This window comes from Notolabrus celidotus, chromosome 1, assembly GCF_009762535.1.
Source record: "Notolabrus celidotus isolate fNotCel1 chromosome 1, fNotCel1.pri, whole genome shotgun sequence".
NCBI classification, from domain to species: domain Eukaryota; kingdom Metazoa; phylum Chordata; class Actinopteri; order Labriformes; family Labridae; genus Notolabrus; species Notolabrus celidotus.
Window position 1 is genome coordinate 14,117,853 of NC_048272.1, and position 60,948 is coordinate 14,178,800.

Genomic DNA, 60,948 nt, shown 5'->3' on the forward strand with positions numbered 1-60,948 from the left:
AAGCACCAAAGTCATGTCTGTTACCCCCAATTTATACAGGGTTTATACTGCATGTCGTCAGCGCCACGGGTTTGCTCTGTCCGACAGCAAGCACCCTGCTACACAGGATTGGTGTTTGGAGCGTAGCGGCTGGATCAGCTGGGTCCAGTATAGAGAGAACAACATACAAACAACAGGTTACAACAGGTAGCCTTTCTGTGGTTGAATTACTGCTCATTTGGATGTTATTCCGTTACTTTTGTGCTTTTATCACTGCTAAGTATGCTGCATAACTATAAAGTTTAGTTTTTGCAGGTTTAAATGTGTTTAATATCAATAATTCTACTCTGCTTTGTTGTCCTGTTACCTTCTGCCAAAGTTATCATCTTAAAGTTCTGTTGTGGTCGACATGGATCACGGATATGTGGCTGTTTTTTTTAGTTGTTAAGAATTAAATCCATAATCATTGGGTATTTCTGATCTCTATGATCTTTTAAACGGTTGGGAGTCCATAGAAAGTGTTTTATCTTAAAATTGAGCGGATGTTGCATGTGATACTTGTGGGTTGGGCATGATCCCTAGACAGAGCTGAGACGCTAAGCAGTGCTCCCTGTGTACACATAAGCATTAACTAGAATGTATCGGCTGCGCAATGAGTGGCGCTGACATAATGGGATGAGGTGCATCCTGTCTAAATTGGGGGTTTGTATGTAGTTCTTTGTATACATTGTTGTAATACCGTGATTTCCATACTCTTGCATGAATACTTGTGGAACCAAGACATGAGATGTTACGTCCACTTCCAATTCATTCTCATTCCTCTTTGAAAAGTCCAATCAAGCAGATTGTATGAAGGAAAACAAAAAGAGTGGATGACCAAAGAGCTGAACACATTGGCTGTACAGCAATCTCTGTTGTTGCAATCTGTTGTTTTACTGTCTTTAAACTTTTGTCTGGTTGTTAACTGGTTACTTGTGAAACAATCTGGGCCTACATATGGACTCTTAATTCTAGTTTGTGGTCTCAAATTGCTGTATGGGCTGCAAACCAGAGAACAAAATAGGAAGTCTCGGCCCGTGTATCTGTTACTGCTCTGGATACACCAGAAGCACCAAAACATTGGCTTTTATGCAGAGACTAAATGTCAAAAGAGGAAAGCTGATGGGTTTGAAGGCTGAAAGGTTTTGTTTAGAATGGAAGAGAATCACAGTAATGAGTTAATTTCACATTTTAAGAATGACTTCCTGAAGTGAGAACAACTTCATATTGTAGGAATTTAGCCTTTTGTTCCAGGAGTGCTGTTTTACAATCTGCTCATGTCCCAGAAACGTCAAAAATCTGAGCTAAATACAATAGACATATGGTTATACATATTAATGCTCATTTATAGTCACACCAAAAGAGAATTGCACAAATTCCACCACAGTTAGCTTTTAGTGAGGCATTTTCCTCAGAGATGCTTCAGCAGAAGGAACAAAACTTCTGCCAAAGCTGGCCCTCTGCCATCTCACAGTCCTTCATGTGCGTCCAGACGGAGGTAATATGAAGTGTGCACTGAGTGGGTGATCAGTGTCATTTGCTATGCTGAGTGCTCTGATGGCTCTGTTGTCGGGGTCTGAGGGGTTAGGTGAAAGGGGGCTAATGACTTTGGAGGCTGGACTTCTGATGCTGCTCTGTTTGGTTTAGTTGGGAGCAGTCAGCACGGAGAAGAAAAAGGGGGAACAGTTCAACAGGATGAGTCAATTTATGTTTTTGTGGAGTGAAAACAGAAGGTGGGGGGTAAAAGACTGCTCTGGGCTCACACATCAAATGGATTCCCCGCTCCTTAATTTTGGACAGACCTGCTGTGGTGTTGAGAGCTGGTTCAAAACACTCATCTAGAAGTGAAAGGAAAAGAAGTAAGGTTTGAACTCAGTGACAGGCTTTACAAGCACGATGAATGTGGCATTCCTGCAAAGCTTTTTATATGATTTACGAACAACAATGTTAGCACAGCCTTCCCCACGCACAGTGTGGCCATCATCAAGCAGTGTAGTGCAGACTGCAGGAACAACCAGAATGAAGAGGAATGTTATGACAGTACTGTATACATGTCAGCAAAAAGCTCCTGTTACATGGATGATATCAGGATATTACATTACAACTGAACAGATTGAAACTAATGGCTCTTTACAACCGACAGGACATAAGTACACAAGGCCATCAGCTAGAAGATTGATCATTGCAACATAGTTGTTTTAAAAACGTGTAATCGTTGGCGTAGGGTGGAAGTCAGAGGAACCGATCAACACATTGCTGATAAGAAAAGCCTTTGTTTACATTTTCCATGATTGAGATTCACAGTAAGTGATACAATTTACCATCAAAGGGAAGTAGGATGAGGTTTTTCCCATCAGACAACACAACTTGCACATGAGTGCAACAGAATCATCAGAAAGAAAGGAGACACCTCTTTGTCTGCAGAGGGCGCCAGGGCTGACATATCAGAGTCAGTATCAGAGTGGATTCATTTCCAAGTAGGTTTTCACATACAAGGGATTTGACTTGGTGTTTTTAGGACAAGATAGGGCAAGATTTGAAAATATCTACATGGCCCCTTTTATCTAGAAGCCGACCAGCACAGAAGCAGTTGTACGGGGAACAATGCCAAACAAAGTGGCTTCCCGATGATGAAGTAAAGTACTAAAAGTGTGTAAATATAGAATAAAATAAAGCATTCACTTACAGTGGCCTGACTTTCTTAAAAGTAGCCAAATGACATGGTAAATTTGGCCCCATCTGTAGTGATTGATAGCCTATCTTCTGTACTGGTTATATGCTGGGTTTTTCATCAAAGGGACAGAGCTGAACGGGATCTCCTGTGGGTAATACACTTTTGACAAGTACCTCATACAACCCTACTCAAAAATGGGAACTAATCATTTAATGTAATGTGTAAAATCTGATTTGGAGTCTTTACTTTCATTTCAAGTTTTATGATCTGGCTAGATAAGATTCTGTGTCATGTGAGGGGGGTGGAAAAGGGGAGAATGAGAATCACTGATGGGGCTAAGGTGATGCTACTTTTGGATAAACACCTTAATACAACTTTCTCCATTTTACATGTGGAGTATTAATCATGTATGAGTGTGTAGCTCAAAATATCAGTCAGGCAATATTTATCAAAAAACAAACTTCACATTAGTTAGAGGTTAATTAGATTTATTTATGCAGTACGATACCACACAACACATTTGCCTCAGGGGTCTTAACAATCTGTACAGCATACTTGTCCTCTTGAATAAGGAAAACTACTTCAGCATGAAAAAAAAGTTGACTTACTGCAGAGCTTTTGTAGCTGGGAGTCATTTCTTGGCCTGGCATATTGAAGTTACATTGTAGTACAGCATATTACCAGACCATGTTTTCAAAAGTTCATAAAAACACTCATTAAAGAAGCAAAGTGCCCACTGGTGAAATATTCACACACCTCACGAGGCAAGGTTTCGACATCAGTGAACACCAACTCTGCCTTGACAAACTTCCTGCTGCTGGACTGTCACAGCATTCCCTTCTCTCATACAGTATGTCTCTTTTTAAGGTACTCATTCAGATTTCAGAGTCATGGAAAAGGGAAAAGGGTGTACCTCAAGGCTCCTCTTTAGATCCTCTACTGTTCGATATTTTATCTTTCACAAATTTCTTTTAATTGTGTGATTCAACTTAATGCACAGGACAGTGTTCCCTATGCTGTTTGGAAGTAGACTAAGTCTTCTTTCCACCTAATAATTGGTCGATTAATTACCTTGATGGAACTCCAGTTGAGAAAGTTGAATAATTCAAATATGTGTTATATGTGTTTCTGGCTTGACTCTCAACTCTCTTTTCAGCCCAGAGAAAATAAGCCCCAAGAAAATAAAGTGAAGTTGAAGGTTATTATTTTGTTCAATCAGGTGTTTCACCCTGCAGATCAGAAAAATGATCACCACACAGCTGATTTCACCAATATTGGGTAACACAGATATTGGTTGTGTTCCAATTCAGGGGCTTCATCCTTGGAAGGCTGCATTTGAATAGCAAATGCATGTGACATGTCGAAGGCAGTCACATTTTGAAGGCTCCTCCACTGCATCCAACCAACTTGTCCTATTTCCTCTGGATGCATTTGGTGCAACCTTCACAGCTCTAGATCCCATGAGTCTTTGTGCAGCAATTCAAACGAGATGGCAGACTCAAACGGCTGATTGATACACCGTTGAATGTTATTATTTGGTTTCAACTCAATAGCTATCTGTGAAAATTTTATAAAAGACAAATGCAATAGTATTTGAAATTATCTTTGAAATGTCAATGATGGTGTTTAAGTTACATGACACTACATATGCCAGCTAGTTAGCCAGCTAGTTAGCCAGCTAGCTACCCATTGCTAGGCGACAAGTGACAGTATGGGACGCTATCGTAAGGGCTGGAGTGGTTCGGGGTGTCCACAGAAAATCCTATGGAGAGCAGAGCATCTCAATTCAGTTCAGCCTGAACGGTCTATGCAAGCTTTGAGGGCTGGGTCCTTTAAAGGCTGTGCCTCCTGGATTGAACCACAACTGTGTCTTTCAGAACAACTCAGAAACATATCTCAATCCTCTTAATGCAATAGTCATTGTAGATTTGTCTCAAGATGTCCATATTGAAGCATCACTTGTCATGATTCTCTGAACTGGTTATCACTTAAGTAAAGAGGACATTTTTATCAGCTGCCATTTATTCACAGGGTATTCTTCTAGATTGAGACATATTGTAGTGTTGCAATAAGTATAAGATATATGTAGGCTACTTGTTTTGTATGAGTGTCTATTCACAAGGCTTCCTGTACAAATGTATTACCGTTAAACTACTAAACTGCAGCCGCCACCTGGCGTAACTTCTCTCAAACAAGCCTTCATCGTCAAACTTGTAGCACAAACTGTGTTAAAGAAAGACCTGCACAGCCTCGTCATCGAGGGGAGGGACACAAAAACCCCACTGGCTCTCCCCCCTCTCTAACACTTCTCACAAAATGGTCTGCACACTCAAACACACCTCAGGGGAGCTCTGAGGCTGTATGAGAAGAGGCTTTGAATGTATGGCGTAGTGTGTGTGCTTGTGTGTGGCCTTTAGAGGAGAGAGGGGCCGCGCGAGTGAGAGAGAGAGCGAGTCTGTGTGGCCTTCGAGTGAAGACAGATGGGCTATTGATGGACTTCAGTCGATTCAGATGTTTGGGTGAAGTTTTGGCACAAGGTGTAAAATATTCATGAAACAAACTTTAAAGAAAAAATGAAGTTGCGGAGTGTTGTACATGAAAAAGACTAGCTTTGTTTCATTTTCTCTCTTTTTTCCCTTTATGGATTCTTTTACTTTTTAACTATTTTTTTTTCAGTGAGCACAGGCCTGCTCTAACAACACACTGTTCAAATAAGAAGACACAAATTCACACTTACATAACGCCTTCCCTGTTGAAGCACATACAGCTTAAATTAAAGTAAAACAATAAAGTTGGATTCGTTATCGCATCATTGTTTTCAGCTATGTATCTTTTTCCATGTCACCTCAATCTGCCAAATGCCAATACAGCCCTGACTGTGCCGGGGATCATTCTGCCCATCTTATCCCTTTATGTGACATGTGCAAACCTCGACTGTGGCAGCTGAACCTCACTGAAAAACACTTATGTGAAATTCTCACACTACTTTGTCTGAGATGAAGACAGGCGAGATTTTCTAATATTCAAAAAGGAGGATTTCTTTGGAAAAGGCAGTGAGCTGAGGTGGTTTAAGTATGACGCGCCAGAAGGGACAAAATAGCATGCAACTAAAAAAAAGTGTTGAGAGCCCTAGTTGATAGCTTTTGTAATCTGATCATCTATTTTAACAGGTACCAAGTACCAACACACCACTCCTGTGCTTGCCAGTTCACACTGGTTGCCCGTTTATTATTGTATTCATTTTAAGATTTTATTCACCCTTTGTTCCTGGGCATGCTCACAGATCAGTGGATAAAGCTATGCTGGATGTACAGGGATCCTGGCTAAAGGTGACTGGGCCTTTTCAGTTAGAGCCCAGAGACTTGGGAACTCTGCCATTAACAGTAAGACATTCCACATCCATAGCTTCTTTTAAATAGTCTCTCAAAACCTTCTTATATAAGAAGGCTTCTCTGAACCCTTATATCATTGCTGTTTTTATGTCTTCTGATGTCCTGTTTTTCCCGTCTAGTCTACCATTACTGTTTTTATCTACTTTTTATTTTTCTGCATTTTGTTGTGAAGCACTCTGTAATTTTGTTAATAAAAGTGCTATATAAATAAAGTTTATTATAACAATTCTAATAATTATTACACTTAGGAAAAGTGCTTTTAGTCATTCAGCCTTCTCTAGCAGAGCCTCACGAGAATGGAACAACATACCAACTTTTATCAGAGAATTCAACATACCGCTCATTTAGTTTTCATTTGAAGCAGTGGCTCAAAAGCAACCAAATCTGTCAGCACTAAACCTATTTCCCCCTAGTACTACCACCTTGTGTCAGCCATCTGTGAATTTTTCCTGTTTTTTAACTTACTTTAGCTTGCTTGTGTTGTCTATTCGTTGTGTGCATCTGTTGCTCAGTCTATACGTTGCTTCACGTGAATTGTATGCCGCTAGTTTAATGATTGATAGTCACTGTCTGATGCTAATTTGTACAGCGCTGTTAAATGTTGTCCTGTTGTGTCTGCATGTGTCTTCCTTAACATTTCCTTATTAATGCTTCCTGATTGTCTTGCTCCATGTATTTTCTGTCCATGGCCACTTTCTCAAAGACTTTCATGTCATCCCCTTATGTAGCTTTTAGTCATTTTAAATCGTATGGTGCCATTTGTATTTTTCTTTACTTTTTTCTTTTTCTTCATTTTTTTGTTTATGTTTTGGTTTCTCCTCTCCTTTTTTATTTTCATTTTACCCAACTTTATTTTATTTAAGGGACTACGGATGTAAAATGGAGCGCTGCCTGCAAGCTAGTTCAGGCAGACAACTCGAGCTGCGCTCATTCATACTGACACGTCATCATCCTCCCTATCAGCTGATCTCAACATCCTCTCATTGGTGGTCTACTTAAGCTGCAAGTCTCCCTGTCTCTGCCTCTGCTTTGCAAGTACTCCTGCTGTCCTGGGGTCTCATTTATAAAAGAGTGCGTAGAATCCCTACTAAAAGAGTACGTACTCCGAAAACCCGGAAATGACGTGTGCCAAAAATAATTCTGATTTATAAAACCGTTCGCACGCAAACTTTACGCAATGTTCCGTTTATAAATCACAAACCACCTGGAGATATGCGCACATAGTTCAAGCCTCGTATTCCGCCCTTTTCACGCCCACATTCAACCATCTACGGTCAATGCAAAACACGTTATGAATGAAGATGCATTCAAATGAGCCGAAAAATCAAAGGTTCTCATTGTGAATCACGGCAACAACAGAGGAAGACGGAGAGAATAAAGTTTCTGACACACAAACTGTGGTCCTCGTGAAAGAAGCTGAGGTCAGAGAGCGCACATTGTTTGTTTCTTACTGCAGGAGGGACACAAAAGAAATACAAATAAAAATAAAAATGTTGAGTGACTCCACGTCGTTGCAGCGTGTATCCGTCAGCAGTGCCAGAGCATCCATCATTCATCATTACGCACAGGTCTCACTGCAGTTTCATGTTTACAGGACACACACTTTTATTTCACATTACAGAGGTCGCGTCCTTCAGATATCTACTCTTTGATATTATCTGACAGAAGTTTGATCCGTGAATATAAGTTTTAATGCGTTGGTTTCATCCCCTGCAGCTTGGCCTACGCTTTGACTAATTATGATATGTAAGATAATAACTGTGAGAACCGGTCATGGCTTTACTCCACACTTTCCTCATTAACACAGTAAACACATGCAGGTGATGAAGATGTGATCAGTGTGTGAGGCAGCCGTCACTGTGTCTCTGCGCTCCGCGTGCGTTGTACAGCGGTCTTTATTTAAAGTATAACTACACTCAATGACTCTGCACAGTGTTAGAAACATTGAAAACATGACTGTCACTTTGCTCGGCAGCTTATTTACGTCTTCTGATGTTACTTTGGTTTTACCTCCCGATGAACACGTTAGGATACGGCCCGTGTGTTTCCTCTACCCTTGGAGAAACTGGAGAAATGTGACGGTGAGACAAAGCTGATTAAATATCTGATGAACTTTGAACTTTAAGTCACGCTTTTATCTTTTAATGACCACAGACACACATTCAAATAGAATATGTAGATTTTAGTGATGATGGTGACACGGGTCTGTTAATGTTGTTATCCAATGAATGAAATGTGTAAAAGGCATCAAAAAATATAATCTGACTTCAGTTCCCCCTCTCACCAACTGCGTCACCAATTTCCCCCTGCCTCTAAAATGTACGTACGCCTGGGTCAGAGTTTGCTTACCGGTAGTCACATTTTCACGTCAAGTTTGTTTTTTATAAATCACAAACTTGGCGTGAAAACTGGCATACGCCAATTTCAGGCCCCGTTTTGTGCGTAAGCAACCTTTATAAATGAGACCCCTGCTCAGTGCTGTGTGAAAACTTTGTACCCACCTCCTCCTCGGCATCCACCTGCGGGCTCCGAGGAAAAAAGTTAATTAATATGCGTGGTCCTTTGAAACAAAAAATAAATGCATTATTATTATTATTATAGATATTATTATTATAAATACTATTAACACTATAATAATATTATTATTATCACTATTATTATTGTTATAACAACAAAAACAACAACAATAATAACTGTTAATTATTATTGTTATTGTTATAATAATAATCACAATTATAATAATAATAATCACAATGGTGATGATAATAATAATAATAATCATAATCATAATAATCTAGTTGTTGAGATATATGTGGTGCTGAATTCCATCAATTCAAAGTTGAGGCAACATAAAACAAAATGACTTTGTGTTCCATGGATACTCAATTCTAAGTCTTAGCCCTCAGCTTTGCTAATGAGTTAGGGTAAATTGGAGCATGAGATTGCAGGTGGGTCGATGCTGAGTCAGCAGTGCCAGGGGTGTTGTATTGGACTGTCATGATGAAGATGGAGCTGAGTCTGAAGGCAAAGCTTTTGATTTAACAGTTGATCTGCGCTCCAACCCTAACCTGTGGTTAAGAGCTTTGGGTGGTGACTGAAAGAATGAGATTGAGGATACAAGCGGCTGAAGTTAAGTTCCTCTAACAGGTGGCTGGGCCATGCCTCAGAGACAGGGTCTGGAGGAAGCTCAGGGTTGAGCCGTTATTCCGTCCCATTGAAAGAGTCAGCGTAGGTTGTTTGGGTATCTGATTAGATGCCTCCAGAATGCCTCCCATTGGAGGCTTACCGTGCATGCTCAACAGGGATGTATCCCTGGGGTAGACCCAGAGCTTGCTGGAGAGATTGTATCCCATCTGGCCTGGGATCAACTCCTTGGAATCTCCCAGGAGGAGCTGGAGAGTGGGATACCTGGGTCAGCCTGCTGAGCCTGCTGCCACCCTGAAAGTCTTACACAGTACTTTTCTCTGTGACAGTTCCTCATACTTTTATGTTGACCAGAGCTAAAGCAATGACAGAGTATGAAGGTGTTTTTCCCCTGGATGTCCTTCACCTGTGGCGGCTGCTCATTGACTGGATGAAAGCCAGTTCTGATGAGTTATAGCCCCAAACATACTACAACTCAGTGAGAGTACATGACCTGATGCAGGCTTCATCTGCTGCCATTCATCTGAGCTGTTTCTCATTTTGATAGAGGCATTTGGATTAGATTAGACTTTCACAATGAGATTTTGTATTTAGACGTTAGATCATCATCATGTCAGAAACTGTCAGGGTTATTTCCATCTTCAGCTCCTTATCATTCACAGTTTCATGGTCTAATAATAAACAAAAGAGTTTTCCACTGCAATTTAGCCGTGGCATTTTAGTCTGCAGGAAAATAATATATCTGCAAAGGTTTGAAGCAGATAGAGATGTGTAAAAAATGTGACAGAATGAGGAAAATACCTTGAATGTACAATAGTTGTGCACATCCTTTTTTATAGATTGCCACTTTCACTTCAACCATAGCATCAGAAGAAACTTGCAGTAAATTGATATTGACCCTCTCGGCCTTCGCTGGATGCTACGATACATTTGTTGAAGCTATGAATTTCTAGCTTTCACAAGGAGCAGACAGTAACATTTTCAGATGAGTAGAATCTTACACTCAAATACTTGTAATATGTGTGCATCAATTTGGCATTGAAAAAGCAATAAAGCCCCACTGTGCAATTTCCAGGCCGCATCTTGTAAATACTGTGGGACACAAGCTCGACTCGCAGCATGTTAGCCTGCCACTCATCACTGTTAGCCATGTAGCTCTTGCAGATGTCATGGTCTGTCAAGTATAAAGCAGTTACGTTATAAGCCACAGGTCTTTCTCTGTAGTCAGAGCTGCACAGTCTAAGAATCAGTGCATGTGCAGTCTTCCTTCTTTCTTCTGTGGGAGATGCTTAAAACTGCTATTTTCCTCGTTAACATCCCACAACCCATAATGGGCCACTTTTATGATTTTGTATGAATAACAGAATCTGTTGAAATTCAGTCTTTCTTTAGATGGGGTTCAAATTACTGCAGGAAAATTACTTTTGAAGAAATATCATTGCAATAATAATTTACGCCTTCCTTTTACTCATAAAATAAACAATTTTTTTAAAATAACAAGATAAAAATGTGTTTTCTAAGATGTGGATGTCAGAACTGTCTTTCAGCTGGTTGAAAACTGAATCCACTAGATCTGCTCAGTTGCGTCTCAGCTGAATCTCTGATCCGACAGGTCGGAGTCCTCCAAATCAATGACGCAAGACCTCTACTATGCTGGATGCCGGAGCACAACCTATAAATCTCAGTAGAGCAATTGAAGCAGGACAGCAAGTTAGGCACCAAAACAAAATGAAAATATCTGGTTAATTTTCAGAATAAACCACTCTGTGTTATTATTTTTCACTTAACTACAACAACAAACTGTCATGATGAGAGGAGCCAGGCCTGGAATCAACAGGTCATAGGTTTTCAGAGGACGATAAAGACAATAAGGATAAAGAGAGGAGTTGGATAATGTTGATTCAACGATCACCGTGGTAAAACCTCGGTCACATGACTCCAGCTGTCAGGTGGTCCTGCTCCGTACTCTGTTCTGAAAACACAACTGGTGGTTGTTGACGTACGAGAGAGCACAGAGCCGGACCACAGCGTATCAGAGACAGACTGTACACAGATCTGGTGGTAGTCCAATGTCGCTTTCACAATGCTAAATCAAGGGTCTTTCTGGTGGAGGAGGATGCATGCTGTGAAAGCAAATCGTGAGACAAATCAAGAATTATGTTCCTCAATGTAAAATTGCAAAAATCAGAGGAATTTCCTCCTTGATTTAGAATATCATAAAAGATTTTAGAGAATCTGAAAAAATCTCTTTACAAAGGACAAATCCCAAAACCAATACTGAAAGCTGTGATCCCAGCCTCTCAGACTGCACTGCATTAAAAACAGTCATGACTCTGAAGTGGAAATCCCTGCATGGGCACAGAGATGCTTCCAAAAACCATTGTCTCTGAACACATTGCTGCATCCAAAAATGCAGGTTAAACCTGTACCATGCAAACCAGATCCAGAAACGCAGCCGTCTTCTCTGAGGTACATAAACTGTCCTTTGGTCTTTTGAGTCAAAATCTGAATTTGTGAAAGGATTAAAAAAGATAATCTTCCGGGCTGCATCACTTATGATCCTTATTCAAATACTCTCTTGTTGATCTAACGATCTTATGGACACACAACAAAATGTCAATGTGCAAAGTACTCATTTAAACCTTAGCTCTTCTTTCTTATATGTAGCAGTGACGTTGATTTAAACATTACAGTGGGCCAACATTTTCCTCTCCCTTTGCGTATCACCTAAAATCCCTTTTCAAGCCAAGATGAAAACAAAAATTATATGATCATAATTTAATCTGCATCATTTCACACTACATGTTCCAAAACATAAAGCAGCCCTTGATATGTGACCCGTGAGGATTGCAAATGGTTTAGTATATCCTGTAATCTTTCTGCCAAGCCCCAGTCTATTGAATATTTATCATAAGCAGGGATGTTGTAAATAAAATGGGTTTGATGTTCTTTATTTGGCAAAATGTATCCATTAAGCATTCCCTATTAAAAACACTCTTTAATACTGCAATTCAAAGGAGATTAAAAAGGGGAATGAAGGCGAGTGTGTTTTCTTTGTTTAATCAGAGAATGTAATGATACCCATTTTAACAACCATGCAGACAGAAAGGTGGATAAATATAATATAATACTTAGAGAAAAAGAAACACGGTGGTCAGAGAAAGAAATAAGGGTAATGAGGTTGACATGGGCCACAGGTGTCCTCCAGGGAAACATTGAGCCTGAGAGGAGACGGGAGAATAACAAAGCGGAGAGCTAATAGAAAGATGGTGCTGTCTGAATCATTGTGAGTATGAAAAATTATGTTTATCATAAAGAGAGAAAAGCAGGACGGAGCTTCAGTCTGACGGAGTATGGACCCAAAGAGACAGTGTGGGAGTAGATAAATGAGTTTAGATGAAAGCCAGCAGCATTGATTATGTTTGAGCAGTCATCTTCTGACTCACTTACAAACACATCCAAGCCGAGGCTTCATTATCCAAAACACAAACCGAACCTTCGGGGGAAAAAAAAAGGCATGAATCCTGTTGATCCAACCTGATGTGTAGAGGCAGAGATAACGTACAAAGACAGATACAAAAAGATGGATACAATGCATTGTGGACCAACAGTATCAGGCTGCAGCTGTTCATAGAAGCAGTCCACTTAGAGATAAATTATTTTCACTGCGGGAACCTCTTAAGCTTTGAGCAGCAGAGCAAATAAACAGCACACAAAATCCTACATGAGTGCAAACTGCAAACAGCAAACAGCATGCACAAAACACATCCAAATCAGGTGGGGGACGGAGGAGGAATTAGCATATTCACACACGCTTCTGTAAGTATCACTGGAATTATGTATAGAAAGCTTAATGGCAAAGTTGAAAAAAAATGTTTTTAACTGTAAATGGATCCAGAAGTTTATGTGCAACAAGTTCTGGTGCATTTAACAAATTACACATTAAAAAAGTGATGCAACACTACTTTCATGTGGATGTAAATGATCCTCTCTGAAGTTGTTTGAACACTTTTCTTTAATCTAATGGTACAGAGCGTTTTGCTTTTAGATTAACATTAATCTAAAACACACAGCATGCATCAAACATTAATCAGGGATCTACAGTAAATTTCCCTCACAGTGTCAGCGTCCCTCACTGAATATCTACACATTGATTTGAGCTGTTGTGTCGCACAGGGCTCTAAATGACTTAATTACATTAATATAGGGACAAAGTCACAACCACAGTTTAAGAAAATTATGTTTTTGGGCGCTGTTGGCCTTGTGGTCTAAGGGCCTGATCTACTAAAATCCCAAATAATGAGCGCTAATTTGCGTGTGCAAATAATAATTTTGCAAGTGCTATTTCTGGGCGTGTTGCGGGTGATCTACTATGAATGCGTGCGCAAATGATAACAAGTGCAAATGTGATGTGGACCGCCCTTTAATGAGTATTTTTTGCGTGTGGTATCGGCTGTCACCATGGAGAGTTTGAGAGAGCAGAGTGGTCTTAAGCGATAAATGAAGTCTGAAGCCATTGAGTTTGAGGTCTTTGTGGAGGAGGGAAATAAACACATCGGTGAACTCCAGCAAAGGTGAATGCTGTGAGAAAAAAAAGATCTGCCGATGAAATAAACGCATCTACTCTACTCTAAAACATAATCAGTGTTTTGATGGAGTTAAGAGAGCAATTTAATGAGGCCTGTCCCTGCTTTTATTTTTTACCCTTCCCGTCAACGTTGCACCCTCTGAGCGCTCATTCTCCAAGTTAAAACTAACTGAAAACCCCTTGATGAGCACGTTGGGACAGGAGAGACTGAGTGGACATGTCATGTTATCTATTGAGAATGACAGAGCAAAGAAAATGGACATACAGCACATCGTGGGCAAGTCCGCGGAGCTTAAGACTCCTTCAAACAGTGGTGAGTAGACCAAGTACTTCATATTGTTTTTTTTGTTTGTATGTCAAGATGCAGGCCGCTGCCAATTTGACTAAACTTTATAGCTGTTGATACAGTGGCCTACTGTGCTCTCATTAGTTGAAACAGTTAAAGTGGGTGTCAGAATGATGCGGTCGCTATCCGTGGTGCTGAACGACTTTGAATTTGTGTTGTTTTATTCATTTATTTGTGTTTTTCTCTTGGTTTGTTAGACTTTGTGTCCGTTTCATTGACTTTTAAGACAGGGATAATGTATACTGACGGGGTGGTTATGCAAATTAGAATCATACTTATAGCAACCAACAAGTTGACACAAAATATTGATTAAAGATGACTGTGTTGATATAAAAATTACTTATTTACACAACCATAAACTCTGCTTTACAAACCAATGGATAAATAAAGTTTATGCGTTAAACATAAATTATGCAAATTTCACAACTTTTGACACTGTACCACAAATTGCCTCTTGGAGGAAAGTAAAGTTGTCTAAACTGTTGCTGCTTTACTAACTGCTTATGGTTACAGATTGCTTTGGTAAATGTAGAGATGCACTCACCAGCTCTTCTCTGTTGTTGCCGGGATTGCAGGACAGGATCTTGCTCCATTTCTCCCTATCAGAGATGGCTTGGGCCCAGTAGCTCCACAGGCTGCTCTCACATCTGTGCTCTACACCTGTAATTATTTACCATCCCTCAGGATTAGCCTCTGACAGAAACATTTTTGCCAAAGTGTTAACAGGCAGAGGTGAGATCAAGCGGCAACCTCCGGTCTCAAACGATGAAAGCCCATGCGGAAGTGTTTTAAACTGCAATACATCGAGAATCTGCTTGAGGCTGGCTTCAGAAACAATGGAAACCACATAGACATGAATGGGAAAAAGACAACCTTTGCAGCATTGATAAACATGTTTACAGCCTGGTTCAAAAAACATCTTGGCCCTACGAAGCTAATCTCTCTATCGGCACACACTGTACGGGGGTGATTTTTTTTCTAACGTGACGCTTCAGAAGAAATTAAGATTCCGAGTTTTTGCCCAAATAAGGACATGACTGACGTGACTCCCGATCGGGAACACATAACTATTGGCCCGGAGGCTCACACTACGTCACACTCTTAACTGGGTGAGTTCCGCATTTCCAATATGGCTGCTGCCATCGATTGGCTTCAAAACAGCTCTCAAGAACAGATGGGTGACGTCACGGATACTACGTACATATTTTATACAGTCTATGGGTGAGATGTGCCAGAACTTGATTTGATATGACAGGTTGTCAACATGTTGCTTTTACTGTTTAGAATGAATCACTGTTGTCATGGAGTTTTGACCAATCAAAGTCAAGTATTCAACAGCGTAGGGGAATAACTAAGCGTTAAGTACTTCATTGTGCTTTATTCTGTAATTTAGGGCCACCCTGGACTTAATAGACAAAAATAAAATATAAATAAGCATGAGGTATAACTTTTTCCATTATGTTTCATCGCCCTTCAGAAAATTGCAACGTTATCAAAGCTCAGTGTTTTAATTAAAAGTCTAATGAGCGCAGTAAATGGTCCAAGGACTCCAAGGCTGATTTATGACAAAGTAATAAATTACATACAGTAATGAATATTTTCAATTATAGAGGTCCAGGCTGACAAAATCATCAACCTCGATGAGTTCCGATGAGACAAACGTCATCCTGTTACAGCTTAGATGGGATCAGAGCCAAAAGTGCTTTCTCTTTTCAACACTTACATTATTTACATTTTCATACACTCTTTCTAAAACAAAAGATGCCCCCGCCCACACATGTACACGTTACAGAGTTGATTGGTGGGAATGTGACAACAGGAGGATATAAGAGCCCGATTGGGTCTCTCCTGTCCTGACCTAGTTACTGTATAATGATTTGCATCATGATTTGCAGCGCGGTTATAGAGACACATCAAAGCACTGAGCAATATGGAACTGACACAAGACTGGAAGAGGCAGGGAATCCTCAAAAATATTTAAATAAAGAATGTAGTTCTGGGATTTGAATCAATAAATAAAAGAAATTACTTGGGGGGGGGGTGACCCTGACCCAATATTGGTGCGACAAGAAAGTGAAGGGATCATGAAAATGTTAACAGTTGATCCTAAGGGAAATATTAATGTATCACATTTTGTGGCTATCCAATAGTAAAAATTTTCTGAAGCCAACAAAGTGAACCAAACTTCACAGCAATCTATCCAATTAAGATATTTAGGTCCTGACTAAACTGATCTACCAATAGGTAAGCTGTCACACATAGATGCTACCATGCTGGTAGCTGTCTTATACGACACACAATGCACCTATATGTATCCGTTTGAGATCTGTATCTGTTCCAGGCTTTAATGTAACTCCAGTGTAAGCACACCTACTGTAAATGAGATGCTCAGAGAAAGTAAGGTGTGAAGCATTTAAGATGCAATAGGTATGTAAAAAGGAGTATGGGTTAGATGGAGGCTTCAAACAGGGCTGTTTCACCAAGAAAAGTCTAGTTTGACCTCAGTCATACACCTTTCCTCAGCTTTGATGCCTGATCCAAGCACAACAAGTCTGACCATTTCACAAATTCAAAGGGATTTTTGGCAGAGCGGCAGACAGCAGATGTTACAGGGTACCCTGTTGAGGGGCTTCACAAAGCATCAGGATCTAGCGACACAGGGATGAGAACAGATTGGCTCGACAGAGCAACGCTGTCATGCAGTGCCACTTGAACAAGAGAAGATTTTTGGCATTTTTAGCCACAGGAGGCTCGAAATACAAAACAAACGTATTATTTTTGACATTTTGCAGAGAAAAAACTAGTTTACTGTTAGAAGCTGAACTAACTGTTCACTGGAGCTAACAAAGCATTAATTCTAATAAAGCAGATACTGTTAAAAAGGATGTGTGTAGACTTTTCAGACAGTGGAATTCCCTCTTCAAAGCCAATGGGCCTCATTCACTAACAGTGCGTATGCACAAATACGTGCTTAAACTGTGTGCACGCACGTTTGAAGCACAAATCTGGGATTCATCAATATATTCTTACTTGAATTTGTCCTTACACAACAAACAAAAATAGAACTTCCTCAGACCATGCGTACGCACAAATGATGAAGACCAACTTTCTCAGAAAATATAAACACATACTCTTTTAACTACTGCATGACATATTTAAACTACTTTAAGTAAAAGAAAAAAGCCAGATGACTGTCATATATCAAAAAGAAAGGCAGAAAACTCATCACATTTTCTATTTTTTTATTATAATGGGTAAAATGTACTATTTTTAGATAACTTAAAAAAAAAATTCTGGAAGACATCTAATGACCCCCCATTTGTGTCTTGCAACCCCATATTTTTTTGTTTTATTTAGATTATGTCTCTAGCTTTAGTTAATTATTTTATGCGCAGAGTAAGAACATTTCAACGCATTTATTAGTGAATGAGGACCAAATGTGAGGAGTTCTCAAGTTGTGTTGACACTGGAGAGCCCTTTGGAGGAAATCAGTAGTGGTTTTCCAGGTTGAAGAATGCATTTCCAATGGGCACCATCACCCACTGTCATAGAGATGTGCCTCTTGCTAATTTGTGAATTTATTGTGAAAGCAAATTAATAAAATACAGATCTTCTTTTTAATGCTACTTCGCTTTGTTCAAGGCAACATTTCACAGGATGCAGAGTGATGAGGAAAATGAATGAATAACTGTAACTAACAACAACTAAATTTGTAAACTCTTTTATTACTGTTAGCTAACATAAGGTGACCCAAAGTGACTTTGCCCTGCTTGCTGACTTACTTCCCACTGACAAACTTAAACACTAAATCAGGCACTAAAATAAAAATATAAAGAAATAGATGTCAGGATAAGAGTGACACTATCTCAAAATGAGTTAAAAAAACTCCTCACAGTGCCTTTACAATAACGTCTCAAAGGTCAGTGATACTGATGGTTCAACACAGAAGTGGTGCATGTGTGGGAGAGAGATGGAACTGAAAGTACAGACACATAAGAATCAAAGAGGTTGGTACTGCAGGTACAGTGTGTGAATATTGCACACGACTGTGGCCAATCAAGTTAGGGTCAGCAGCCACACACACACAAATAAAAAGATGTAAGGTGTGATGCTGTGATGACATTTGGATGATATTTTCATGGACAAAGTTAATTTTGAGCTTTCAAAGCACCCAATGTCCAAACCTCAAGGGCTTTAAAAGTCAAAGCAGAGAAATTAGTTTCTTTTGATGGGGATGGAGGCATTATTCTCTATACAACATACAGTGAAGCACTGGTTGGTACATTTCTCTCATACCTGGAGTTATGTATCCATTAAACTATCTTTAAAACGCTGTCAAAGAAAAGGCGAGTTGGAATGTAATGAAGAGGATGGCTGTCCTGACATTTATGTGACTCAAACACACTATATCAGTGTTTTGTGTAAATCACATCCGTGTAATTGCCATTTCTTATGCACTTCTAAAAAATTACACACACTTGGTTATACTTTTTCTACAGGTATTTTACCTTCCAGCAGACCCGGTATTCCTAAAACTGACTTGATGATATCATTACATCCAATTCTCTTTGGCTATTATTATACCTCATTTATAAGCTCTGTCACTAATCTTATTCTGGGGCTTTAATTTCCAACTCAATTAGATTAGAGTGAAGTATGACTGAGTACTTAAAATTTTTGGCCAGCGGGACACAGACATTTTTGGCTGTGTCTAATTTCCTCCATGGCGTGGTATGTGTGTGATATTTGGGAAACACCCTCTACATATTATAAGGAGTTTTAACTGATCAAGACATGAGCTGAAATTAATACTGATGTCTTCATGTGATCTAAAGAATGCGTGAGACAATCAGGTAGAGTCATCTCGATATATTTATTTTTAATGCATGTCACTGCTGCCACCAGGTCGGTCAAAGCAATTTTCAACTCCCTCCAGGAATTTGTGGTCATTTCAGTGATAGATACGCCTAATATGAGAAGATAAACCAAGATTAATTAAGATTAATAAAGGTTGAATAAAATCCCTGATTTTCTTTCAGCTTGTTTAAAAACTTGAGATGCCAGGAGCTATGATCTGAGGTTTTTTTTCTGTGTTACACTTTATACATACACTATGAGTCACTGGTGCAAACGCTGCAATAAAGCCATCTTTTAAGTGAGATGATCGTCTTAATATGGCATCCCTTCTAGTTTATATCTGTGTCAATACCCTGAAAAAATGTGTAAACATCAGATGAAACTGAAGTAAATTGTTATAAAATGGTCCACTGTATGCACGCCTTACAGTGCTATCAGTATGAAAAAAAGGATCTAAACCTTACATTTACATGTCCACTGTTGTGTCGCATTCAAACCAATCGCAAACGATTATTCGTGCAAATACAAATGCGAGAATGTTATGCGTGTCCTCACTTGTTACGTGCAAAACACAAGCTTGACTCACAAATCAAAATTGCATGTATGCGAGTGCCCAAGATGTACATTTTTGCAAGGGGGGGGTTTCCTTCATACGCTACACCAGTCTATTGTCATCAAACAAAAGGTTGAGCTTAACTACATTGAGTGGGAAAGCTGGTTTCAGCCATTTGCATTGCCCAATTCACGTCATTTGCACCGCCTGACAAGTACTCGCATCTACTTGCGTCTTTACATTGACTTTCCATGTAATTCACTAACACAAATGATTTTATTTGAGTTTGGTGTGAACTCCCCATTGTACCTATCGTTTCGGGTGCTCCACCACTTGAATAAAGCCACTTATAAAAGCTAGGAGGATTGGTATCAGACTGTACAAACCAAGCAGCAACCTCCATTGTTGAAAAAATTAAGCATATGCTGAAGCTCTGCAGTTCCTCGAGTGTCCACTTGAGGCTGGTTTCAAAAAGCCCAGAGAGTCCCATTAACACCCATGTGGACTGCACTGGTCACACAACACCAACGTCCTGTACAAGAAGGGCCAAAGTCGTCTGCACCTGCTGAAAAGACTGAGGTCCTTCGGAGTGTGCAGGACTCTGTTACGGACATTTTATGACACTGTGGTAGTGTCTGCATTCTTCTATGCAGTGGTCTGCTGGGGAGCAGGGAGCACAGACAGGGACAGGAAAAGACTCAACAGACTGGTCAGGAGGGCCAGTTCTGTCCTGGGCTGTCCTCTGGACTCCATAGAGGAGGTGGGTGAGAGGAGGATGTTAGCCAAGCTGACATCCATCATGGACAATCCCTCTCACCCCCTGCATGAGACTGTGGGGTCCCTGAGCAGCTCCTTCAGCAGCAGACTGAGACTCCCACCCTGCAGGACGGAGCGCTACCGCAGGTCCTTCATCCCATCTGCAATCAGACTGTTTAACACCAGCACTGCTGTGTCCCGTTAATCAGCTGTTCTCATCTTTCATTACACTACATGGAAGTTACTATGTGACATTCACAAATAACTACTGTAATCCATCTGAATCGCACTGTTCTTCATACTGTGTATGTTTGTTTTTAAATAACCTGGTGCAATTTTTATCGTGCAATAACTTACCTTATCTATTATCAGATAGAAGTGTACATAGTGTGTATATATCTGTAATAGTTGCCATATTTTATTTTATTTTTACTTTATTTTATTTTATTCTATTTTATTCATTTATTTTATTTTATCTTATTGTTATTTTTTTAAATTTTATTTTACCCTTATCATTGCTATTATTACTGTTATTATATTTTTTAACTATGTTAGTACATTGATGTATTCCCCTGTCCTGTGTTGTAAGCTGCTGCAACAAAAGAAATTTTCCCCAACAGGGGACAAATAAAGTATATCTTATCTTATCTTATCTTATCTTATCTTATCTTATCTTATCTTATCTTATCTTATGTTCAAATGTTCATCAAACACATTTACAGCCAGCTACAAAAAATGATTTCACAAATTAGGCCATTTCTCCATTCATACACACAACAGACAAACATTATTTTGTGTCTATTTATATCCTTTTGAATTATATTTTGATATTTTTGCTTTCATTAGATAGGACAGCTGAAGAGAAGCAGAAAACACGGGAAGTAGAGAGCAGGGGAAGACACACAGCAAAGTGTAGAGGCTGCGGTAAAAGTGCCCGCTAAATAAAGTTACTATTGTTATTATTAAGGAGGTCGACTCAGAGACTTCTGCAACAGGGTCTGTCACCTCTGTACACTGGACTCTGGACCCAGTGTTAGATTTATTTCTATAGATTTATTATAAAGAGTCTACTTAGAAACTCTGTAGAGCCCTGGAGCTGTTATAACGATACAGATGTATGATGCTGTACGAAAATTGCTGTGATTTTCTAGATTGGTTGAATTCATGTGAATGTTGACATTGTAACTGATAGGCTCAGTGCCTTTGTTTTTGAAGTATATTTAAACATTCAGCCAGGTGTTGTGTATGATAGTGACCCCTCAGTTATCGATCAGCATTAGTGTTTAAGCGGTGAGTTAAGTACCTTTATATGTGGTGGAGTACAGTGCCACTGCTTCTTATGTTTTCCATATTGTGACCTTATGATCGCTGTAATATTACAAGTACGTATTGTTGCTAGTATGATGACTCAGCAATTTCAGATTTTTAAAATTGTGGTTTTGAATTGTACTTAAATTTTCCCCAAATTGTCATTTTGTTATTCAGTAAGGACTTTGCACTATGTTGCAGTTTAACTATGACCAATTCCTTAATAAATATCAAGAACAGTGACAGCTTGTGCTTCACTGGAGGACTTGAAACTGGCTAGCCTGGTAAAACACTCATTAGGCAGATGATACAGTGTACATTTTCCACCTGAAAAAGTTCAGGGTAATCAATACCTATCAGGATTAAAGAAGGACAAAGATTTGTTGCTAGACAATACTATTCCTGCACATAATGGACAAGATCAACAAGATATAAACTATGCAGCTTTGACTACAAGTGGTGCAAAAATCAACACAAGGTATGAGTTGTCTTCTGCTTTTAGATTGTTTTCTATTAAGGTCTCATCTTTCCCTGCTCTGCTGTGATGCCTTAATGCTTTTTAAACTTAGTTCCAATCAAACTCAGTTATCTTTCTTTCTCCAAGTTTCTGTAAGTAGCGAATGCTCACTCTGCAATTTGTCTGTCTTCTCTGAGATTCCAATGTTCTCTTCCACTGATGAAAATGACTTAATATGGTGCTCACTCTAAAGATCTTTGCCATGCTGAGAAATTGTGGCCTATTTCTGGGACTGAAAAAGGGCTTGCACACGAATACCTAAAGCCAGAGAGACACACAAACAAACAATCTACTTCAACTGGTCTGATTGGGCCCTGGAATCAATCTGTCTGCCGAGCGATAATGACAAAGCTGGAGGTAAACACTGCACTATATGAGCAGTCACAGCCTCCATTTCACATCAGAGGGAGAATTATTCACCTGCAAAGTTGAAATGTGTTTACCCCAGCTGCAGATCAGCCTGATTGTGTTTAGCACACACACTCTGATGAGTTCAAAACATCTTAACAGGAAATTGATGGAAGAGAAACAAACCTTGTTCATCTGGACATGCTGTCTTTCTTCTCTATCACACAATCATTGTCTACTCAGGACACATTTTGCTACCTGCTGCTGATCTTCCTCCCGAAAAATGGTTTCACATCGTTCATTGACATGTTGGAGTGATTGCTCAGATTTTGTCTTTCTTACCAGGAATACACCCACAAATCCCCTCAAACAGATCTTTGATATAGAGAGGGGGGTTGAGAGATGCTTTGAAATCCCCCACCGCGTGTGTCTCTGAATCGATAGTGCCACCATTTCAACATAAAAGTGAAAAGTGCCTGGCTTTCAGGATGGCACCAGTTGAAAAACACCCTGCCATTTTTTGTCCTGTGGGAGACTTGCACCAGCTCAAAAAGCAATCTGTCCTTTGACTATTGATTAGTTACTGCCAAAATCTGTTAGATGGCAAGTTTAAATGACTACTGAACATATTTTTCGTCCATTTGGGTGATGAATATTCACAGAAAAACATATGCTATTACAAAATCAACCAGAAAACAAAAAAATACACGTCATACTTCCTGATACTTTACAAGAAATTAGTGTAAGTATATTTATAACTACATTTATGACTGCATCAGGCTACAATTAGACCAATCAGGAGTCAGTGCTAAATAAAGTAAAACCAAGTAGAATCATACATGTAGCCCACAGACTGAATCTTGAAGCTTATTGGTGGTCTCCATATTGGAAATGCTGACTCAGAAACAGCTACAGTTGTTTTTTGAACCAGGCTGTAAACATGTTTGTTTTTGCTGTAAAGATGGGCTTGATTGGGTGTGTATGTGGCTTAAGCAAGCCTCAAGTGGACACTCAAGAAATGCAGTTTTTAGCACTTCCACATCGGCTTTATTTCTCAAAACTGGAGGTTGCCACTAAGTGTCTGCATATGGACCTTTAAAGACATGTAAAGCATGAAAGATTTAGTATTTTAGTAAGCATCAATATTTGCTAAACATCCACACCGGATTAAACAACTTTCACTCCAGGCCACGAAAAATGTCCCAGACACCCTGTGTCTGAAAGGTTAGATTTCTTTCGGGCTGGAGGAATCTGTTAGATCTCATCTGACATTTGAGCAAGGGACTAGAGCTCACCTCATGTCACAGACCTGCAATTACTGCAATTAACATTTGAAATTTCATTAACTAAAAAAGGGAGAATCTGTTGTCTGGACCCAATGGAGGTTTAATCAATCAGGTCCTGATTAACAGTTAAGGCTGTTTCAATCACTTCTTAGGTCAGATCCTAAGTACAATCCAAGTCCAAATAAGAGTCTGCACTGAGACAAAGCAGATCAAAACTTATATACAGTGCACGTTTACAATTCCATCTTACAAGGCTACAATGCATATGAACCAAACATGGGAAAGAAGACGAATCCAAACATTCCTTACCATAAATAGATAAAGCTAAGAGCCAAATTCTTCTGACATTGTTGATTTTGAAGGTTTGCAGAATTGTCTAATATCCATAAATATTAACATTCAGTGTCTGGTGAAAGAGTTTAAAATTAAAGTCTGTTTTTCAGCAGACAGCTGCCCAATGGTGAGTGTCACAGATGGACTGCATTCTTATTAATCTTTAAATCAATAACAAACACTGAAACTTCTCATCAAACAGCAGCTGCAATATTTTCCAAGTCACCTCTGGTTTTGCTCTCCTTTCATTTTTAAGGACTTAATACAAGTCTAAATAGAAAACTTTAATCCCACCAACTGTCTCTGAAAACTCTGCAGGTTACTTTCATGTGCAATATAACATATGAAGGAATAATGAGAGGCTTTTCTTTGAACTATTACAGCTTATATATATAGAGTGAAATAGATCATCCAAGTAAGGGATCATGTATGGTGAATGGATGGCTGTGTAAATTAGAATCCTGCAGGGTGAGCAGGAGCCAGACAATAAGAGGACAGGAAGGATAAGACAAGGTGAACAGGACCTCTGTGGGAATATTAATGATGAAATGTATTCCCTTGTTCAGCTCTTCCTCTCAGAGCTCTGCAGTCTACACACCTTATAAAACAACTTTTAACACTGTTGCTCTTATCACGACCGCTTAAGGTTGAAGTTGCTGTGTAGCTATTGGCAAGTCAGATCCGCAATCACCAGCTCTGTTGCAGTTGCCTTGATTACAGAACAGAATCCTGCTACACTTTTTCATATATCAGCAAAGGCTGGGACTTAGCTGCTCCTTAGTATGCTCTCAATATGTCACCACTCTCAAGCAGTCACTGACAAGCTAACGTTTTTGCCACAGTGTCAACATGCACAGGGGGGGGGGGGGGGGGGGGGGGGGAATGTGCCAGACTCCTTTCTTCTTGTTAATTTGATATGGTGTGTGTGATCAGGTTGTCCCTGGCATCACTTTTGTTGAGAATTATCGATCATTGTTATGGAGTTTTGACCAATCAGAATCACACAGCCTGATAATGACACATTTTATTGCAGTGTTCATATCCTTTGAGTTATTCTATTAAACTGCTCCAGCTCTGTTTCAGTCATGAAACATAGCCATTAAGAAAGAAATAAAACAATTGTCCTAATACCCATCATTAAAATTCACACTGCACACTTGTTACAGAGGGGCAGACACAAGGAATTAAGACTTTTTGGAGAGCGTAGGAGCCATTATGTGATTAAATTACCATTCGTAATTTTTGCTATCTGGTGCTTTTAGGCTGGACAGCTGCCTGGATAAACAAGCAACCACTACCAACAGAGACATGCATGTGTTGTATTGTGCCATTATTGATTCAAATTATGGTTTTTAGGCAGTAATTTGGGAGCAGAGAGGAGACATGATATCTCCAGACTATCACGATGCCTCTGATGATTTTATTAGCTTTCTTCATGTGGTATTGATCATGGTGTATTGCTGGCTACAGAGAGGAAAATATTGCTCTTTTGTTACTGATTAGTTTTGACCTTTTCCAAGAGTCAGAAAAAAAGGTAAGTATTGAAGTCAATTCTTGCAAACTTGTTTAGATTCAGCTGTTTATCAGGTGAAGCAGAGATACTTTTCTTTTCTCTGTACTCATCATAAAGACTTGCATTTCAAGGTTGTAAAGCCACACAGCTTGAAATATGTAACAGTTATACATACCAATTATTTCTGGTTATAGATGCATATTTAATCAAACTTTACTGCCACCAAAGTTCCTGAAAACATCAAACTCACTCCATGTATTATTCTCTGTGAGTTTATAAAAACAGCTCACCTTCAGGAAAATGAGCCAAGGTGCATTCTGCTCAGACAGGGTCATAAAACTCTCCGAGCCCCACACTCCATGCTTATAACTCTCAAGCGTTGATAACAAAGACTGCATAAGGCTTCCAATTGGATGTGATTGGTGGGTGCAGTTTGTGAGAAAGGACCAAAAAGTTGGTTCAAATGTCACCCAAGGTGCTGATAAATCACAATGAACACACCAAAATCTCCATTTACTTCTGTTCTCGGTGTAAGCCGGTGATTTGTAGAGGGCTCCGTGTTTGTCAGCTTGTACCCAAGTAGGCTGAAGTTTGTCTAAGCTCACAGACTTCTTGTTGTCTCAAACATAAATTTCATTGGTTATGTCTCCTTCAGTTAATCCTTCCAGAGAGCATGCTCAACTTTGGTGATTAAAGTAGAAAATTATTGAATTACAAAAACACTCCTTCAGTTCTTGCTGATTTCTAACAGCCAAGTCATTGTCTCCTTATCACCAGTGAAGGGCTTCAACTGACAAGATACTGATTTTTTTTCTTTCCATTTTTCTCTCAATAAAATTTTACACCAACAAAAAGCATGTGGACCTGTGCAGACCAGACCTATGTGAGGGACAAAGCACAGTGAGCAGGTAGGTATGCAGATTAGAATACTGACAGGGAGAGCAGGACTCTGATGAAGGGGTGGAGGGGGGGTTGTTGACTCAATCTGAACAGTAATGTTGTTTAGCCTATTGATTTTGAATGCTGAAGGCATGCTTCTGCCACAATGTTTACCAAATTGATGCTGGCGGAAACAAACAATTTTGCCACAGTGTCAACAGGAAGAGGGGAAATATGCTCGTCTTTTTTATACAGATTGAGTTGATATGACGTGTGTGATCAGGTTGTCCCTGTCATCACTTTTGTTGTTTATAATTAATCACTGTTGCCATGGGGTATTGACCAATCAGAATCAAGTACTTAACCCATCTGGATAATAACGTGTATTATATGAGGTTAGCTCTTTAAATTGACTTTTAGAATGCGTTTTATAGCTGCCTTGACCAAATGCCACTCTCAATGTCATAGGTTGTTTTCCTTTGCAATATGTTATTGGCATTTAAGTACTTTCATTTATGTTCTATGCGCTGATTGTGTCTTTTTTTAACCTGTTAAACATCTAATTAAACAATAAAATAAAAATAAAGGCTGTAAAATAAATATTTCACCTGGTTTTTAGTTAATTATTTGCCTCTCTATTGAGGGCCTCGCACTGAAAAAGGAAAGGAGTGTCATAAGCCATATGTGTTTCAAGTGTCAATGGGAAAACTATTCATAATGTGGAACAAACCATTCAAGTCTCACACCATGATGTCTATTAAAGGTGTAGGTCTTGCATTGTAAAAGTAAGTCAGAGTTATTAACTTATTGCTTTTTACATTAAGGAGAAAAGTATTCATAAAAAGACCCAGAGAGTCTCATATGATTATGAATATATGAAGTGATAAGTCATGCATAAATGTGTAATCAATTCTACAGCTTTTCTTTGAATCTTAAAGCGTTTTGAATTACCACTTGAGATGTGCTGTATGAATAAAGCTGCAGTTTTCAGCTGTAGTTAGTCGGAATGGAGTTCTTTTTTTTCAGTTTTATGCACTTTTGAGTAGTTTCATCCATCATGTTCGATACGCTGAGCATACATTTTGTATTTAGTAATAAAATCTAAAGAAAATCTAAATTGATCTGAACTGTAGCTGTACAATAAACATTTGGCATGGTATTTAGGCTCTATTTTAATCTCTCTATTACAAGTAATGTCCTTGCATTGAAAGAGTAAGTTAGTGCCATTCAGTGAATGTATTTTTTGCATAAAGGGGATGATATTCATATTGCAAAGGAGTCTAATTCTGTTTTGCATAAAATGATAGCTGATGTCTGAGTCATGCCTTTGCTCTTCTTTGAATCTCTGAAGCATATCTAATCATCACTTGACATACGAGTATCGCTGCATTTTCTGCTGTAGTGGCTCCAGACAGAGTTGATTTTCTCAATACTTTACAAGCTGTCATTCACTTTATTCACAAACATGTTCAATAAGTTCATTGTGTGTTTTGCCTCCCTTGAAAAATCTCAAAAATCAGTAAAACTGAAAATGATATAGCTTTGAATAGGAATGTTTTGCATTGTTCGAAGGTCCGATCCTTAACTTTCAATGCCTTGTAAGTGAACAACTTATGCTGACACAAAGTGAATTCATGAATAACAAAGCAGACGTTAGAATTCCACTTCCAGCTGCTGCCAAACTATTACAACACAAATACATCAGTAACACGGTGTCACAGTGTGCTGCTTGAAGACACATTACCGCTCTGGAGATATGCTAATGACTAATCAGGACTGCTTCAAGGTCAGCTACTCGGGCAATTTACATTTAACACGGCCACAGGCAAAACAAATCAATTTCCTAACCTTAACCCCTCCCAGAGCTGCACATGCAATCAGGTGAGCTGAGCACGTCGCCCGAGTATCACTGACTGACTGACTCACAGAGGGGTACTGAGAGGTTACATCCTCCCACTCTCTTGAACGCATCATCTGCACAGGGAATCAGATGCAAAAAACAGGAGAGTGACAGATATGGAGCAATAGATGAATAACTAAAACCCCCACAGAACTGGGTGCCAGGCAACAGATGCTGATAACTGCCTCAGATTAGGTCCTAGATTGTCGCCGGCTCCTGCCAAGACTCTGATGCTATATTTACTGCTCCCTCTCTCCCTCCAGCCACCTCTGTGTGTCATTTGCACATTATGTCTGTCTTTTACTACAGAGCTCCAGGTGTGAAACAGGGATGATATATTCATTGTGAATGCCGGAGTATCTCCACTTCAGCAGGGAATGATACAGTAAAGGTGCAAGAGATTGAAATTATGTGGGATTCTGATCCCAGCTTTATTTGGGCCTCAGATGTTTTGGGGTTAAACTTCTCCAGATTTAAGGTCACTTTGAAACATTTTTTTGATGGAACCTGAAGCTGTTGGCTGTATCAACAGAAGATGATCATATCATAACCTTTAAGGGAAGTTTTTTGTTTTTTTTAGCAGCTATTTTAAAAAGTCAAAGTGCACTTTTTATATGATTCCCAGTTTTTGCAGGGGGGAGATGTCAATGGTATGTTTGAAAACTCAATAAAAAGTATGACACCTTTAGAAAAAAGAGCTTTATGAATGTGGGAAAACCTCGCATCAGCTGTTCAGTCAGCAGAAATAATGAAACTCATGGGAAAGATTGAGGTAAAAAGAAAAACTGGAACCTCTTGCAGCTGTAATTGGGCAATTGAGAGGTCGCCAGTCTATCACAGGGCTGCCATGTAGACAGACAACCAGACACACTTGCACTCACATCTACGGGTAATTTAGTGACCGCTCAACCTAACAAGCCTGTCTTTGGACAGTGGGAGGAAACCAGAGTACCTAAGGGGAACCTATGCATGCACAGGATAAAGATGCAAAAGGAATGCCCAGTACCAACCACCGCACCACAAGGAGACCCAAACTGTGACATGTTGTTACAAAATCACTACAAAGTTAATTTGCATTATATGCTGGTTTTATGTTCAGTTTTGGAAGAGGAGTCTTGAGGTCCTAGTTAAGCTCAGCGATTACAGCATGTGTCCCATATAGAGAGGCTATTCTCTTTAATGCATCGCCACACAAACCAGTTGACTAGCTCTCTCCCTCTACTCTCGGCATACATGTCACAAGTAGTATCTTCACAGTTGCTCTGCTGTTATAACATCAAAGGAGCTTATGACTCTTCAAGGGCCTCTAATAAATTGAACATCTATAACTGTTGATTGTTCTTTTATCTGTTTTCATTTACTTATGCAACTTTCCCATAGACTGTATAAATAATGGACGTAGTGTCCATGACATCACCCATCTATTTCTGAAGCGCTGTTTGAAGCCAAAGGTCAGAGGGAGCCATATTGGAAAAGCTAAACTCAACCTAACGTCTGTTGAGCAAGTGTAGGGTAAAGAGGCGGGCTTTGAGCCTCCTAGCCAACAGCTACAGTGTTCCCGCCTGTCAATCAAGTCAGCTGTGCCTCTCATAATGGAAAACTCGTAATCTCAATATCTTCAAAATTGCCACGTTAGAAAAAATGTACAGTGTGTGCCGATCAAAAATGAGCTATCCAGACTACACTAGTTTTTTGTACCAGGCTGTAAACATGTTTATTTCTGCTGAAAAGATCGGCTTTTTTGAATTGGTGTGTATGTGGTTTACACTTCCGCATTGGCTTCGTTTCTCCCGGCCTGAGGTTTCCGCTTGAACTTTCCTCTAATAACAGATGTACCTTTCGGATCCTTTCAAAATAAATGCATGTTTATTATCAAAACTGGAAACAAAGTAACCCAGGCACAAGGCAGAAAATAATGCTAAAAAAGCATCATATAACAGTGTTATGAGGTGATATAGTCTCTAAAACTTGAATAGGAAGTGGGTCACTTACACACCTAAAACAAAAAAAAGCATAAATGTGTCAAGAACCCAGAGTTCTGAATTATGAACCATAAAATATCATGAGAAATAAAGTGAGTTGTATGTTTTGTTACATCCCTATATAATAATAGTTCTAAATAACTGTCTTATCAGAGTATCTGGAGTATCTTTCTCTGATTCCTGCTAGCAGGTAAATAGTTTCAAAATCACATCACCAAAGAGAAGTGCAGCCTTCCCGGTTTTATCTCCTACAAGGATCGAGAAGATTCTGTTGGATGCACCATGTTTATCCCATAGACTGTAAATAAAAATGGACAGCGTTGCTCCGCCTCTTCCTGTTGTACGGTTCTGAAGCCAAAAAATCCCGCTCCTGGGCGCAGCCATTGTGCAGCCAGAGCCTGTGAAGCCACTGTAACGAACTCCGCCCTACAGCGGAGCGTCACAAGACGCAGTGTGTCCTTTGAAGTTTCCCTCTACGGCGGCTGTGAATCAAAGGAAACCTGGAAGTAAAACCCCGTTTTTTTAAACTCTAATAACTAACGAAAAAGAAACTTTTCAGGAAAAAGAGGCCTTGGACACAAAACAGTCAAATACTAACTACATATCACCACAGCATACTGATGTGAGAAACATTCGTACAATGTGTATTTATTTTTTAATAAAAACTTTGACTGCTCCCCCATTCAAATGAATGAGGGAGACAGATTTTTTGACCTATACTGCAGCCAGCCACCAGGAGGCAGGCACACTGCTGAAAGCTTCACCACCAGGGGAGCATCCGGCTCCCTTGGTTTATCCAGTACTGAAAGATCTTTTAAACACAATACTGAAGTATGTGAATAATGTACCACATGGAAGGTAATATAATTGAAAATTAGGAAACACTTATTTAGCTTTGTGTGATTAAGATCCAATCTTTGCCTCTCACTTTTTCACTGAAAACTCTTTACTTTCTATAGACTGTTATTTCACTTGGTGTACCTAATGCATCAAGTGGAACGGTATTCATAATGCAGGGAAAAGGCCCATGTACGTGTTAAGTGTTAAATCATTACCTATGCATGAATGTGTACATTTCCCTAATGCGTTCCATTTCATTTGTAAAGCACTTTGCCTCTTGAAATCTAGCAACCTATATGAATAGTGACAAAATAGAGTGGCCTTAGCAGCAGCTGTTCTTAGCGACATTAGAAGCACTTTCCTCTTGCTCTGTCTCCTCTTGATCAAGATGGAGACATTTCTCTTAATGTCTTTGCATTTCTAAGTAGTTTAAATCATGATCATTCTTTCATAAGATGATCATTTGTTTTGTATAAGATAAAATGTTTGATGTTCAGTGAAAAACCACAACTGTAACTTGATATATATATATATATATATATATATACAGGAATACATTTCCCTCTGAATTGTTGTGAATAAAAAGTTTCAGGTAATAATCTGAAATCTAAATTTAACAACTTAAGGTCATTTGTTCTAGCTATTTTTTCCAGGACAAAACCAAAGTAAATAAAAAACTTCAACTCTGTAAATTGTTTGGAAGAAGGGAGACGAGGACAGAGGGCGAAGGACTCTACGGACTAACAGATTTTCCACAGCAGCCAGTCAGCAGGCTGAGCAGAGCAGCTTAATTGAAGAGCCTGAAATAGAGCCTCTCTATTAGGACTGAGGAGGCTGAGGAGGCTCCCTGCACCAGCAGCCAATCAGGGGCCACCATTCTCCAACTCTGCTCTCTGTGCACCCTCAAGATAGCAGAGAAAGAAAAAAGGGACACAATTACTGCATGTCACAAAGATGCTGCATAGTCATTGATAGGAGACTCATTTCTGTGTGTTGTGCCAATTTAGAGCTGACACTCCATGGCCCGTTTTATGGCTGTCAGCCTTACTGCTTCACTTGAGTGCACTTGTGTTTTTGCTCTTTTGCTGCAGTAAGATTTGCAGACTAATATCTTGCAGAATAACTTCTGAAGTGACGTAGCCTGAGTGCATTAGCTGAATAACAACCACTAACATCAAAATGCTGCATTATTCATTAAGCTACTCCAAAGTTATCATGGGTAAAAGCCTATATTTTGTCCACCATTAATTTCTATTGTTGCTACTATAAGTTTGCCTTCAGTTGTGTGAGCATTGCCCTCTACTGGCAGCTATTGTGTGTTACAGGAAAGGCTCCAGTATGTGACGGAGGCAACCTTATATTTTCAGGTTTATAGCACAGTAAATACCTTCACACACAGCATCTGGAGCTATTTCCTGCACAGCTGACGACAACAACAAAAACAAGAACACAGCTGTATTCTCCCCCCTATAGAGTTAGACCCCCAGAGTGTTTTTTTTTCCCCTAAGTGCTTCTAATAAGATACAGGAGTTGTTGAAAGTACATCTCTGAAATTCAAAGAATACACAGCATGTCACCATAACACCTCCAACTGTTTCTCCCCAACCTTCTGTGGAAGCTTTCAGTGCTTTTAGAGTTTGAAGATGGCTGACATATTAGCTCCTCTGCGGTTTAAAGCTTTTGATTTCCCAGGCGTAGTCACTGACATTTTATCAAGCACACACACGTCTTTTACCGCTCTGCAGACCAGCCTCTTAGACTCGTACAGTAACTGCCACCAGATGGCAGTCAATAATACAGTAATCCTGAAAATCCAGGAATCAGTGTGAGGCATGCCTTTGTAGAAATAATGAATACTGAGAGGATAATTCATAGAAAGGGTCAACAGATGGTTTATATGGCAACATATTGTATATTTTGTTGTGCTTTGGTTGCTTAATGTTCTGTGGGCTTGCACGTTTTGTTTCACTGCATGTTCTACATGTTATAGTGACACATGCAGTTCTTGAATAGTTAATTGATAGCATTTTATGCTTTTACAGAATCTTGTGGATAAAACGACCTGTAGACCTTCTAGGATTGGTTTTATGGCGTTTCCAGCATCTCTTTCATACAAATCATATTGTTTGATATTTACAAGTTTTTTTTGATTAACTTTACTTTTGATTTGTTTTCTCCTAAGTGTTTACAGAAGTATTGTGTGTGATTTTATATTACCTACAAAAGCAAATGAGATATTATTTTTATTTAGTAATTTGTAATGCCTGTAACCACTGCTGCAAGGTAGGTGTCAGATGAAGTGGTTAACCGCACACTGAAAAACTGGATTTTTTTTTTAAACATTTGCACATATTCTTAATAAATGATAAGGGTGACTGTTGAAAGAAGACTTTTCTTTTTCTAGAAATCATCTCCCAAGCATATTTGAGACAGCATAAGCATACAGGAAGTATGCATCATTTTCTCCACAGGGGGTGCCAAAGTAGGCACAAACATTTTCTCACAACGTAGGATGCACGTTAGATTTTAAGGTAATATAGCAGCTAGAAAATGACCAAATTTTAATCAGTTAATTTATCTATATAAACTGTAAAGCTTCTGTTGGTAGGAATGGGGTAAAAAACATTACTTTTTTTCTGCTGGGTTTGGAGAAAAGGTCATAATTCCCATTGGTACTCATCGGTAAGTGGAGTCATTTGAGAATATCGCAAAATCTCTGCGTTTTCCAATGCCATTTGTATCAAGAAATTTTATTACTCCCCTAGTTCCCGTTATGATGGACCAATCATAGCATATCTCCAATCCTCTGTCCTGATTGGTTAAGGGGTTGGCCCCACTACGTCCTTCGATTGGTTATGAGTCTGGCACTATCATGACTGCATACACCGATCTTTAATGGGGGGCTAAGAGGAAATATGGTTTGGAGGGATAGTGTTGACATTCAGAGTCCCTCTCTCTGAACAGATGTTTACTATGTGACTGCCAACAACAGCTTTAACCAACTTAAAAAAAAAAAAAATATATATATATATAACATTTTAAATCAAAAAATGTGATGGGCTTTAGGAATAAATCAATTTTATTGGTTATATGACAAATCTGCAAAGTCAGCAAACTAGTAACTGTGGTTGTCAGATATATAGCATGTATACCTGTTCAATATTTGCCTCTAAGATGTGGTTCAGTGCGTGTAAGATGTATAAAAAAACATACAAACAGCCGAATAAGTACGATTAACTTCAATTTGGGCAACAGTTTTGTGAATGTATCATATTTAGAATGTAAGTTCATATTAACCACTGTTTATTACTGCTATACAAACATATTACTCTTCCCTGTTGCAATAAAGTCATTTGTCAGACTACAAACGAACCATATGTTATGTTTCATTCGACAAATTACCTTCTAACCAACAGCTTAGTCAAAGTTTGTACGTGTCTGTGAGAAAGTCTTGAAGAAGAGGCCGACTCTCTGGAAACACTAAACAAAGAAATCCAACCAAAATCCTGGGAGTGGGACGTCTCTGTCCCCGCCCATTTTCAAGAGCTCATCTCTAATTGGTCAGTGCCCCAAGCTCTTTCCTCTCATTGGCTGGCTCGGCTGTCAGTCAGAACGGTTACTTGGCCGCTCACTGTTCCGCTGCGTTGGAGATCACAGGACGCAAATCAAGTGAAACAAATCTTCTGACAGAAGAAAAAGTTCATGCTGGAGTTTTTTAAGACCTCGGAGGGACACATGAAGGTAAGAAGACGAATATATGATGTGTTTGTGTCCGCGGTGCGAAGCAAGGGACGATACTTTACTGTTTACCGTGTTTACACTTTTTTCTCCTGAAGGAAAGCAAAGAAAATGAGCCAAAAAGTGGTCAAGAGTCGGGATAAACAGAGAGTTCTTCACGTTTTCAGGTTAAGTGACACGTAAATGTGTTATTTAGTACAGAAATACGAGTATACTTATTTTTCAGCGAGTAGAGAAGTAAGTGACATCTCTCATCCGCTGCGGTGCGTTTGATCTTCTTGATACAGCGGATTCAGGGTTTCTACAAAAGCTGCAGATGTGAAATTAAGCCTTATTTACTCAGCACTGTTTACAATTAAGATTTATCACTTGTTTTTATGTACTTTTAACACCAGCCTGCATTAAAGCTGGTTTATATAGCAAACAGACTGACTAACTAAGTGACCCACACAAAAATTAGGTTGGCAACCAAATCCAATTGAGTATCCAGACATGCAGCTTCTGTTCAGACATCATGATCACTACAACATGGGAACACAGCTGACCTCTTTCTTCCTTCCCTTAGGTGACCCTTATTTCATGTCATATTTTGTAGGCCAAAGAGGCTACACTTTGTGCCATCTTGTACTGATTCACATATTAAAAGTTACCCCTCCCTTTCCTGCTGTGCTGACTGGAAGATGTTGTGAAGAAGAGACAAAAACACCAAAGTAATAAGCAATGCAAAGTGAAATGTTGGTTGTATATCTTCTTCATAAGCAGTTCTGTAGTCTAAGCTGCACTTGGGTTAAGAGATGTGGATTTCTAATTGACCATGATATGACCTGAGGTTAATTTTCTGCCCATACTGTACACATAAAGAGTCCCACTCACAATCCAGAGCCTCTTTAACTGGAGCAAAGCATGTTACATTTGCAGTCAAAGCTGCCATGTTTTTAATGAGTTTAAAGTGTTGCAGAGCGGCCACATGGCTGACCAGGATTAAAACAAACAGGGATAAAAGGATTATGGACACAGGGCTTTCGTCATCGGAAGTGGAGCTATGAGAACGTGTGGGAATATTTGTATTTCCCATGCTATCGTCCCAGTGTTTGTATACCTTCATGATTACCCACTCTTACCGGGGGATTAGAGGAAATAATATCAAAATGATGAGGATCCAAACAAGCGTGATGACACATGTAAGCCCCTGTTGGGCCAGACATTTCTCATAACACAGCTCACACTCCTCTCACAGTGATTACAGCCGCCTGTGAAATTAGCAAGCAAGCCAGTAAAACCCAAACCAAGGGAGGTGTGTGTGCTGCAGTTTAATTAGCATTTCAGCCCTGTGGTTAAGCCACAGACCATGAGTGCACCATGAGTGCTGGTGGAGGCACAACTTGAGCACAGTCTGTGTGCCTTCTTTGTGAGAGGACGCTGCTGTAGGGATAAGACTGGAGGTGCAGTGCAGTTCACTTGGGTCACAGCTCATTCCTCTTATAAGGTCGCGTTTGGATGCTAACCTTTGATTTGCAGAACTCGGGCACATGCGTACAAGAGCTCTTTGTTTTCTATCCAGGAGACTGTTAGCATCCTTTTAGAAGCTAGAGATGGACTGATGCCAATTTTTTTTTTCAGGTCTCATTCCTCAGAATCTGGCAAATAAGAAGTGTAGTGATTATGAAGAGCCAAAAGCCGTTGAGAGGCTGACGTTGGGCCTAGTTAAGTGTCGGATGCGCTAAAAGCAAAATTCACTAATGCACAAAAAGTAAGTTTAACCTTTTGTGCACGAAAAAGGATAATCAACTCATGATAAAGTGCACAAAAGAAAATAGCAAAAATAAGCGAAAAATAAGCGGTCGACAAACAAAAGAAAACAGGTGGCCTAAATGAATTGAATATCCCCGCTCCTAACACATGACCCGTAATAACCTAACTGACCCCACAATAAACCAAATCGTAAACAAACAACAAAAATAACACCACAAAAAATAAACAAACAATATCCTACCCTAAACCTCAAAACAAGAAACATAAACACTTGAATCCTTCATGGCTCCTACAAGAAGTACTGGTTTCATATCAGTATGATTGCTTGGAAATAACAGCTTAACTAACTAGTTTAGAGCAGGGAAAATGGTTGATTTTGTGCCTCTGTTTCTTCATCTTCTGGTTTGATGAGAAACATGATTTTTATGAAAGGATGCAAAAGATACTTCAGCTACATTGTAAAGTAATGCGTATAAATGAAAACAGCTTGAAGATTGATCAGCAGTTCAACATGTCTAATGCACTGACACCTCAGATGATGCATGAGCTCTTATTGTATAGAGGATGCACTGATGTATCAATTGAACATCAGCACCAGCTGATGTGCCATGCACTGATGTCAGCAGTCAATGTTTATCTGTATCATATCTTATATTTATCCATTCAAGAGGTGAGGAATTTAAATGCTGGCAGGCTAGTATGACAAACTAAAACTTCACAAAAATCTCATTTTACACAAAAGACCTGTTTCCTATTGGCATCATCCGAAATGATGGATTCAATAAGTTCATATGAAAACTAAATCCAGATACAAGTCAACAAACCGTCTGGTTTCTTCAACTCTCACTCAGGACTAAAAATCTGCATTTAAATTTTAAATGTAAATGAAATAATGATTTTATATATCGTGATAATTATCGATATCAACTGATATGAAATATTTTACCGTGATAACATAATTTTCAATATCGCCCAGCACTAGTTGAACTCTTTGTATACATTGTCATGATGACTCTTCAGATGCTTGATTAAATTAGTTGTGTTGTCTCACTACGCAACCACCACCACTCAAAACATTAGCTTTGCACATATTGCGAGTCGCTGCTGGAGTTGTTGGCAAAACAAGCGTCAAATACCCCCAAACTACTGAGCCTCTGTAGTTAGCTGCCTTCATGCTACATTAGCTCTCCACCTGCACAATGCACAGACCTACAGTGACATAGTGTGAGCACATGGTTGCTTTAAACATAGAATAGCATAGAGCTGAGTTGGATAGATCCGCCCTGTGGATTGACCTTTTGTCACTAACAGATGATCTAGCTTTCTGAGTCAGTATCTGACTGATACCCAGGCAGAATCAGATCGATGCATCCCAACTTTAAGTTTGTTCAAAATCAAAAAACAGTCACTATGATGAAAGAAATACAGTGCAAATCTTGGGAGAGTTTAAAAATCCAGAATTATTATCTTGAAAATGTTGTTGTTTTTATTTTAAATCCTGTTTCAAAAGTTGTCACAGTCACAGCCAGACTTGATGAAGTGTATCTAATTTTATTGAAGTTGCATGGGAAATATCCAAGCTACCAGCTCTGATATTTGCTGCTGTCTTTCATTATTTAACCAGTGCTGTCAGAGATCAGTCCGCCACCTCAAGACTTCATGCTGTGGAAAGTTGTGATGACCACAGTTCATTCAGAGCAGAGCCCAGTCCCTTCTCAAAAGTTCAGGTGGATCACAGATTTTTAAGATGCTCCCGCCACATCTCAGAAAGAATATTTGCTTCTGTGATTAAGCTGTCAGCCGGTGTGGAGTACATGTGTCCTTCACATCCCACACGACGGCTATCATCTGCAAAGGATGATCAGTGTTACAACATCAACAGCTTTGATCTCATTTCAAAGAGGGGGCCCTCATAACATTTACTTGGCCTGAGTGCGGTTGGATGTTTGAGGTGTGGACACCGCAGGGCTTGTCAGCAGAACCAACACAGCTGTGAGATTAAAGTGCAGAGACACTACAAAGAGACCACATCACATCCCCAATACAAAACAACCAACTGTCACCGCAACCCCCATCAGTGGGATAGAAAACAAAGTCATTTGATGTAAGATTTTCAGCATTGAAGTTTGACGCTCAAAGCTGACTAACTGACCATGCACATAACTTTTAAGACAGATGACAGAGCAATTGCATGCTTACAGCCGAGTGTGTTTGAAAACTTAGGAAAATGTGGTCATGTTTTTGTTGTTTGTCTTTAAGTTTTGTCAGAAGTATTAAAGAAAAACGACTAGCCTGAATGTCTTGAAAAATGTGACATGACAACAAACCCATCAAACATTGAATGGATCCATATTTGACTCACAAAGAAGCAAGAATCTGCCCAAACTATAACTCAGGTATCAAAAGAACAGGGGATTGGACTCTTTACTTTGCGCAAAATATGACTCAAGTTAAAATTTCTTCCTTGAAATGATCAACAACGATCTTTGATGAAAAGCTGCTGTGTTCATGGTGTTATTTCAGTCTCAGCGTTTCATTCAGATATGTGACATTTTTTTTCAAATAATAAACTCGCAGGTGAGATAAGATGATACAACCGACTTTTAAGACAGTTAAAGGTTTTAAGAATACACCCATCCCTCATCAAGCTTGAATAAACAGATCCATCAAGGAAAACTAAATAATGCAAACTTCTAGACCACATGTCCTGAGCCTGATATATACTTCTGCGTTGAATCGATGGTGTAGCCTACGGCATTGGTGTTGGTAGCTCCCATATCTACGAATAGGACTACACACGCACCTCCTCCAAAATGTAACTACGTGTTGAATCTACAGCACTTCCAAGAGCCCCACACATCAGCCGCGTATTTCATCTCTGGGGCCCTATGATTTCCACGTTCACTGAACCGCGGAATTAGCAGTGTTCACGCAGGCAGCTATGCCTCTCATTTGAAGACTCGTAATCTCAATATCTTTGAAATGGCTGCGTTGGAAAAAAATTCACGACCTGATCAGCGTGAGCCAAATGAGAAATGAGCTATCCAGACTACACTCGTCTTTTGTACCAGGCTGTAAACATGTTTATTTCTGCTGTGAAGATTGTCGTTTTTCCATTCATGTGTATGTGGTTTCTGGTACTTCTGGAGCCAGCCTCAAGCGGATCCTCGATGAACTTCAATTTTTAGCACTTCCGCATAGGACTCATATTTTTAGACCGGAGGTTGCTGATTGGGAAATTGACATAATGTAACTGAAATGCTGTCATCATAAGGAGAAGGAACGTATCTCTGGGGAAATGTTTCCAGGGACTGCTCTTTCGTGGCACCACCTGTGCATCTCCTCACAAACACTCACCCCTCCCTCCTGAAATAAACAACATGTTGAAGCGGCCACCAGAAACTAAGTCTGCAAAAAACTACAAAACTCATCTCTTACTCCAAAATACAGAGCTGAACAGTTCCCAAATGACTTCTATGTGTCAGGTGAGAGGTTTTTTTTCAAATTCTGCCAACATACTGTTGACTGGAAACGTAAATATACGTGTGATGACCACTTGCCGCCCAAAAGCCATGTGAAAAAGGGAAAAACAATAAGTGCTAGAAGCACTTTGTACCTATAGCACTTATTGGTACATTGCTATGTTACAACATTATGTTTTGACTTGAAATACTGGGCAAAATTGTGCAATGATTTGTTGCATCAATAAATTTAAGGATTTTTGCATTTCATTATTGGACTATTTTTTTCGCTGACACAAAAAGCACCCACTATATGGTGGTAAAATAAGTGTAAAGGGTAAAAAAATGGAATTCTTATAATTTGAAATGGAAAAAATTGAATTTTGAAAAAAATAAATCAGATTTCATAGGGCCCTACATCTCTTCCGACATCCTCTCTATTCTTCCCTGTAATCATGTCTGTATTATAAACAGCAACATGTATCTGCTTTAAATCAACATAATACATTCGTAATCGCTGTGAAAAAGTAAACAGAAAAAGAAGCGGGACTGGAAACAGACGACCCAACTATCATAGAGACCACACTGCACTCTAGCGTTTCTGGGTAGTATTGCTGCGCGTCAAGGAGACATCAACGCACAAGTATGTAGTGCTCATGTCCGCATCGGCCTCCGCTGCGTAGGTTCAACGCAGAAGTATAAACCAGCCTTTAGTCTGAGTGTTGCAGCTTCAAAATGTCCTGTTATAATGGACAGATGTTGGGTTATTTAACAATAATATCCCTTTTTTTAATCTATACTGCACATCTTGACTTCTTCAGTGGTGCCCCTCTAAAAAGTGTCTGACTTCCTTTCAGACAGGAGGATAAAAAAAGTCTACCTACATTTTATGTCTCCCTCCCAGGATAATAACCACATATCCTCACAAAGCTCATAAATCTGCAAGCTAGATCAGATAGATCAGAGGCCTGTCTCGGTGTTTGATTTGTGGGAATTTGAAAACACTACGCTTTGTTTCAAGATGAAATCAAATCACTGAGGAAGGTTTCTGGGAAATCACCTTAGAAAGTTGGGTGTACAGTTTCTTTATGTGAAGAGAAATGTCTAAATGTAGATTCTTTCTTCTCCACAGTCCAAGCTGAATATGGAGAGTTTGACCAAGCCGGAACTGCTGATGCTTTTCAGCATCCTGGAAGGAGAGCTGGAGGCCCGTGACCTGGTCATCGAAGCCCTGAAGGTACTTGTTAATAGAGCAGATAGCATCAGTGTAACTTTAAAGTGGTTTTCTGCACAATATCTGTCTTTTTGAATCAAACACTAACCCCCTCTGGGCATGCCAAGGGACTGCTGAAAGCATTAAGTTTAAAGATGTAGAACCATTTTATCAGATTGACAGAAGAAACCTGCCAAACCACTGCTGTGGGGTGAAGCCACAACTCTGCCATTTTTGTACTTTGCTTCTTTTCTCTGTTTGATATTACAAACATCTCAACAGGGAAAAGAAGTGAACGATCTTTACCTTTATGTGAAAAACAAAACAACTGGAGAGCAGAGGAATAGGTTTCACAGCAGGAGTTGTTTGGAAGGCCTCTGAAGACATATTGATCCTTATTTTTCTGATTTGAAAAGTTCTCTCTTTTTCACATTTATCTAGGAACAAACTGCTGACCTTTAACAGTCACATTACAAGCCTGCAGGAGGCGAACCTACTCAAACTATAGTGGCAATTCATGCATGCCTGGTAAAACATGGAGGTTATGAATATATACAGTCGCTGTCTCCTGTTGCGTATCAGTCATGCATTCACTTCTGGATCTCGAAACAAAATGATAAGATAAAATTCAGCCACTGAAGATTAGATTTGATCCTAGTCATTTCCTGAGGATGAAATCTCCACAAACAAAAGCATGCATCCATCAAGGTAACATTCCTCAAAATCAGCAACAAATTTCTGTCTGGAGTGCATCTTTAAGAAGGAATCCTTTCAGATATTGGTGCATCCCAGTGAACTTCAAAATAAACTCTATTACAGATAACCTTAGCATAGAGCACTCACGCACAGCGAACTCCAGCCTGAGGGTGTCTTACTTTGGCGGGGTTAATGCTGACTTTCAATTAAAGGATTTTCATGCTATTTTCCCACACTGTGTCCTTAGCTGTGCTCTGTCCTAAAGGCACACATGCTCACGCTTTTAGTGACTGCTTTCATAGCCTGGAGGATGTTTAGCTTTTATCAAAACATTTGTAAACCTATTTTGGAAACTCTTTGTCACTGTGACACCATAAAGAGACAAAAAGCTTGACATGGGCGCTGAATGAGAGACTTAAAGATGGAGCGTTTCTGCACCAGATGTCCCTACTTTCTCTTTCACACTTTAAAAAATTGCAGATTTTTTTCTCTTCACTGTGAATATGTGAGTTTTACAGCCCTTACTCTCTTGGAATGCAGCTCACTTTCCTGGTTTAAAATGCACCATTGAAAGAGCAAACTGGAGAGGCAGCCAGCGACCTAGAGGGCAGCCGTCTCTCCGAGAGCCTATGGCTGAATGTTCAAGTGTTGTGTCTAGACCACATTCCTACAGCTCTCCTGGGATCTGGCCATCTAAGGCAAGAAGACTTACAGCATGCTTGGTCCCCAATGACTCAATGTGAGCAAGAGAAGGAGTGAACAAATAAACATTCGCCTTAACTGGAGCTTGAGGGGAATATGGCTGTGCTTTGTTCATGCCACAAACTGTTAACCCTTTCAGCTCTGTGAATGGACCAGTGCTGCTGTGTTAACTCTCTCAAAGCTTCAGCTAAGGGGATCATTTCTGACTTGTTGGAAATTAATTGCAGGGTGGAAGTGAAACCTGACCTCATCTCTGCCAAGTTTTTTTTTTTTTATATTGCAGCATGACTTCATACCTCTTTGTTATTCTTCTGTTGAGGAGTTGGCGATGTGGAATTTGGGGTCTCGCCCTCACATGAAAACTGATTGTTATCAGTAAAAAACAACAGAGCTTGCAGCACGGCTTTGTGAGAAGCTGTTTTTATGTCATCCCAAAATAAAATACAATGTTGAAAAAAACATTGCCATGACATCCCTTAGAGACATCGTGGTGAGGATGAATCCTCATGATTTGGGTGATCATCATACAATCCAGTTTCTCCAGTACACAAGTAGTTAAGCCTCCATTACATTCTTTATGCAGTGCTAATTAGCCAGCGTTAGCATGTTTACACTCTAAACTTAGAGAGTGAATGTTGTAAACATTAAACCTGCTAACATCAGCATGTAAGTGTGCTCACTGTAAGCATGTCAGCATTCCAGGAGTTCAGTGTTTGAGGTTTGCAGGAATCGCTTTAAACTCCAAGTCTTGTTCTGACAGTAATGCACAGACATGTCTTTTTAACATGTATCTATACAAATGTTAAAAAGAGACTAATGTTAAAAAGAGACAAAAAAAAGTCAAAAATAATTTGAACTGTTCACATAGTTCACATTAAAACAGTGGACACTAAAAAACACAAATACCCTCAGAATGACACAGTACTTGTGTTGGGGGGATACTAAATATTTAAATACATAATATGTCTATTCATTCTATTACTTGGTTACTTTATGTATTAATTAGGGATGTGTGCATTTAGTCAACTACAGGATTAAACATTGTCCCATATGCTAGTCGCCACCAGAACTACTAGATGGTGGAGTTACTGATATTTTAGAAATATCAGCCTGAAATAGGGGGCATATGTTGGGGGCATCTCTGCACACAGCCTAGACTGGCGGTGATGAGTTATAGCCTAGACCTGCATCTCATCTTGTCCCGTCTTCTAATATCTGGCTTCAGACTCTTCTTGTTTTGTGTTGGGTAGTGTGGGCTGCTAGGGGCCAGGTGCTAGAGTAGGTAGTATCAGTGTTTTCGCTACCTGGAGCTTGCATGTTTGGAGCCTGGGTCCATTGAACGTGGGAATACTATATAGGTTGGGTTATTATTAAATTGGGGTGTTCTGCAAGTGGATATGATGGACAGCGGTCCAAGCTGGCATGGAGGGAGGTTGATCTGGGACGCCATAGTGAACTGTTTAGCTTCTCCAAGGTGTTGTGGGCCGAACTAAACGCAACATCAGTGAAGGGAGGAGCCCACTTTATAACCCCAGTGATGTGCTGGCTCTCGCTCCCCATCTGTCCTTTCTATCTCAGGCTTTGGGGGACATCAGGAGCCATGTGGTAGGCTACTAAATGTATCGGTAAAGGGCAAAGTGGGGTGGCTTTCTTCACTGAGTGCTCATCCTTTCTTTCTGCACAAGTACCTTGTGTTTATCTCAAAATACCACCAGCCACTGACCGAAGATGTAGTTCCGGTTGATGACAATCTATCCAGTTGGAAAGAAGCATAGAGGATAGGAGGCAACTCGTAGTGTGGCCGTGCGGCAATCTCCGGCTTGAGATATTATACCAATGTAGAGGTGCTAAGTTCCTTAAGTGTCCACTTGAGGTTGGCTTCAGCCCAAGCGGCAACCTCCGGTCTAAAAAATATGAGTCCAATGCAGAAGTGCTAAAAACTGCAGTTCAACGAGGATCCGCTTGAGGCTGGCTCCAGGAAGTACCAGAAACCACATACACACCAATTCAGAAAAGCCGATCTTTACATCAGAAATAAACATGTTTACAGCCTGGTACAAAAGACGAGTGTAGTCTGGATAGCTCATATCTCGATCGGCACATACTGTATGGCAGGTGAATTTTTTTCTAACGCGGCAATTTCAAAGCAGGGTTCCCACGCATCCTGGAAAACCTGGAAAACCTGGAAAACAGTTGACCAGTTTTCCAGTACTGGAAAACACCTGGAAAATGGGAGAAAAAGTAAAATGTCCTGGAAAATCACATATAGTCCTGGAAAATTATTCCAACATGGCTGCGTTTGACCTGACCCTATTAACAAAACATATCCCCATTCATTGAAAGTGGAGTGCACGCTGTGCTGGAAAAGACAGCGACACTGCGCAACTTTTTTCTCATCTTTTCTCCTTCACTTTATAATCATGCATTCACAGAAAACAGGGGGTATATTGTTTATGTTTTATGGTACATTTGGCTCAATTACCGTACTCTAGCTCAGTTGTTCTCAAAGTGGGGTCCTGGGACCCCTGGGGGTCTGCGAACCATAGCGTGGGGGTCCGTGAAATAATTTGAATACATTTCTAATAAATTATAAAGTTGTGCTGTCATTACAAAACAGCATACACCATTGTTATGACACCATTTGGTGGCTCGAAGGGATATGTGAGTCTTGTTACTGTTAATTTTCTGAAAGCGTTTAAGATCAATTACTTGAAAAGTATAAATGCTGTCATGTTGAGTCCACAAGGAATGAAATTACCCTCTGTTTTAAAGGATACAAGTGGAATTTACATGATTCAAATTGAAGTGTTATCTGTTTATCTTTTTTAAGGGTTAGGATTAGGGTTAGAATTTGGGTTAGGGTTATGATTAGGGTTAGGATTAGGGTTAGGGTTAGGGTTGTGATTAGGGTTGTGATTAGGGTTAGGGTTAGGGTTATGATTAGGGTTAGGATTAGGGCTAGGGTTATGATTAGGGTTAGGGTTAGGGTTGTGATTAGGGTTAGGGTTAGGGTTGTGATTAGGGTTAGGGTTAGGGTTGTGATTAGGGTTAGGGTTAGGATTAGGGTTAGGGTTGTGATTAGGGTTAGGGTTAGGGTTGTGATTAGGGTTAGGGTTGTGATTAGGGTAAGGGTTGTGATTAGGGTTGTGGTTAGGGTTAGGGTTGGGGTTAGGGTTAGGATTACGGTTAGAATTAGGGTTAGGGTTAGGATTAGGGTTAGAATTAGGGTTAGGGCTAGGGTTAGGATTAGGTGAGGGGAAGCGAACCTGTCCCCCGTAACGGGGAGCAGGAGGTGCACGGTCCTTCCCCCAAGGTGCCCCACCCCACCCGCCCCAAGTCGGCCGGGGCCGGTATGGTGGTGGTCTACGGTCATCGTGGTCAGTACGGTACTGGGGGCGACCACCCCTCTTCCCATACCGTACTTCCTGCCACTCACCATGAGCCGAGCTCATGGTGACGCTTTTATCGTTTTTAAACTATATAATTTTTTTGTCTTTTTTGTTATTTTTTATATTTTTTAATATATTTTTTATTATTTTATTATTTTTTTAGTGTTTTTCTGAATTTTTTATCAAAAAATGAAATCCAAAATAAAATAATGCAATTAAAATTAAATTGCAAGAGTTTTTAAACAAAATTTAATTCCCTAAAACTAAATAAATTTATGCCCATGCGCAACGTTTCGACCCCTTGGGTCTTCTTCAGGCCAGGGCATAAAGTGCTAAAATGAATGCAGGCAAAAATGGAGCAGTTCTCCTATAAAAGGCCAGAGCAAAAGTGAGAAAGGCTCTCCCTTTCCTTTTAATTTGTAGGCCTTTCTAAAAAGGCAAATGCAACACAAGTTTATTTTATGCATTAACCAACTTGCTTTAACCCAGTAATGTTAACCCCATAGTTGCCAACTGTTTTTAATTTCTATTACTATAATGAATTAATGAAATAAATACATTAATTATTTATAAGCTATTTTTAAAGACTATTAATATATGGACATAACTCAAATTAATTTATATATTTGTTTATTATATTTAAAATTATTAGTTAATATCAAATTTAGTATTGGGGGTGGGGTTAGGGTTAGGGTTAGGGTAAGGGTTAGGGTTAGGGTTAGGAAAGGTTGGGGTTAGGAAAGGTTAGGGTTAGGGTTAGGGTTAAGGTTAGGGTTAGGATTAGGGTTAGGGTTGTGGTTAGGGTTAGGGTTGTGGTTAGGGTTAGGGTTATGATTAGGGTTAGGGTTAGGATTAGGGTTAGGGTTGTGATTAGGGTTAGGGTTGTGATTAGGGTTAGGGTTATGATTAGGGTTAGGGTTAGGATTAGGGTTAGGGTTGTGATTAGGGTTAGGGTTGTGATTAGGGTTAGGGTTATGATTAGGGTTAGGGTTAGGGTTGTGATTAGGGTTAGGGTTAGGGTTGTGATTAGGGTTAGGGTTAGGATTAGGGTTAGGATTAGGGTGAGGATTAGGGTTAGGGTTAGGGTTAGGGTTAGGGTTAGGATTAGGGCTAGGGTTAGGATTAGGGCTAGGGTTAGGATTAGGGTTGTGATTAGGGTTAGGGTTAGGATTAGGGCTAGGGTTGTGATTAGGGTAAGGGTTAGGGTTGTGATTAGGGTTAGGGTTAGGGTTAGGGTTAGGATTAGGGCTAGGGTTAGGATTAGGGCTAGGGTTAGGATTAGGGTTGTGATTAGGGTTAGGGTTGTGATTAGGGTTAGGGTTGTGATTAGGGTAAGGGTTAGGGTTGTGATTAGGGTTAGGATTAGGGTTGTGATTAGGGTTAGGATTAGGGTTGTGATTAGGGTTAGGGTTGTGATTAGGGTTAGGGTTGTGATTAGGGTTAGGGTTGTGGTTAGGGTTAGAATTAGGGTTAGGATTAGGGTTAGGATTAGGGCTAGGGTTAGGGTTAGGATTAGGGTTAGGGTTGTGATTAGGGTTAGGGTTAGGATTAGGGCTAGGGTTATGATTAGGGTTGTGATTAGGGTTAGGGTTAGGATTAGGGCTAGGGTTAGGATTAGGGTTGTGATTAGGGTTAGGATTAGGGCTAGGGTTATGATTAGGGTTAGGGTTAGGGTTGTGATTAGGGTTAGGGTTGTGATTAGGGTAAGGGTTAGGGTTGTGATTAGGGTTAGGATTAGGGTTGTGATTAGGGTTAGGATTAGGGTTGTGATTAGGGTTAGGGTTGTGATTAGGGTTAGGGTTGTGATTAGGGTTAGGGTTGTGGTTAGGGTTAGGGTTAGAATTAGGGTTAGGATTAGGGTTAGGATTAGGGCTAGGGTTAGGATTAGGGTTAGGGTTGTGATTAGGGTTAGGGTTAGGATTAGGGCTAGGGTTATGATTAGGGTTGTGATTAGGGTTAGGGTTAGGGTTAGGATTAGGGCTAGGGTTAGGATTAGGGTTGTGATTAGGGTTAGGGTTAGGATTAGGGCTAGGGTTATGATTAGGGTTAGGGTTAGGGTTGTGATTAGGGTTAGGGTTGTGATTAGGGTTAGGGTTGTGATTAGGGTAAGGGTTAGGGTTGTGATTAGGGTTAGGATTAGGGCTAGGGTTAGGATTAGGGTTAGGGTTGTGATTAGGGTTAGGGTTAGGATTAGGGCTAGGGTTATGATTAGGGTTGTGATTAGGGTTAGGGTTAGGGTTAGGATTAGGGCTAGGGTTAGGATTAGGGTTGTGATTAGGGTTAGGGTTAGGATTAGGGCTAGGGTTATGATTAGGGTTAGGGTTAGGGTTGTGATTAGGGTTAGGGTTGTGGTTAGGATTAGGGTTGTGATTAGGGTTAGGATTAGGGTTGTGATTAGGGTTAGGGTTGTGATTAGGGTTAGGGTTAGGGTTAGGGTTGTGATTAGGGTTAGGGTTGTGATTAGGATTAGGGTTGTGATTAGGGTTAGGATTAGGGTTGTGATTAGGGTTAGGGTTGTGATTAGGATTAGGGTTGTGATTAGGGTTAGGGTTGTGGTTAGGGTTAGGGTTAGAATTAGGGTTAGGGTTAGGATTAGGGTTAGGATTAGGGCTAGGGTTAGGGTTAGGATTAGGGTTAGGGTTGTGATTAGGGTTAGGGTTAGGATTAGGGCTAGGGTTATGATTAGGGTTGTGATTAGGGTTAGGGTTAGGATTAGGGCTAGGGTTAGGATTAGGGTTGTGATTAGGGTTAGGGTTCGGTTTAGAACCAGAACTAAATTTAAGAATACAGAACCAGAACCAAACTCATGCAAACAGAACCAGAATCAAACTCAACCAGACCCGGACCAGAACCGAACCAGAAGCCTACCAGAACTGAACCAGAACCGAACCAGAACCGAACCAGAACTGAACTAGAACCGAACCAGAACCGAACCAGAACTGAACCAGAACCGAACCAGAACTGAACTAGAACCGAACCAGAACCGAACCAGAACTGAACCAGAACCGAACCAGAACCGAACCGGAACCGAACCAGACCAGAACCGTACCAGAACCATACCAGAACCGAACCAGACTTGAACCAGAACCGAACCAGACCCGAACCAGACCCGAACCAGAACCGAACCAGAACCGTACCAGAACTGAACCAGAACCGAACCGGAACCGAACCGGAACCGAACTGAACCAGAACCATACCAGAACCGAATCAGAACCGAACCAGAACCGTACCAGAACTGTACCAGAACCGAACCAGAACCGAACCAGATGTGAACCAGAATCGAACCAGAACAGAACCGAACCAGAACCGAACCAGAACAGAACCAGAACAGAAACAGAACACAACCAGAACCAAACTCAAGAAAACAGAACCAGAACACAACCAGAACCAAACTCGAGCAAACAGAACCAGAACCAGAACCAAACTCAAGCAAACAGAACCAGAACCAAACACAACATTATTAATGTCCTCAGGTTGGCATTGAGTAAAATCGGATGCCTCAGCTTGGATTGTCTGATCCGATTTCTCCTCTCAGTGAGTATTTGCCCGGTCTTTAAGAAGACTCTCTCTGAAGGAACAGATGAAGCCACGATACACAGCCTCCCCTCCATCACCTGTATCCTATATCCTCACATATGATTAGCCGAATGGCCGCCATGCTGACCAATCAAAAGAAAGTTCTGCTGTGAGCAGAGCTGGGTCTGAGCACTGAGAGAGCTAAGCAGTGAAAGGAAAAAACTGGGAGCCGGCTCTCTCTGGATGCGAGCCGGCTCTTCTGATTCACTATAAAGCATCGGCTCTCAGAGCCGCAGCTTTTGATCTTGACACATCACTAATGTGCTTAATCTGTGTTACAATTATGAGGGGGCCATGGACAATTTTCTCACCTGTAAGGGGTCCCTGGCTCCAAAAAGTGTCAGAACCCCTCCTCTAGCTAGCAGGAGTGCAAACTCCCGATAGTGAAAACAAAGGGAACATAAAGAGCGACACAGCTGCTCAGGAACTCCACGTTGTAGACATCGCTGATCATAATAGACATCGCCATGCAGGAAGACAGTTTACATTTTTTTAAATGAAAATGATCTCTGGAAAAGAGTGGGAAGAGTGGCTAGGAGGCTCAAAGCCCGCCTCTTTACCGCATATTAGCTGGACAGAAGTTAGGTGGACTTAAGCATATCCAATATGTTTCCCGCCAAAACAGCACTTCAGAAACAGATAGGTGACGTCATGTATACTACGTCCATTATTTATATAGTCTATAGGGAACCACATGCACGTCATTCCAAAAGTTTTGAGACCTTGACCAGAAATGTTCCATCAATTTTTGTATCTTATTTCTATCACCACGAAACAGAGACACATGAGGATGTCAGGGGGTAAGAGGGGACATGAGGCAAATGAACGTATGATTAATAGGTTGGTTCAAGGCTCTCTATAAGTGATCAATAGTAATTCAAAATCTTAAACCTGCAGGGATCCAGTTCAGGGGAGTCAGGTTGAAGTGTGACTAAAAGGCTGAGTTGAAATCCTGGCGGCAGATATGCTGTTCACAGTATTTAAAGAAGCAGCCTCAGCCCTGTTGCTCATGTTAGTCTGAACTGACGTGTCACTGCTACACTAAGTGTCATGAGGGAAATGTTTAGCTCAACCACAAATCACCATGGGAACAACACCACTGTCCACTTATTTTTGCTTTTAGTGCCTTTGATTACCCGTTACGGCTAAAGTACGGCAACTGGCAACTTTTCACGTGTGGTTTCTTTTCTCAGTGTTTTAAAGTCTCTGATTCTTATCAGTGTTTTTTTCTTTAAAGGTTATTTATAAGTGCATGATGTGAGTTTAATAATGTGGCTTTTTCTTCAGTCCTCTATATTTAATTATGCAGAACTATCAGTGGCATTCTAACTATCTGCAGCGTTCTTTCCACTCGTGACTCACTTCTGCAGCTGCTCACACTGCAGCTTTCAAAAGGAAGTGAGTCTTTGGCAACGCTCGGATTTGGCACAAGAAGCCCTGCAGTGATCCAGTAGTTCCTTTGGGAAGAGATACAAGTCTTTACTTTGAGTTAAAAGGGGGCTCAAGTACGAAAATGAGATTTTAAATTAACTGTTGAGTTCATGTGGTGTGGTTGTTTGAGCTTTCACATGGACAAACTTCAAAAGATGTACCTTGTTGTGTCCTGCAGGAATAAAAAAGAGCAAAATATAGTGCTGCTTTTGCTAATCTGATTGAATTTCATTCATTAATTGCATTTTCTTCACTATCCTGTGATTGTGATCCGTATTTCCTCAGATCCTGGTGTCTTTTGCATGGACAGGTCATGCAGGAGCATTTCAGGGCATTTCCCAATCTGTCTAAGCGGCTCTGAAATGTATAGGACTCTGGGGTAAGAAGTTCAAAAAACATTCTCTCCCAGTATTATACAGATTTTGTAACAAACCTTGCATGACTGAAAGACACCAGGCATGTGTCAGTGAAAGATAAGCTGGATTTGTCCCAGTACCGGCAAGGCACAAAGACGACTTCCCGAGCGAAGACCCCCTCTGGATGCCAAGAAGTGCAGCCAAGTCAAAAGCATGAATAATGGAGGTAGACTGCGATGCATAGCAGACATGCTCTGAATGTTTACGAGTATTGTGCACCTACAGTACGATGTAATGAATAGTAGATTTGGGTGCTTAGTATTAAGTCATGTAAGAAATGTGTTTCCTGTAATCCCTCTTTCACTTCCTCCGCCTGCTGAGCAGCAGTAGATGAAAACAGCCTCCCTTTGTGTCGTGGTAGTGCTCGTCTGTGTGTGCATTGAAAGGTTGCAGGGAGAGCTGAAAAGACGGTCTGTATGTATGAGGGAGCTTTTTGTTTGACAGGAGAGAAAAAAACAAGAACTTAAGGGCCAATTATCCAGAACCTCGCTCTGAACTCCCCTAGAACAAAGAATACATCACAAAAATCTATGTCCACTACTCTTTATTTTTACTCTTATGAAATGAATCATACAAATGATTTTTCTGGATGTATTGCACAAAACTGCTGCAGGGTTGAAAGTCAGACTGAGCACATATCCTCAGGCAGAGTAGGTTACAAGAATGGAAAACCTGATTCAAGCGTATTCATCTCGCACCGTAAATTGACACATCAGAGCAGACAGTCATTGACGGGAACAGAGATGGGCTGGAGGCCAAGTATGTCGACAGATTTATATTTGAAGTTTTTTTTCTTTAAAACTAAAAGCTACCTTCAAGCAAAACACGAGAGCAAGCCTTCAAAGACGGACAGTTAAGCTGCAGTATTCTTATCGATCAGAAGGTGCATTAAGAAAAGATCTTCTAACATTTGTTCGGAGCTGAAACCTGTTTGAGATACTCTACATTGCACACAGGACTTGTTGAGGTGATGTGTGGTTACATTTAAGAGGCATTTTTTAATCCTCCCGGGCACCCTGTGTTTTCCTGTTTCACCCCTCCATGCTGTTTGATCCGCCTTCACAGCGTCCTCGGTGGACTGGATCAAATAACTGCAGTGAAGCCTCACAGCCTGGCACTCCTCCCTTTGTGTCTGATGAGCTGATGTTGTACTAGAAGTAGACAACAATCACAGCCTGTGATCTGGGTTGTAGCCATCAATCGATGCTCCCTGATTGTGTCTTATTGGATCTACCAGTTAGAATAAATCACTTGCTCTAACTTGTCTGTTAAGTTTAATAGAGTTGAAGTCTTCATCAATGAGGGGTGGGGTATTTCCCAGTGGTTTTTTTTAATCACGTGTCTTTCTCAGTAAAGCTTCAAGTTGCTTAAAATAAATCTTTGCTTTGTACAAATGCCTTTGATGTTAAAATATGTTAACAGCTTCACATTCTGGACTCTGATTGAGTTAGTCACATCTGAGATGTTCAAATACCAGCTTTTCTTTCCTTATTATCATTACCTAGAGTTCAACATCAGCTGACATAAACTGCCGATACAAGTGTAGTAAAAAAAGTCCATTATATTGGTGGAAAACTAAGTGTTGTGCAGGAATTGGCTGTATACACAAAAATAACAATAAAATAAAATAACAGACCACGTGGAAAGCAAATGGGAAGATCATGTTCCACAGTAATGTCATAAAGTTAGCTTAAATGTATATTTAAAAAAAAAAAAAAGGATTTCTGCAAACAAGCACAGCTAATAATCCCCTCTGAAAAGTTGTTTCTCAACACTAACTTTTAGCTTATTTCTCTGGTTGCTTGTCAGACTGTAAACAATGGCAACACATGGAAAAAGAAGCTTTGACCAGAAGTCCTCCTATATCACCAACGACTGGCTAAACCAGCCACCATTTATTTCCAAGTTACTTTTATGGGAAATTTTGCCTTTATTGGATACGACTGCAGACGAGCAATGGTAAATGGGGGGAGTAGAGTGTTGGGGATGACATGCAGCAAAGGTTGAGGCTGCAAGTTGAACCTGCTGCCACTGCGTTGTGGACTACAACCTCTAGTCTGCTTATGGGTCATATTATTTAACGGCACGCTTAATGTCCTTTAAACCATTTAATCTGTGACAAAAGCATTGACCAGTCACAGCAACGGACACATTTTTTTTTGTTGCTGTGTAGTTTTGCACCTTTAAAAATGTTTAGAGTGTGCTCCATTTTTTGCTCTCTGCATGCGCTTTAACAGCCAAGCAATTCTCTGCTAAAACGCTTGAGGGCAGTGTAGTCTCTCTGATAAGACGGTCGCCTGCTTCCGGCCCGGCTACGATCTCTGTTTACTTTTCCACAGTGATTCAGAGCGTGTTATGGTAATCTACAGCTAATACATGTTGCTGTTTATCATACAGACATGATTACATGAAGAATAGAGAGGAGATGAAATACACGGGCGATGTGCGGCCGATGAGGGGGGATCCTGGAAGTGATGCTGAGACCATTAATGGTGTCTCTGTGAAATGTATTTAGTTGGTTGACTCAGATAACATGAAGTCAGTGTGAATATGACACCTCAACAAACTTAAAGCATAGATTTTTTTAGTTTAAGGACAACAGGTTTTACTGTTTCAAAATGTGGGAAAAAAACAAAGTATTAGAGCTCTGGTATTAGCTAATATCCCAAACTCACTCAGGATACTCAGGTATCAGAGTCAGTGGCAGAGAAGAACATACCTGGTTCAAGATGTCAGGGTTCAAACTCTAGTATGGCGCTTTCTAGGAGTTGCCAAGATTTACCTACATAACACTGACACATGCACGCTCATTAACCCTCTGTAAAACGATGCATGGGCTAAATATTTCTCTGCAGGCCTACTTAAAGTCTTTACTACACTTTAAACTTCTCAAGTAATCTGGGTATCAGTCATCAAGAACTCTGTCCTCTCGCTGCTGTAGAGGATACTGTTCTCTCTAATCTCTTTATCCTCTTTTGTTGAAACCCTTACGAAGACATACTGCCAGCTCTGCCACATCCCTCTATTTCCCCCCTCTCTCTCACACACACACACGGCTAACAAACACTCTTCATCCCCTTTTCACGGCAGGTCCAAAAGGCATCTGCTCAACCTGAGATGTCTTGCTGCTATTATCCCTCTTTTTGTCTGGAGTTAAACAGAGAACAGGTCTGCCTTGGCCGGGGCCCAGTCCACAGCAGCTGTCCTGCTAAAGATAGACAGACACACACCATCTGTTGCTCCTTCCTCTCATTACTTCTCTTTCTATGGTATTTTTTCGTTATTTTTGTAATTCCTCTCCTTCTCTTCCTCTTCTATCTACCGCTCTTTAACCACTTGAGTGTTATTGGTATGAATCATGAGGAAATGCTGTGGTTGATTCTGTGTTCTGTGAATGGGGAAGAAATGTACTTTGGCACGTAAATAGTCAGAGAGGTGCTTTGAGCATGTACATGCCAAAGTGCTCAGAATGGGGTTTGCAAAAACGTCACTGGGACCTGTATTTGTGGTGTGTAGTGGGGACACGTGGCAAAAAACACTTTGCTTACTCTTTTTGAAGGACATGTGTTTCATATCACACGGTGTGCTTGCAGTAGTAGGGCAGTTTTTCCAAACTCCAACCATAGACTGTATAATTGAATTGAATTAAAAAACTGAATTTTACCCAATAGTTGCTCAAACCATAAAGTTTTTAAGGGTTTGTTCTCTGGGGGACATGACTGTTTGTAGCAGCATGTATGGAATCACAACAAGTAGCTGCTACAATATTTAAATCTGAATCAAAGTAGTGATCCAACCAACATTTTCATCCACAAAGTCATGCTGCCAACCAGGCAACAGATGTCAGTGTTCAAATGTATACAGCATCAGTAACAGCATCTCGTACCAGCTGAGACTTCACAGAGAGATGCCAGAAAAAGAATCCACACATCACAGCCAAGCTACAATTCTTCTGTAAACAAGGCCGTAGAAATAAGCCAAGCTGTTCCACTGATGAACATCTCCTACACAACCACATAATGTCTAATTGATCACTTCCTGTCTCCTCAGGCTCAGCGTAAAGATCTGTTCATCCAGGAGCGCTACGCCAGATACAACCTTAGCGACCCCTTCCTGGCTCTGCAGAGAGACACAGAGGCTGTCGGGGGCCAGGACAAGGACGCGGGCTGTTCTTCCTCTTCCTCGACCTCCAACCCCCTGGTGGTTCTCAAGCTGGTGGTGAGCCACTGCAGGAGGATGCAGGAGAAGATGTTGGCTCAGCTGGCTGCGGCAGAGAGCAGGCACAGGAGGGTGGGTGTGCGTGTGTCCTTTTTTTTTATTATTAGGTAACAGATGTGAGATTCAGATAAGGGATACTAAATGTTTTTTACTGGAGGAGTGCAATGAAGTGTTTTTCTCTATATATACCATATTTAGTATGTAGTAGGGGGGTAACGATTCTTTTTAACAGCTAGTTGATTCAATTCACGATTCGTTGTTGCCGATACGATTAAAGGACGATATTGGTTCATTTAGAACGATACGATCCGAAACGATTCAGCGACTTGAAATCGATTCAGTAACTTTTCAGCCAATATTCAACCAGTGTGACTGTGAAATAAATACCTTGATACTAGACAGTCTTAGACTCCTGTTGTTTCCTGTAGGGGAATCAGGTATAAATTAAATATGGAGATAAACAAACAAGGCCTGAGGCTACGGCAGAGCTGATGTTACCTTGCGCTGCTGCTGCAGCGGGAACACTACAAGAGGTGCCTGGACGGCCGGCGCTGTGTGAAATCCCATGGCGACTTAGTAGGTGGTTGGATAGATTTGTCGTGTTGCTTTGGTACTGTACTTGACCTTTACATATCCTACAAACAGCGAGCAACTTATTGAGAACATCTCCGTCTTTGCAAAAGCCAAAGTGTTTCGGCACGCTGGACTGAAATGGTGTGAAATATTTTGTTATGTGCTGGTGCGTGGCCATGGCGTCAGAGACAGGCAGCCTGAATTGAGTAACGTTTAACATCTTATCATTAAAAGTGCACAAAAAAAAAATCCATATAAAGTCTGCCGTGCTTAAATCCAAAGCGCCATTTCCTAGTATTGATACAATCGATTTATAACTTTTTAAAACGATCTTAGAGCGATATATGTCATCAAATATATACATCAATGTAGTGGATGAATCGTTACACAGTATGTAGAGTGTCCTTCTAGGAACTGAGGCACACATACAGAGTGCTGAACAAAGAAATTCAAATATCTTTGAGTGACTGGTGATATTATGACACAGAAGATAAACCTGACTGTTAAAACAACACAATAATAATAATAATCATAATAATAAATGTAATGCTGTAAACAGTGATTACCACTGCATCTGTTGGAGCTAAAGGAACTCAAAGCCCTTCATCATCTTAAGCTTTGTAAAACCAGAGTGAGAGCTATACTTTTCTCTGAAGGCGGAGCTGAACATGACAACAGTTTAAAAGAGATAAACTTTGTTTTTGTTAGCTGGCCTGTAATCAGCATTTTCGCTTCCAATGTAGTAATCATATACCTACATAATAACAATTATAGGCTTTAATACCAGGCAGAACCAACTCATGTGAATGGTGTCATCTCTGACTCTGTGCCTCCCCGCTGTGTTTACTTCAGGTCATTGCAGACCTGGAGGAGGAGAGGAGGAGGCATGCTGAGGACACAGCAGAGGGAGATGATGTCACCTACATCCTTGAGAAGGAGAGGGAGCGCTTACAACAACAGGTGCTGTCTAATGAATTGTAAAAGATTGTGATTGCACTTGCATTGTTCTCATATGAGTTTCAAAGTTCTAAAAGAGGTATTGTTGAAAGTTTTAGAAGTCTCCTCCTTCTGAAAACTTTGTCTTGTCTCGGCCTCTGCAGCTGGACTTTGAGCGCAGCCAGGTCAGGCGGCTGGAAAAAGAGCAGCGTCGGATCACTGACCAGCTAGAAGAAGAAAGGGCTCAGCACAAACAGCTCTCCTGCGCTTTGGCTAAAGAGTGCAAGTGGGCAAGCAGCAGAGCTCTGGAGGAGGGTCACCGGCTGACTGAGCTGAGCCGCAAACTTGACAAGGTATTTTCAGCCTGTGTTTAGCAATTATGTTCTCTTGTTTTTACAGATGTCAGGAGGCCAGTTGTTAAACTTGCAGACCGTGTGAACATACTTTTCCTCTTGCAGGAGAAAGAGGCCTGTCAGGCTCTGAGACAAGAGCTAGAGGATGAGAGAAGGAGAGCTCTGAGGATGGAGGCGAGGGTGGAGGAGCAGCTGGCTGAGTTCGACACAGAGAGAGAGCAGCTCCGCTCGCGTTTGAAGAAAGAGGAGGCTCTCTGTTGTCAGCTTCAACAACAGGTGCGGACATTAAAATTAGTGCTGCATACTATATCATCAGATAACTGACTGCTGTGAATGTGGAGTCTGTGCATCACCTGCCTGTAAACATCCCATGTCACGCAGCTAGTGCTCACCATGAATTTTACCGATTGTAGGTCATTAGGAATGGTGGGTTTCCTTTAATTATACAATTGAATCTCACTTATTCACTCATAAATAAGTGCAGTGCTCTTCTGAAGTATTGAATGATGATTGTTATAATAATCTGCATTTGAATAATAATATGTATCTAATGAAATCAAGCGGCAATGTCTGCTAATGAAAAATGAGGCCTACATGGAAGTGCAGTTCTTAGAGTGTCCACTAGAGGCTGACTCCAAAAGCCAAGGAGTCCCCATTAGCTCCCATGTTAAAATGTCCATTTTGTATAGCACACTAAAGCTACCTAAGTGAACTTATCTCACAGAGGTGAAATATTCTTGCAAATGACAGCCATTCTTTACCTTTACTTAGTCATCTCTCCATTTTGGTCTCAGGTGGAGGAGCTCAAGAGGAAGCTGGAGGATCCACACTTGATGAAAGATGCTGCAGAAGTCGTTTCAGCTCCAGAAGAGGCAGAAAAAAAGCAGTGGGCCACCAAAGTTCCTTTAAGAAATACTAAAACAGACACTATTCAGGTTGAGGACTTTGAGGAAGAGAGAAATCTACAATCTGTGCAGCCAAATGTCACAAACGGTCATCACTGTGCGATGGAGACTAATGGGCATCAGGGTCCAGGCGGCAACTCGGAGAAGATCTGCCTTCAGAATGGGGGTGAGAGTCAAGTCCACACATCTTCCTCTACCCTGTCTCCATCTTCGCCTTGTGCTTCTCCTCTCCTCGCCAAACGCCAACAAGGCAGCCCGAGCCCTGGTGGCTACCCGTCTCCGTACCAAGCCGGGATCAATCAGCGCTTCCATGCTGCTCGCCATAAGTTCCAGGGCACCATTGAACCCGAGCCGCAAACGCAGGCAGCACCGCCCCCACTGTCACCAAAGGAAGTCCCGCCTGTGACCAGCAGCTCCTCCCCAGAAACCAGCCCGGTGAAACAGATGGCCCGCAGCACGGTCACTCAGGTCCTGTCCCGCTTCACCACAGCTCAGCAGAGTGCCAGTCCAAAACTCACAACACCTAACAACTCACCCTTTGGTACGGACTACCGCAGTCTGGCAGCGCCACTGTCTCCTGTCATTGGAAGAGCTGCAGGAGCGCTCCCACAGGGGATCAGATCACCCACCATCACCCGGGCAGACAGGGGGAACCCTCCACCTATCCCACCAAAAAAGCCAGGACTGGCCCAGGCCCCTCCCTCCCCGGCTGCAGTGCCCAGGTCAGGCAGCCATTACTCAGACGGCGGGCTCGCAGGCAGCTGCGGCCTCACCTCCGGCCAGGAGGGAGTGAAAGAACTGGACATGGTGGTCTCTTCTAATTAACTGATCATCTGATTCATGTATATATAAGTCAGCTGCTACTCTGCTTGTGACATGACGGTCATTTCATTATGACTGAGGTATTATGTTGTAAGTGACAGGATTTTAGAGGTCCTGTTAAACACTGTAATAATTTATGAGACGTAAAACAATATACGCTGAAGCACTATATTGGTTAATGGTTAACGAGCTGGTACTAATGAGCAGTGACAACTGAGAGTTTCTAATGTGCCCTACTCAATATAAGGGGTCATCTGCCTTTTTCAATGTTGGCACAGAAACCAAAGAATATAAATATTTCATCACTTGAGGAGACACTTTTTACAAGTATGTTGCATGTAATGTCAACAAATACTGTACACACATATATATATATATGTATATATATATATATATAAAGTGTAAATTGCATACTGTAAATACACCATCAGACCAGTGCGACATGCAGCTTTTGGACCAATGTGTGAGCGTGTACTTAGATGTACTTAGCTGTTGTTTTTATACCAATGTACAGTTTATTTTATATATGTTTCTTTCTTTACAGATAATGTAGTCTAATCTAATCTAATCTAATCAATGTAGTGCTTACTTTTTTATAATTATTACTTTAATGTTGCATAGTCATCGTAAGTCTCAGATTATATGCTGGATCCATTATACAATATCTTGTTTTCAAATGGTCAATCTTTATGTCAAAGTATTTTATATCAACCATGACTTTCAAAATAAAACACAACTTCTGCGTTAATTTTAATCAGCTCCATTACAGTACTGTATACACTGAGAAGTGACATGTTAATAAATTAATCCCAGAGATTCTTGTTGCTTACATTTCTTCATTTATATGCGTATAGGAATTGTAAGTTTACCAGAAGAACAGGGCAGTGTCAGCATAAATGCAAACACAATGTTTCCTCTAATGCAGTATAAAGAAGTTAATGCAGTGCTGCAACTAACTGATTGTTTTAACCATCAACTCACCCGCAATGTATCTTCCTGATTAGCTAACAAACCTGGGTCTTTAAAATTGTTGTCACTGATAAAATATATTTACTTGATGTTTTTGGTGCAGACAGAAGTGTTAAGAAAAGAAACATTAAATTAAAATGTTGCAGCTTTAACCCTCCTGTTATGTTTGTTTCTCTGAAACAGCAATAATGTTGCTGGGTCAATTTGACCCGGTGCATAGGCTATTCAATTATCCAAAAGTGTCAGAACCCCAAAAAATCCCAATCAGATCTAATTTTTAACTCCATTACTAACCATTTAAATCTAGATTTAGTCCATTGGTCTTCTTTAATTATCACCGATCATGGTTCAATGAGGATAACTGACTAATCTTTCATTAAAATTAATGTTAAAACTTTTTTTATGTAAATTGGAAATAATAGTTTTACAAGACAGATTTTTGTTCATTTTATTTTACATTTTGAATTTTTTTTTTTTTAATGAATTGATGTTGATAAAAGAACACAACACCTTTTCTGTTGGTTGGCTGGGTTGGAAAGCATATATTGCCTAAAATAGACTTTT

The 60,948-nt window shown here is 40.3% G+C and overlaps 1 protein-coding gene across 2 annotated transcripts; it reads left to right on the forward strand.

Annotated features, from left to right (window-relative positions):
* The first annotated feature begins 34,855 nt into the window (after positions 1–34,855).
* Positions 34,856–60,231, forward strand: LOC117823641 (CTTNBP2 N-terminal-like protein). 2 transcript variants are annotated; one of them, XM_034698895.1, is made up of 7 exons: positions 34,856–34,975; positions 41,318–41,422; positions 55,659–55,904; positions 57,252–57,359; positions 57,500–57,688; positions 57,794–57,964; positions 58,483–60,231. In XM_034698895.1, the coding sequence occupies exons 1-7, from the start codon at positions 34,937–34,939 to the stop codon at positions 59,416–59,418; spliced, it is 1,794 nt and encodes a 597-aa protein (XP_034554786.1). In that variant the 5' UTR covers positions 34,856–34,936; the 3' UTR covers positions 59,419–60,231. The 2 variants fall into 2 exon arrangements, with proteins under 2 accessions (XP_034554786.1, XP_034554850.1); XM_034698959.1 differs by having other exon boundaries at positions 55,659–55,898.
* The last annotated feature ends 717 nt before the right edge of the window (positions 60,232–60,948 follow it).

What these genes read in the sequence shown, in the direction of transcription:
- LOC117823641 (XM_034698895.1), top strand. Translation starts at nt 34,937, where the DNA reads ATGCTGGAGTTTTTTAAGACCTCGGAGGGACACATGAAG. An exon ending in TGGTCATCGAAGCCCTGAAG is followed by an intron (nt 41,423 to 55,658) that starts GTACTTGTTAAT and finishes CTGTCTCCTCAG; the next exon opens with GCTCAGCGTAAAGATCTGTT. An exon ending in GTTGTCAGCTTCAACAACAG is followed by an intron (nt 57,965 to 58,482) that starts GTGCGGACATTA and finishes TTTTGGTCTCAG; the next exon opens with GTGGAGGAGCTCAAGAGGAA.